The sequence below is a fragment of the Falco peregrinus genome, chromosome 12, assembly GCF_023634155.1.
Source record: "Falco peregrinus isolate bFalPer1 chromosome 12, bFalPer1.pri, whole genome shotgun sequence".
Taxonomy (NCBI): Eukaryota; Metazoa; Chordata; class Aves; order Falconiformes; family Falconidae; genus Falco; species Falco peregrinus.
In genome coordinates, this window is record NC_073732.1 from 25,748,921 (window position 1) to 25,821,009 (window position 72,089).

General features: G+C 43.4%; 1 protein-coding gene and 1 long non-coding RNA gene across 6 annotated transcripts; both read left to right on the forward strand.

Annotated features, from left to right (window-relative positions):
- The first annotated feature begins 10,940 nt into the window (after positions 1 to 10,940).
- On the forward strand, positions 10,941 to 32,178 carry LOC114011790 (uncharacterized). 5 transcript variants are annotated; one of them, XR_008749430.1, is made up of 6 exons: positions 10,941 to 11,192; positions 22,612 to 22,780; positions 24,344 to 25,326; positions 28,014 to 28,101; positions 30,559 to 30,750; positions 31,094 to 32,178. It is a non-coding gene; the product is annotated as an uncharacterized LOC114011790 (long non-coding RNA). The 5 variants fall into 5 exon arrangements; XR_003553879.2 differs by having other exon boundaries at positions 10,947 to 11,192; positions 24,344 to 24,627; positions 25,173 to 25,326; positions 28,014 to 30,750; XR_008749428.1 differs by having other exon boundaries at positions 10,946 to 11,192; positions 28,014 to 30,750.
- A 32,495-nt stretch (positions 32,179 to 64,673) lies between these two features.
- Positions 64,674 to 71,071, forward strand: SLITRK3 (SLIT and NTRK like family member 3). Its single transcript, XM_055817497.1, is given in 2 exon segments — positions 64,674 to 68,048; positions 68,050 to 71,071. Coding segments are annotated over 2 exon segments (2,826 nt in total). The 5' UTR covers positions 64,674 to 67,016; the 3' UTR covers positions 69,844 to 71,071.
- Positions 71,072 to 72,089: the final 1,018 nt, after the last annotated feature.

Consider the following 72,089-nt stretch of genomic DNA (forward strand, 5'->3'; position numbering starts at 1 on the left):
AACCTGCCCAGTGTGAACAGAAATAAGGCACAACCTAAATTCATTTTGTGTTTACATTTGTTTTAATCTGGCAGTCAGCTGATATAGCTACTCCAAACTTACAGTGAGGAAACTGTTGGCAGAATTCCTCCCACAGTTAAATCAGTTTACACATTTAACATAAATGATTTAAATGTTTTCATTTCCATAAATATAAATCCATTGGCAACTTTTTTAAACTTTACATATTTTTTTAATAAAATGTTCAAGGCTTTGTCTTAATTTATATTTAAAAATGCAAAAACCTCTAAAAAATGGAAAATGCTAGCCGTTTCTCCATAATTTTACTATAGAGTAACAAGATAAACTGAGATCAAGAACAATTAAGTAAGAAAACATATTATATTTTAAATAATATAAGCACTGTGGCACACAGTGATAAAAATTAACTATAAAAGCATCTTGTTAATCTAATAGCATAACTGTATAATGGTCCATGCACAGTATCTTTGCAATTAAAAGAACACTTCATTCTGAATGCAAAATTTTTAACAATATACCAACCTTTATCATCTATTTTTTGGTAATAATTGTTAGCGTTTATTATTTCTGCTACAGCCATAATTACCTCTGGGGATGCAAGTTTAGTATTATAACAACACATAGGGAGATACAAATCCTCCCCAAGGAGTTTACAACTTACTTTTTTTACCATAAATTGTGAGGCACGTACTGTGTTTCTCTTCAGAAACATGTTTTGGGGTTACTTTGTTTTGGTTTGTATTTTAGCCCCTAGTAATCAGTCCTAATTTAATCGCCCTGACTTTAGCGACCTTTGAGAGGATGGGGGTGAGCCTGGGTGTCACACAGAGAGGAGGTTGTGCCTGTCCTCCGTGGACACCAGAAGCCTTGTTTATATTAGGAAACAATCTACGTTTGACACAGCTGTTCTACCTACGCACATTTCCTTTTACTCCATCCTCACACACACCTCTACCGGGAACCACTTCAGTCCCAGGATTTTACAACCACATGCACTTTACTTCGTCACCATCTATTACTCGTTGAGCGCGGTTGCCTGCAGAAACAGACACATCTCATATAGGTGGCCCAAGGGAAAAGGCAGCCAAGCTTTTTCTGATAATGGATCAAACATGGATTAACTCCTGGACTGGCCGTGGGGCCCAGATGCACCGTGCCAAGTGGTTAACTGAAAGGGAGTGTCTGAGAGTCTCTGCGGAGTGGAGAGAGGGGACGGGTGCTTTGTTCCATTCCCGATGTGATGTTCCTCCTGAAGGTTTTTATTTCTGCTATTTCTATGCCACTCTAAAGCGATGTGGGATTCGTATAGGCTAAGAGGGGTTTCTTTTTTCTGTTTCAGGAAGTTTAATGCAAGCCGGTTTGGACAGAAGCCGTTTTTGTCACGTGTTTGTAAAGCACTTTCCTTGTGTGCCTTGGCCGTGAGCGGGCACCGCAGCAAGGGAAGGCGGAGAATAACCGAGTTCTCCCATTCTTCAGTCTCCTCTACCTACTCCCCTGTTGTTTCCTCTGCCACTATACCCTACTCCAGAAAAGGATTAATGCCAGTAATGTCAGGTGTGACATTATGATACTACCTCAGAGACTGACCTCCAGGGTAGGTGCTGCTAAAATAAGGAACAGTGTCAATAAATGTGGTTGCTGTCTGTGCTGCAGTCATAACATACTCAGTATAGTTCAATACCTAGATGTAAATATCCTTCTCCTTTTATATAGTTTTATATAGTCTGCACATACAGTCTGTGGGTATAATTGTGTAATTCTGGTGCCAGGACTGGAGGAACAGGTCATTTGATCTGAAGATCTTGCAATGCATAGCAGGTTTATCAGTGGTGGATCCTGGAACCAGAACTTCTCTTTTCAATGGATTCACAGATCTTCTCATGTGTCTGATGGGTTTTCTGTCCTACCTAGTCCTGGATAACCTAAGCCAAAATATATTTTGCCTGATTTCCATCATATCTTCTGACTGCAGTTATTGTTCCTTGATCCTAGCATTTTTCTTAATAATGGGAACCAAAAACTGCTCTATTTCAATGTGGAATCCACTTTCAAAACAAAATGATGTTGGTGAATGCCCAAAGTTGAAAAGTTTAGGATTCACATTCTTTTGTAGTTCCCACTTTTTTTCCTTCTTTTTGATTCCTCCCCCTCCCCCCCCCTTCTTTTTTTTTTTTTTTCTTTCTTTTTATTTCTTTTCTCTTCCCAGAATCATATCATAGTAGAGGTGTTAACTGGAAAGGACCTCTGGAGGACACCTAACCCAACCTCCTGCCTGATGCAGGACTGTCACCAGCATGAGATCAGGTCAGTAGGGGCTTTTTTGTGGGAGGGTCTTGAATTCCCCCAAGTCTTGAAACACCGCAGTTGCCCTGGGTGACCTGATCCAGTGCTGCCTAGTCAGGAAGTCTCTGCATTGTCCAGCCACTCCCCAGCTGCCAGTGCCAAGAAAAGTTTGGCTCCACAGTTTTATAATTTCCTTTCCAGAGAACCTCAGGCAAGGCTGGGCCACTCTAAGAGCTGATAATCCAACCCAGCCTCCTTGGTTTACAGAGGAGGAGGCTGGAAGAGCTCCAGGTAGTCTCTTATCTCCCCACAGAGGGCAGTCAGGTTAGCCAAGCATGGGCTGCTCTTGGTAAATCCTTGCTGGCTGAAAGACTTCTCACCCTGCTCATGGTAGACAACAGATTTCATGAGTATGTGTCCTAGGACCTTTCTGGGGACTGTAAGGAAACAGACCAGCCTCCATCAGCTTTGCTACAACTGGATCTTACGGTTGCATCAGCTGATCTACCTCTATGGAAAAGACACCAGGAGAAATGGAGCTCAATTTCTTTGGGTTCTCTGAGATATCATAACCATCTCATATACTGCTGTACTACTTTACTAATTATAACAGCAGCTATATATCTCTTTCCTCTTTCAGGAGTCTCTAAACAAGTTCTTAGCTTCCCAGCCAAAGCTTTGCAGTTCAATTTCTCCTGGAGCACTAGGAAGGGAAAAAAAAAAAAAAAAAAAAAGAAAAAAAAAAAAAAAAGGCAGTCATTTGTTGGAATCATGAGCAGCTAATTTGCTGAGTTTAGTGGCAGGAAGCCTGAAGTTAATCAATCCAGTTCTTCTCTACATATATGAATGCAATACAGCATGCTGAGTATGGAAAATTATGCTGTTCAAAACAAGATGAAAAATCTTATCAGGTGAAACCACAGATAAATCTTCAGTGGCAGAGCACTATGCTTACAGAATATCTCCAGGTTCTTGGAAATCTTTTTGAGTGTCTTACATAGTCAAAATCCAGGCACAATTGGGTAATTACACTGAATTAGGATATATTTATGTTTTTGTCTAGAAGAGCAGTTAACATTTGCAGCACAACTTTTCAGATTGCTGCAGTTTTTCCTCCTCCAAGTTTAAGCAGTAACTTGGACATAACAAAGTTTGCATGGAAGCATTTGACTTTTAAAAATTTCCTAGCTCTTTACTGAGCCTTTGTTTTTCTCCATGTACAATTTTTTTTTTGAGCATTATCTAGTTCTTGCTTACATTAAATATATTGTACTAAAGTTCACCTTCTGTGCAGCTAGCAACCCTCTTTTCTGCTTCACCCAGCCACGTCCACACCAGATTTCTTAGATACATCAGTCAGTAGAGGTACTTTTCTCTATCAAGCACATAGCTTAACTCATTTCGGGCACTGAGACAGATGATATAAATGTGAGCTGAGCTGGGCCGTATAAAACTGCCTAAAATCCTTCTGAGGCTGTATAACTTCATAATTCTCCTGAGGTTCACTGAACAGTCATTTCTCTCTTTCTTTCTCCTTCTTTTAGGTGGGTTTAACTGACGTGACCAAAACTCATTGCCTGGAAATAAAAAGAAAAAAACCCTACTGTATATTTTACAGCTAGGTTGTAATTGGAGAACTGCACTTTACTAGACCTGCCGTAAAACTCCTTCATTGACTTCTGAGCAGTGAAATATACACAGACTTCAGATGAAAAAAAAAAAAAAACCAAAAACCAACCAAAAAAAACCCCCACCACCAAATAGAGGAACCAATTCACCATTTCCACACAGTTGACATTTAGGGCTGTGCTGGGTCTTTTAAGTCAAATCCTGAGTAGGGAATTGATTCACGATGTCCCTCAAAATGCCAAAGAGTTATGACTCTTCAAGGTTTGGAAAAGAAGATTTGGGGTAGTTCGTACCCTCTCTGGTATTAATAGCTTGCTGCATGATGCGACTTCTTTATGGTTGTCCAGAAAGTTTTTTGAGAACCCAGAAATGTTCTATATTTTGTTCCCTTCAAGTTCAGGTTTTATACTCTGCTATGAATGGCAATTCTTATGAAAACAGGCAAAGCCATAAGCAAGATCCCTTCCAAAGTTAAATTTCCTTGGTCAAGTTTTAGGCACAACCCTAATGACTTCATTCTTCAGTCCCCTGTGGTAGTTCCATGTTAGCATAGAAAGCAAGATTGCCTACTGGAGAGCACCAAAGGGGAAGTCAGGTAAGGTGCTGAATTTGAGTGCTTGAGTTTGAACTATTTTGTGTGGATTGACATTTGTTATGCTTTTCACTTGATGGGTGTGTACACTTTTGGAAATGAAACCTGAAACAAGCTTTGATTGCAAAGTTTCAGATAAGCTCCTTTAAAGAGAAAAAAATAAATGAACAGATTGTTCAGCCTCATCATTTCTCTTTGAGTGCATATGTAAGGTCACAGGATTAGAGCAGACTCATATTAAAATACTGTGGCCCACTGGCCTCTGTACAGAAAACCCAAAAGAAAAAAGGAGTATTATTCAGCCTTATTGCAATAATACAACTTCTCATGGCATCTGTAATGCCTGTGTGCATCCGAATCAAAGAGTGAAAACTAGCATAACAGTGTTGTGCTCTCTAATTAGAGAATTGTGAATAATGCTGGCAATAAAAATAGTGTCATAAAAGGGTAGGAAAATAGCTTCCCCATAATAAAAAATGTCTCCATTGGGGTCACATTTAGTTTTTATGGACTGACAGGGAAATCAGTCTCGGTAATATATTGTTAACTGACTCTTCCTCTGATCCTGAAATGTCTTCTCCACTCACATACATATTTCTAGCTTGTTAGGGTGGCAGCATGACAGTACAAAGGACTGGGATGTATGTCTGTGCATTGTAAGCATAACTTTTAGATGCTTTGAGTCAGGATTTTATAATCAGATAGCAGAGCTAAGTAAATGGTTATGTTCTACAGTTTCCCAAAAAATAATAAAAGAAAAGTCTGAAGCAGCTCTGGATACAGGGAGACTCTGCAAAGCTCTTTTGAGTTTTTAAAATGTATGATTGGAAATATCTGCTGCTTTTTTGTCTCGTGTTCCTCAAAATCTGATCAAACATTAAAGATGATCTGAATTTACATGGGGGAAAAAAGCACATACTTCCGCCATTATCTCCTTTTCTGCTTCCTTATAAATCCAAACTGGATACCATCCAATTTCTCATCGCAACTGCCTCTGGAAATGAAAGAGAGCCTGAATAGAGGAGGAGATGAGCTGCTTTAAATGCTTTTTCATAGTTCTTCTCACTGCTATGAAAGCTTCATTAAAAGCTGCAGCTTGCTTGTTTTCTAACTCTTCCAAAGTAATAAGCATATAATTGTGCTGAAAACTTGGGAGGAGTGTATCACTGTGAGCCATTATGGCATCATTTTATTTCAAGGTCCTTTTGCATTTTCTTGGGAACCAGAGATCTCTGTCATTCACATCTGAAGAAAATTCAGAAGAAATAGTGCCTTTTTAAAGAGGACATTGAAAATTCACAATGTCGATATGTCTGTAAAAATTACTTCCTCATGGACTATTGACTGTGAGTACGTGTTTTGTAGCGTAACAATTATTTTGTCTTTTTTTTTTGTCTTAACCTACATTCAAAACATGTCAGATGCAGTGTTCCCTGCTAACATACCAGGAGCCCTTTTGCATTTATTTTGCTTTGCTGAGATGTAGAAACATGAGTAATGATGAAGAAAATTTGTGATACCAGAATTTATTACAGCCTATTCTAAAAAATTCCGCTACGGTGTTTAGAACCACAGATGCTGTAAATGATTACATAGACTTCCTCCTAATATCTGCTGTGGTGCAAAACAATCTTGCCTGCAGATGATAATAACTGCTCTTTTGAAACAGCTGGAAGGGATCTCAGACAGCACGGCTAGATGCATGCATTTCATAACACTGAGGGTGACAACAATATTCAGAGCTCTTCAATCACCCTCCAAAATGACAGTCCTTCAGTATCGAAAATCCACTTCATGGATTCACCAAATTCAATCCGATCTTGTGTTTACTTATGAAACTCCATTTATGAAGTCCTGGGACATACTCTGTGTGCATGATGGATATATTTACATTGGTTAATTTTCTTTCACCAGTTGAGAAAAATAAATGGGTATTCCAGAATAATAAAAGTAAAATCTTCAGTGAGGCCACACATATCTCCTACTCCCACTGAACCAGTGGAAATTTCCTGACACAGTAAATAAGATGGGTAAAGCTGGTGGAAATATGTTGCTTTACATTATTCTTCTCTATTTTACCAATAAAAATCTTGCCACACAAAAAACTGTGCTTAGGATTTTATTCTGTGATTGAGGGTCTTTCCTGATAGAAAGCACAGAATATTCACAGCAAGTAAAATAACTACTTTTACACCACAGGCTTTACTCTGACTCAGAGAAAGATGTCCACAGAAGCAAAACCTCAGTGTAGAATTGAGGATGGAGGGTGTTCCTAGAAGGAAAAATTAAGCTACTTCCCCCTCTTTTTTTGGGTTTGTTTTTTTTTTTGTCTTCCGCATTCCTAATTTTCAAGCAAAAAATCCCCAAAGCAGTGTAAGCAAGTGAGGTTCTAGAATTAAATCCCAAATTTATGACCTACTCTACTAAATCAAAAGACTGTCCAGCCATGAAAGTCAACACAGCTGGGTAGGCAGCTTTGGAATGGACTCCTGAACACAGATATGGATTTATTTTTTTAATTATTTTTTTTTAAATACAGGCTGCATTTTTCTTCCCTTTGTGCTTAATTTTGAAATCAAGAAAGGAAATGAGTGAAATGTTTGCTTTGCTGTCTGTGCGCCACAATATATGAGTTTTCATCAAAAACCTCAAATATTTTCAGGTAGAGTAATCTCTAGACGCTCCCGGAAGCAATTAACATTGTCTGATTTTGTAAATGCATTCTGCCCATGCCTGTTTGTCGTGTGAACTGTACAAATATTATTTTCAGGGTTTCTGGTAAAGCTGTGATTGCTTATCCTGGAGTCATGGAACTTACTAGGCAAGGTGAGCTTCTGAAAGAGTTGGGCACTGCTGTTTGGAGCCAGGACATTTTGCTAAGGAGCATCACTGGGGGCTGAGCTGGGTAAGTCTCACTTGACACTAAATGGGGGAAGAGGGGAGAAGGATGCTCCAACCCTGAATGGCTGATATGGTTTTTTCCCCTTTCGTAGACAAAATTTCATGAAGAAAAGTAGACCGTGGGCAGTTTATTTTCTCCAGGCTCTCATGGTTGACCTATTAGTAGAGGGAAAGGACTGACTATTAGACATTATTAAAAAAAAAAAAAAAAAAGTTTGTGGAATTTTACTGAGAAACAAAAATCAATTCAAAAAATATGCCCATTACCATAAGCTTATCAACATCCTTTTTTTTTTTTTTTTTTATTTTCCATTATGGATAGCAATTTGGAAGTTGTTTTTTTTGCCAGTTGCAACAGAGAAGGATCTGATGCTGAAGAAGAAGTACTTAGGGTTTTTTTTTTTGCCAGTTGCAACAGAGAAGGATCTGATGCTGAAGAAGAAGTACTTAGGTTTTATCCTTAAATATTTATTAGTACAAGAAACAACGTACCACAGTTTCTGGCTTTGTGTCACCTTTGATTCACTTGTGTAGGTACAACCTGTAGGCAGCTGTTATACTTAAGAAACAAATCAGTCAACAAACTGAGAGACACTAATGCAAACCAGCCCTTCCCAATGATATGCACAGCTTTCTAAAGAGGCTGGCACATTTTTGCTTTGTGCTTTGCATTTTTACTACATTTCATAGGCTTAGCAGCTTGCAGTGCAGGAATTGAATGTGGCTAAATGTCACTTTAGGTGTTTTGAGATGCTTATTTGATTTATCTGTATTTTTATGTAATGCTGGTCTTTCCAAGGTATGGGAGCTGAAACTTTTTCATTCCAATTATTGCCTTGCAAATTCATATGAATTAGGCAATTATATAAGTTAGTATTTCGATGAGATGGAGAAAGAAACCTGATAGGGTAGAGCAGTACAGAAAACCAGGGCTTATAAGTGTCCTCAGGCCTAACAAAGGTCTTAACTCTTTTAATGTTCTTCCTTTAACCCTTTCCTGCAATGACAGCGGCATCCACTGTTTCCGTATAAAATACTCTGAAAAAAGAAAAACAAGTGTTTCAGATCCCTCTGCCTCAGATTGGTTAGTTGTGGCCCATTTTAAGAATTTTTCAAAGGAAAAAGATATCATTTTTTTCTTATATAGTCCAATATATTATTTTTTAATAAAGTTACTGTATTTTGGGAGTTGTAGGAGCCCTCACTCAACAGTGCAGAAGGCAGCACCAGTATCTGACATTACTAAGATGAAATCATTGTCTATGGGCAAAGCAAAGCCATGTGATACTTCCATGCAGCAACTTAAACCCCTTGAATAAATGGAGTTGATTAAGGTGAGCCAGAGGCAGTTCAGCCACCAGCTCCTCCAGAGCCAAGCAAGGAGGGAATGTAGTTCAGCAGGAGGAGGGCAATGCTCCTTCATTAGCAGTGAACTCCTCCAAGCTCAGAAACAGCTGCCACGGTGGTAATGAGGAGACCCATAACTACAAGGCACTTTCTGAGCAGCTGCCTTGTCCACAGGTCCAGCTTCCAGATGGTATGTCTCAGCCTCAGGACCTAAAAGCATACTCTGGAGATGAGGGAAAGGCAGACAGTCCTATGAGCTGTCAAGCAGAGAAAGTGTCCCCAGGAGATGACTGGCAGTTTAGCAGAGCAGACGAGACAGTATAAACGTAAAAATGGAGACAAAGAGAGCAGATGCAGGGAAGCCAGCTCATCATTTTTCTCTTGTGAAATATCTGTGCTCTAGTTCCAATTAGCTAGGAGAGGAGCAAATTGTCATTTCAATTCAGACTTCCAGGTTGGGGGAGAGAGCTGTGCCAAACATTAAGGAAGATTTCTTACAAAGAATATGAAAAAGGAAAAGAACATCTTTATGGCACACCTGCAGGTGATACATATTATCCTCTTAAGCCCTACCAACACTTTCATTCAAAGATAACAAATTACTGGTTGTGTCTGCATAGTGTCCACAGTTTTGGATTGGCCTTTAGCATTGCCTCTTGGCCCGGGGCTTCACCTTTATGCAAACTGTCTGAGCGACAGTATCATCAGGTGTGCTGGGAGACCGGCACCCCCAGCTCTCTTGCCCAAGGCTGGGGAGGTTTTGCTCTGGTCCTGCTTTCACTTGGCTCAATGGCCAACCTGCCTGTCATTGACAATGCCAAGGGATGAGCTTACACTGAGTGCGCGAGCTAATTGAAGTGCTAACTGTCCTCTGGTGCCTCTCCAGGATTCCACCATGAATGCTGAAAGAAAAAAAAATACCTGCTCATGGGCATGTGAATATATGAAAAAACTTGGCTAGCGATATCATTTTTAGTTACTTCTCCTATAATGTTACTGGTTAGCCTTACACACCATGTGCTGAATATCTGCTGACTTGTTCACAGCTTCAGAACTCCAGCCCTGGGCAGCCAGACACGTCCAAAGCTGATCTTAAAAACTAAGCTCCACATTATGCCTTCTATTTGTAAACTCACCCTTCTTGGGGAAGGTCTTTGTACGCACATAACCAGCAAAGCAGCACTGTCAGGCCACATCTTCACTAATTCTTCATGTCTCAGTCCAGTTTAATCCAATCTAACAGCTGCTTTATGGACAAAGGAGGCCCTTTTTATCTGTAGTTATCTTCACATTACCCGATAATATTGGCTGAGCACCTCTTTTATTCCTATCTTCAGAGGCTAGAGCCCATGTCCAAGATTTTGTCACTAAACGTAGGGGGCTTGATTCCAATATGTGATTCCGAACCTCCCTTGCATGCCCCGTCTGGGATAATTTCCAAGCTGCAGTGGTTCCAGGATTTGCCACGTGCAATGGCAAAAGAAATCTGCGTACAGAAAGCAGGCACTCCCAGGATCTCTCTGCTGCGGTAGTGACTGTGTATGTTGGAATGTGGGTATGCAGCCACGTACCCCATAATGGTAAAGTAACGAAAACAAAGTACGGAGTAAAGCCAGCTGGTATTTAATGATTTTTATGATGACTGTTTTGTACCCAGGTACACCAGGAGGCTAGTGATTGTTATAAATGCAGGGGAATGGAAATGTGAGGAAAGCACTAGAAGAAACAGCAAAACAGGGGTTAAAGCAATGACCTTTCTAATTGCTATAGAAGATGGAAACCAAACAACGTAAAGATAAGGTGACAGGATGATGAAGAACAGAACTGGAACCATAAAATAATGAGGCAAAATATCCTGGCCAACATCAATTTTGAAAGCACATAAAAGGGACATCCAGAATTAGCTTCCTGTCCTCACTCAAGAAGAACCCAGAAAACAAAGTGTGGATGTCAGCAGTGTCCCTCATCATCCACCACACACAAGTGATCCTGACCAGACTACTTGGGCACACACACCTCAGTGCTTAGGAGTACATAAGAGTGAGACCAAGCAGGTCAAACCAACTGTCTGAGAGATCTGGCCAAATCTTTCCCCTTTTTATGGTTTTATATGTTTTTATTGAATTTTGTTATACTGATTTCCTACAGCTGTGCTAATTCTGCCAGGTTCATCTTATATCAATTTCAGCTGAGTTAGGAAACATGCTTTCTTTTTTAATTGGTTCATTTGAGATCCTTCCATCAAGCCCAGTTCTTTAAAAGAGAGAAGGCTTTTGCACGTTTGAATCTCTTCATTGGGGGAGCAGGAGGTGCAAAGCTGTGAGGAGTGCTGAGCACAGACCTTCCTTAGGGAAAGTGGAGCATAAGCAGCAGAAAGGATTGTAACTGAGATTGCGTAAATCAGTTTAAATTTAATAAGGTAGGTTATTTTTAGTATCACAGATATTTGTTATCATTTGCAACCTATGATTTTTTGATTGGATTGATAGGAAAGCTTGAAATGGATTGTCTGTATTTTTACATGCTTTTAGAGAATTACAGAAGCCTTTTATGGATTAGTTTAGAAAAAAAAAAAACTTAAGCCATATGCGTTCAGATGTTCATCTTCTCTGTACGTTCAGTCATAATGCCCACTGTGAGTTCTGTTTTATAACTTCACTAATATGCTAGGATGGTATCATTTCCCTTGGTTTTCAGTGCTTCATTTTGAAACAACACTTGAACCTTTACTGAACTATTCCAAAAGTCAGAGCACCTAAATCCCACTATATATGAACTGATTTTATATCTCTATGAAATCTTTTAGATTGCGTAGTAAGCTTATGTTTATTCTTCACCATTCAATGCTTTTAAAAGTCTGATTAAAAAAAAAGTGTGTCCCTGATGATTGCACTATACAATGTATATATTTAGTAAGAAACATTGGAGCATGCTTTTCAACAAGAAGAGAAAATTTGGGGGTTTTTCCCCGCTTTCTAATTTTTGGGTTAAAACTGTACAGGGGATTGAGAGGAAGAAGCTCATGTGACTGGGATTTAGAAGATGTTGTAAATTGGAAATCAGGTTTCTGATGATGAGGCATACAGAATAAAAGGCAGGTTTGTAGGGGAGAAGAAGAAGTCTTTGCAAATTGTTGTGTCAGCTGGGTAGAAATCTTGCTAGGAACTTTACTGCTAGATGATGCTTTTTGGAAGCTGAAAAGGAAAGGAATAGGGGGTTATTTACCCCAACTGAGAATATTTTACGATAGCTGCCAGTACAACAATGGATAGAAAAATAGACTGATCGGGGAACAAGGGACATATAATTGGCAAAAAATCGCTCTCTGGCAACCCATCTGGGGCAACTGATAGATTTAGGTAGCTGGTATTCAAGACTTTTGGAGTTTTACAGCTATTTGCATATCAAAAGTTGTAATTTTCCTTGAAAATGAATGGCAGTTTCTCTGACTGAGCCCACCTGATTTTTATTTTATCCAGTAAGACTCTTCAATCATTGGCCTTTTTTATTAACTCTTCTTTGGTGTTGGCTTTTCCCTAATTATAGCTACTACTTTGGAAAAAAGGCAAACCTGTTCCTCCATTTCTCTACCTCAGGTTTAAAACTTTGGCTGCTTGCTATCTTAATCCTTCCTGACTTTTAAAAATCTGTATTTTGTTGCATGATAACAGTTCAGCAAGCATTTCTGTGCAAGCTCAGGAGAAGGTGAATGTGTTAAATAACTCTTCTACTTCTTCTAGAGTAAGAGCTCCAGTAGCAGAGGTCTCCCAAAGAAGAGGTTCTGGTAAGCTTGGCTTTTAAGTAGGGTTTCTGTTAAACAATCCTTAATCTTCTTTATCCAGTCCTTTTTAAAATGGAGAAGATGTGGCTATAGGCCTAGCATAAGACTACTTTTCTCGTTCAAATACAGTGTGGACTAACTAAAGGGACCATGTGCTGCTAACTGCTTCCTCAGAAGGAGCAATGTGGTCACCAAAGGGTCAGAGCTTTTCCTAGGGGATAGGTGGAGGTTATTGCATGACACAAGGCAGAACTTTCATCAGCAGTAGAAAGCTGATGTCTTTAGGTCATATGAATTATGTGCAGATGAAGGATTCCTCAGATCATGGAAGACCTTGAAATGGTAGTTATTATTATTCAATAGCTACAGGTTTTAAGGAAGAAAATTATTTTCATTTACTTGGCTGGCTTCATAGAATCATACAATAGCCTGGGTTGGAAGAGACCTTTAAAGGTCATTTAGTCAAATCCTCCTGCAATGAGCAGGGACATCTTCAACTAGATGAGATTGCTCAGAGCCCTGTCCAGCTTGACCTTGACTATTTCCAGGGATGGGGCATCTGCCACCTCTTTGGGCAGCCTGTTCAAGTATTTCACCATCCTCATATTCTTAAATCTAGTCTGAATACATCCTCTTAAGTTTAAAACCATTACCCCTTGTCCTGTTGCCACAGGTCCTACAGGCTTCTTGGGTAGAAGTTTAGAGGATGGTTCATTTTTTTACAAAATATAACTACATCTAAATCCCATTAGTTGAGTCTGTGGATATGCTATTTTGTGGCTAATCCAGCCTTTCTACCTCTGCAAGAATAATCTCTAGAAAGTGGAGAAAGAACCCATGTCACTTTTCAGATGCTGAAAATCTATTTATTTATTACCTTGATGAAGCAACTAGGATACCAGAGTCTCTGATAAATTTCTTGCTCATCTTACGGTGTTTGAATGTGTGTTTTTCCCCTCAACTGCGCACAAGCTGGTCTTGTGAGGTTACTAAATTATTTTTTCAGGAAACAGCAATATTCTTTACAGTTGTCATGTTCATACATATGGATAAACTGACTAGCTAATCTACTCTTTGTCAATTAAACTGAGTGGAAGGGGTAGGAATGGGAAAGAGGATCAGCAGTAACCCAAAAAGAGAAATTAGAGTAGGTCATTTTCAATAGAGCATACTTTATGGGAGCTTGGTTGCTCAAGATTTTTCCTGCACTGAGCTGCATTTGAAATTAAGGTCTTCTCATTTTGGTCAAACAGGATTTACCTACTGAGCAATGGGAGGACTCTGTCCCTCAAGTGTGCTTAATTACATATATCAGGTGATGTATGTATGTGCACCAGCAGCTGATGGTCTTAACCTTATAGAACATACTAATTAATATCCTTTTTCCTCTTGTCTTTGGCAAGTAAATTGCTAGCATCGTTTTCACAGATTATGGAAAAAAAAACCCCTGCAAATAGAACATCTGCTTTTGATTAAACACATGCAGAGATATTTCAACACATGCCCATTAATCAGATTTAAACTTTGCTTTTCACTTGTTTTAGTTAGTCAAACAATTGTAATAAAGATCTACTTTTTCTTCTACACAGCAGCGGTTAAAAATTCACAGGAATTTACAGGACCTGGAAACATTAAGACTTTTTTCCCCTATATATTCCCTCACTTGTACAATTCATTTCTGTCTAATTTTCAAAATGGGTGACCAGCTACTCGAGATAACACAGCTAAGGCCGAATGCCTCTAAACCCAACAGCTCCGGAGGTTCATCACTGCGGGCATTATCAAGCTCATTGAGGGAAGAGTGGCTTGCTGCCTGCGGATCTGGGAGCCTTGGGAAGACTCAATGAGGGAAGAGCTGAGAGAACGTTTTTCTGTCTCCAGCTTTTCTGAGTTTGGTCAGGATTAGCTGAAGAGTCAAAGCTGACTATGCCTTAAATGTGAAAGTGGTAGAACGTCCTAAAACGTAGGGTCAAAATGTGCTAATTAGGTAACAATTAATTTTGAGTGACCTCTAGTGGCGCTTTCCCAGTTTATCTTCAAACAGCTGGGATGCCTAATAGGGACTGAAGTTCAGGCTCTGTATTTTAATAGTGCCACACGCACACACACTCCAGCAACAGGGCGCATAGTCTGCGATGAAATGGGGAGCCCACATTGTGGGTTTGCTTTTCTAAGAAAAGTTCTGATAACTTGGTAAAGAAAATCAGTGCTCTTTATGTATATGGTCTTGCTACAATAATTTATTATTACACCAGGTAGGGCACTACGCTAGAACCCAGTCCACAATACAAGTTTTCATTGCATGAATAAGGATGAGCATGCCTGTGCAGCAATAGAAGGTATGATTTTTTTTTTCAAGATGCTGGCACGCTCTTATTACTTTAACCACACCTGTATGGGCAATAAGATCTGTGATGATGGTTAAATCTATCTCATGTGGTATTCCTACCTACAGCAGCTATAGCAAAGCTGGGGTTGCAGTCATAGCTGTGGACATGCACAGAATGCAGCTGTGCAGGTTGCAAGTTAAAGATCAGAAGAGAGCAGTGCATAGCAAAAAGTGAAGGATTTGCCATCTTAGAATGAGGCCTTTAGCTCTGGCAGTTATTTGGTATTTCAGGTGATATAAAACTATTTTGATTATCCTGGCATTTGAGAATGCACCATCTATCACTGGGTCAGCTGTGAGTGCTTTGCAGCGACTGCATTACCACATTGCCTGTCCCAGGGGGACAGAGGACAGTTGTTAGCTAAGTGGCCGTCATGTACACAGAGATCTGTACAAGTATCGGTGGCTCCATTTCTTTGCAGATGTCTGTCTCAGCACTCCCACACACCTGGGATTTTTCCATTGACATGTGTGCAACCCAGATGCCTCATTCCAAGAACATAGCCAGTACCCAGAGAAGTACTAGAATAAGACCAGGTGTCCTGATTAAAAGGGTCAAGTCACATTCTCCAAGTGAGATGCACGTGTACATGTTAATAGTCATACATCTCAAAGTGACGTTGGGAGAGGCTACAGGCAGACAGGCTGCTCCTGCAGCCACCCCTGCTCTCCCATGGGGTTGCCTAAAATTGCCTTACAGGCCAGCAGCTTTCTGGCAGACAAACCTGCTCCCCAAAGAAAAGATAGATAAACATTAAATCACAGGAAGGTCAAAGTATTTGCTCAAGGTAATACTGTGTAATGATGGAGACGATGGGAGCAATCTGATGCTCAGGCTCCTTGTGTGGCAGGATCCAATTGCAGGAGATGAGGCTTTATGATAAGTGCAAGTTTCAGTTAAATGAGGCAAATATTATTTATTCAAATGCTCCAGAACACCAGTTAAGTAATACATTAATCCCTTTAACTTCTCCTAAGTTCTTAACCTTGGGGTGAATTTTGGAGCATATCCCAAGCAGAAATGCTCCGTGTTTGTTCTGCAAAAGTAAGGGGCAGTAGTGCATGCCTCACGTGGGCTGAGAATTCAAAAGCAACAGGCAAGTAATCATATACTGTAAAAATTTACTGACTTCACAATTACAATCCCACAACCCCATGAAAAGTCAGTGAAATATATGAGTGAGTTCTGATGTAGGGATTTGCAAACTGAATGTGCACAGATATTGATGCTGGCCTCAAAACGCATAAATATTCAAATGCCTTCCTCAAAAGGTGCCAGACCTGTATGATGACACATGCCCTGTCATTAAGCTGTTAATTTTTATGAATGGCCTTGAATTACTGTGGTACATAGAAAAGTCGCTTTTTATTTGCATTCTCTATATGCAGCAGCTTTTGATCAAGTTTTTTGATCAAACTGTAGCTGACTGACAGTTTCCTGCACTAAAAAGATTTAAGTCCAAGGACACTGATAGAATGTATGACATAATTATTTTGCCTAATGGAAAAACATTCATTTTGGTAGCAGTCTTAAATTACTGCTGCCTTAAAGGCAAATGCTTTAGAACATTAAGGATTTGAAAACTGGCTGATTAGTAGTGTAAATCTTGAGCAGGGAGGGCAAGGAAAGCTTATATTTGGTCCATTATTTAATTCATCATTGAAGAATTTGCAAGTGTTTAATCCTCTCGTTATTTATTGGGGGCTGTTTTCATGCATACATGTCCTTCTTGTCTTAAGGGATGAATTTATTTGTTGCTCACTTAATTAAAAATCTTTTACTACTTTTATTTTTTCAGTAACAGATATGCAATAGTACTCTATGGACGATGTAGTAAGTTTTACTGAATACCAAAAAATTGGTATTCTTAATATTGTCAAGGTGAAAGTATTTCTATAATTTGTCTCTGTAAGGTAAAAGGTCACAGTAATTTAGTTTAAAAATGTTTATTAATCCTCAGTTATTTCCTAATAATAGTAATGTTTGATTTTTAGTATCAGTGGGAGTTTGCTGTTATTAACTGACTTGGCCCTAGGACAAAGTTGTGATCTTTTCAGAACTCTCAAGAGAAAAAAAAATCTCTGTAGCTTTATGGCAATATAAAAGCAAGTAATTTGATCTCTTCCTCTAGAATCTTACCACTCTGAAAAGACTTTTAAATCTATTTTACTTATAGTCAATGATTAACTTTGGTGTGGCACATGTGAGTTTGTACTTGATCAGTTCTGTGGGGATCTGTTCCTTTTTTGCTCTCCATACCAGAAAAGGAGAAATACTGTTAAACACAGGAGATGATGGAACCTTTGAATGAAATTTCATTTTTCAGAGCAAGGCAGGGCACCTCTGAGAGCCAGACTTGCCTTTCAAAGGAGAGTAAATTGCTATGTGGTAGTACCAACTACAGGCAGAAATAGGCATAAGGAACCTGGACGATGGTTTAGTTTTAAAAAAAAAAGAGACAAAATAAGTAGGAAAGAATCATTCAGATTTCCAGGTTGTAGAAAGCTTCTACAAACTTATGGAAATACAGAAAATGTAGAGCTCCTGCGGGCTAGTACAGCCTTTGCAGTGTGATAGACCTGCCTTTCAAGGAACAAATGAGACTTAGAAGAAGCAACAATCCCATGGATTTTCCTAACGACTATGTGCCACCGTGATCCAGAGTGACTGGTCCACCAGGTGCTGGGGGATGAGCTCTGCAAGCAGGCTGTCAGCCCTCCTGCCTGCGAAATCCATCCTCCAGACATAAAGCTGATTAAGGGTGGCTGTGGGGTTTGGGCATCCCTTGAAACAAGTCTTCCTTATCAGGGTAAATCAGAAGTGACTGCACAGGAGTCGTATTGGAAGTTATATTATAGCACAGTGAAAATGTTGGGTGTTTTAGTGATTCTACCCTAATCTGCTGCTTTGGTAGTGTAGAGGTGAACAAGGAATCCGGCAATACACCGAGGGGGTGAAAAGCTATTCTCGCACATAAGTGTGCTTTTTTAGTGTTTTTAGGGGGAGGATGTAACCTGAATTTGTTGGTTTTGCTTGGGTTAGGATTTACACTTGCAGTGGTATGGCAGGCTCAGCTGCAGCTCTGGTTTGTATTAGGATCCAAGATGATAGCTTTCCAGTAAATAAAGTGCTGCTTTGAAGTTGCTTCTTCACAAAGATTTCCACTGTCTTCTGCATCTGTTTCATGGCGATTTTTTTTTTATTCATCAGAAAAATAGTAATGACAGGATTTTTTTAAAAAAAGTTCATAGATTAAAAAAAGCTATGTATGACAGACTTTCCAGATAAATGAAAAAAGAGAAAGATTTCAAAATCTTCTTATTCTTGAATAGTATTTTCTGCAGCTGTATACATAGGAGTTTTTGCTTACCAGTAAACATCAAGTGTAAAGATTTATGCTGCAGATGCAATGCTCGAAGTCTCAGGCTTTCCACAAGGCAGCGAGATGGATTCTGAAGTCCTTACAAAGCCTCTGCAAAACACCGTGTCTACCACAAATTCCTGAATAGAACAATTTAAGTCGCATCTCAGAAACCAGCTAGAAACTCTGAATTTTTGGCATGCTTTAAATGATTGTGCTTGTTGTTATAGTAATTCTATGAAAAAGACCCTCAGAAATCAATTTGTTGTTTGTATCAAATTCCCCAAACTGGAAAGAAGCTGCTGGATGTTGGGTAGATGAAGGAACTGCCATAGAGAAGCTGTTGAGCTCAATTTAAGGCCACAAAATGTGGCAGAGTTTTAAAATCAATGGGCTTGATTGCATTGTGTCTGGAGGGTGGAGGGCAGTCAGGATGGTAATGGCACAGCTAGGATGATCTCAAAGGTTATCCCACGGCATTTCTTTCATTAACTGGGATGCACTAAACCCGGTAAGGGCAGGACCACTGCCTGTATTTATTGCAAGATATATGGAGAGGAGGCTCGTGTTGCCTGCAGGTGTGAGCTGTTAAACCAGAAAAAGCAGGCAAAACTTCAAGCTAGGTTGGAAAGTAACATTATAAATGCCAATGGGAAAAGAAAGAGTCAAAGTTGAATTTACCAAGCTGAAAACAGTGCTGAAGGAAAAGTGGTAAGAACGTTTACATTTGTTAAAGGTATAATTGTATGGAACACAGGCAAAGAAATGGTGGGAAAGCAATAGCAAGGGTTGGAAGAGTGGGAATGATTGTACATGTGGAAGCCAGGGCAAGCTGCATTCAGTGTGCCCATCAAAAATCCCCAGACCACAGGATTTACTTATAAAACTGGCAGGGGGAATGGAGCTTTCCAAAGTGCACTTGGCCAAAGTCTGGAAGCAACGGAGGAATTGGAATTTTTAAAAAATACTAATTCTGACTGAACTCACACATACGTGCTTATTGAAGTATGAAAGATTACCCTGGGAGGGAGCCAGTTACCTGCAGGATTTCAAAGAAGAATGCATTGAGTCCTGCAGAGAATAAATAGTATTTTCTGGGTTTAGGATGACATACTAATACCTGGGAGGAATTCAGACAAGTATTTACAAAACCTTGAGGAATTCCAACACATTACAAAGCTATGCTTTAAAGTGAACAAAAATAAGATAGTAGGGGTGGGATGGTTTTTTGTCTCCCTAAAACCAAGTTTCTTGCCTAAGTTTCAGGAATGTAAAGGCTTTTATAGAGTATGCATAAGCTCCTCAATGTTGATGTTTCAGCGCCACTTCTGTTGGTTTTATCCATGTTAAATGTTTCTTATGGAAGTTCCAAGTTATCATTGTTAATTAGGTTGATGTCTTTCCTGATATGGGAAACACAAAATAGGTGTGACTGGAGCTCTAAAATAAGAATTTTGAAGGAAGACAACAAAAAAAATCCAATAGCCCTAACCTATTGGCATCCTTTAATTTCAGGTTATCCAGGATATTAACAGATGTTATGTTAAACTTAAACTGTAATTTTCTGAAGGAAAAAAGGCTGTTGCTTCATAAGACTGTAGGAGCAAAAAGTTCCTAGTCATTTGTCTTAAGATAACTATCAAAACCTGACACTACATCTAAATTTGAGAGATTTGCAGTCTCATTTAGCAATTAATAAATTCTATGAGCATCTATCTTAAAAAAAAAAAATACTCTTGATGCCAACAGTAAACCATTGATAAAAGAGGGGTGACTAATTTACATATTTTTGGAGGGAGGCAGTTTTAGGGACTCAATCTCTTTATCAGTGGCTTACTCTTTTAAAATTCCTTGTAGACTGTCAGAAATGTGTCAGTCACATCTCTCATTCCCGTCACCAACAAATTCAGCTGGAGACAAAGGGGGGTGGTGAGAAAAGTAGTTTTCTGAAAAAGTCTGACTTTCTCTGTGTGCTTGGAACAGCCACACCACGGGAGTCATTGGAACTCCAGTGTTTCACAGGGCGGTGTTACCTGGCCAGGAGAGGCTGTTTTCCAGAAGGGATTTTAGTGGCGGCACCAAGGAGCTTATGAAACTCTTTACTAGCAGAATTATACAAATAAAAAAGGGTAGTAAGAAGTTACTCTTGGTGACAAGCTTCAACCAAGGCATCTGAGCCCTCTGCAGGAGCAAGGGGAGGTGTTTCTGCCAGTGCCTTTGGACTGTACGTCTTCTGCGTGGTTGCTTGGGCTTACACCGCACTGCTCGACCAGCAGTGTTTGTGGCAGAGGACTTTCCTGAAAAATCTCTGCAAGGCTGTCCTGGGGCACATGGTGGCCCCAAGGACACTTGCATGCACTTCTGCCTTGACCCCATCTGAGACCAGCCGGAGAGATGCTTTTTGGTTGTGTCCATTTGCTCCCCAGACTCTAGAGAAATGAGGTCCCGCATATTTTAGCACAAACATGTGGCCTGTGAGTTCAACTTAGAAACAGGGAGGAAAAGAAAACATTATTGTCCTAGTTAATTGCTTCTTTGTGAAAGAATACACTTCAAAGACACTTTAGTCTCAAGTGCATCTTAGCAGAGAAAAACCCATATTACCGATTTTAAAACCCCCTATTTCCAACATCACAGATGAATGAATTCTATATAACAGAATATTCTCCACCAAGCATCTCCACATGCAAAAGTGGAATGTGAAATTAGTTTGGGGTTTGGTTGCATTTTTTGTTTTGTTTTTTTTAAAGTACTGTTTTAATGAGGTGTTTAGTTTAGCACATTTGGCTCCTCCAAATTACCTCAAGGGAATTCATATGTTAACGAACTACACAGCTGTTGTTTGTGAAACCAGCCTAGCACAAGCAGAGCATGTTGTGCAAAGATTTAAATGCTCTGTTGGAGAGGTCACTGCACTCCTTTGTCTGCTGTCAGTTATTAATAATGAGCCTACTACTTAATTTTAAACATCAAGTTATTTTTTTTCAGTGTCAGATATGTTCCAGATTGGCTTGGTTTGGTATTGAATGCCTGAGTCGAGATAGGAAAGTTGCAATCAAAGGATGACCTGATTTTATGCAACTGATGAAACATTTCAGGGTGGGGAAGACTGGTACTGAGGTTTTGGGCTTTGGTAGTGGCCTGGAGAGGCTGTATTGAGCAGAGATAACGTTTGCAATGATAATTGTTTTATAAACATGCCCTGATATGCTTCAAAAGCTTTAATTCTGAATTTCTTAAATTAGGCAGGCTTTGCTCCTGGCAAGCAATAAACTGTTTTCATTTTAGAGATGTCACTTTACATTTAAGGAAATTAATAACTGGGAAAGAAAAAAAATCTTGTTTGGTAAATAAGGGCAAATAATCTGTTTATTTCAATTCATGTATCCATTTAAAATCAACACAAGTCCTCGTTGAACAAAACCTTGATTTTTAAGGGCCAGAGTGACAGAATTTACATGCTAAACCAGGAAACCCAGTTCCTACCACCTCATGGGGAGCAGGATTGGCTGAGCGAAGCACTGGCAATGCTTTCCTGTTCCTGCAGCCTGCCTGGCTGCTGTGGCTGCATCACAGCACTGGAAAACTCTGTGGGCAGCAAGTTGTCCAGAAGAGATGGGCTAGGGACTGCTGCTTTGCAGGCCATGCTCACTCAGCAGGTCTCATAACATTCTGGCCTGTAGATCATTTAATCATTTCAATATTTGTGTTTGATTTCTTTCATGTGATTTATTAGTGAAAATAAGTTCCATGATTAATCATTAACATCAGAGCAACCTCTGCTGGCTGGAGACAGAGCTCTTTTCTTAGTGGCATAGCATGTTAAAGGATTTGATTTTGTTGTATTTGCTGCTCAATCCAGGCTTTTTTGTTTCCTCCCTCTCTCAAAGGCATTAGTATTTAAGTATAAGAAATGATATTTTGCCTAAAACTTAGGTATAATATAAAATAGATGTACAGCTGGAGCTTTCCCAGTTTTAAGCACTCCATATTGGCAGTGTAGTACTGAGAACAGCGGCTTCTGTCAAAGCACATGCAAACACGGGGTGACTTTCTTGAACACAAAGCAAGAATTTCATCTAGGCCTCCATGATACAGTTCCAAAAACAAAATTAAGCTCAGACTGGAGAATAAAGCCTGTCCCTTGCTGAAGACAGAGAGGTTACCAAGTGTTGTCAAGGGTTCTTTTGTAAATCAAGTTTTCAGAAGGATTTGGTGTTCCTAGAAGAGCCCTTCTAAACAGAAAACCATGTAAGGGAAAAGACAATAATGTTTTAGCAATGCTCTTGTATTGCTGGTTTTACAGGTGGAAAACTGAGGCACAGAGCATCACTGAGACACGGCTTTCCCAGGTTATTGAGCTTGGAAATAACACTGGGGGTCAGTGCAAGCTCACAGCCATTCAGAGCACAGTCATCTTTTCAGATTATGGGACACTTTCCGTCCTACACCAATGCAACCACCTGAGAAGGATGGTAAGGATGACAGTTAATGTCACCTACGGTGTCTGCTCACCAAACAGTCATCTGTCCTCGAGGAGTGGGCTAAAAGCAGTCATTTGTTAAACAGACTACTGAAAGCCATCCATGCTCCATCTTTTACTTAAGCAGATGAGCTGGGTGCAAACAGACGAACTGGATTGCTAAAATTATATTAATCCTTTCCAGTTGGCAAACCTCATTTCTGAATGTTCACTGAATGGGGATGTATGTAAAGTCATGGTGGATTTTTTGCTTTATTTTTTATTGCTAAGTCTGGATAGTGGAAGTATACTAAATGCAGTATGCAGGCTGTTATTTAGGCATCATGAGTACTCAGTGCAAAGATATTTGTAATATAGTGAATGAGAGGCTGTTCCCTTGCCCAGCATGGAACTAGAATGACTGCCAATCAGGAATGAAGTCACCTTTCATTTCAGGCTCTGCTTTCCTGTGGATCTGGATTTGCCACATATGTTCCCTAGGAAATGGTTAAGAAACCCAACATTAACACCCTCTTCCCCATAGTTCAGCTCAGCCACTTGTGTTCAGCTGATGAGAAACCTCCTCCTCCACAGGGGGCAGGGCAGCTCTTGTCCCCACTGTGACTTTGCTATCTCCTAGAAGTGACAGGCCTTTCCACAGGGACCTAGGATTGGTAATGGGTCAGCAGAAACCACTAATGATTTCAGGACCTTCAAAGATTTCACCTTGTTCACTTACAGATTCCCTGAACTATACATAAACAAAAATTAGAGGTTCGTGAGCAGATGGGTGGCTGGCAGACAGATACTGGGGGTTCACCAATATTCCTAAAAGTAGAAACTCCTAGCCAAGAGAAGAATTTCCCTAAATATCTGAGTAACAAAATTAGAGGGCCTTTTAACAAATCATTAGTTTTCTATATATTTCTACTGACAAAGCTAGCAAAAAAGCTAGTGATACCTGAAGGTATAACAAGCCCTGTAGAAAGGAACTTTGTCAAGTCCTTCAGAAGAGAACATACCTAGTAGTAATGGTGCAGAGTCATCCCACTTGTGGCCATTTCACATGGCAGCTAGCATACATAAACATTGTCCCATTGATACGATGAAGCACTGACTTTCTGAGATGGTTGTTAGATCCTTGTATTTAAATACTAATAGCTCACTGATGCATCACCACTGACGCAGGGTGTCATTGCTGATAAAAACCCAGTGCTTTTCCTGTATCAAAATGCACTTATTGTGCAGTAATTTAATGGCATAGCTCTTCCTTTTTATGAGCTCTGAAAATATCTCATTAAGAGTTTCACAAATTACCACAATAACTTATGCTGACACGCTCATTTGTTCTCATCTCTGAATAAATCTGGTTGACAACTTTAATAGAATAAAGCAGGGATTTCCCAGACTGTGATTCAGCCTTGAGCTTCACTTAGACACCTCGATGTTATCCTAAGCTTGAACGTTTGATTAAGCCAAGGTGTGAGATGCCACTTCAGACAAGCTCAGATGAGAGCTGCGCACGCTGTACGGCGCTAGCGTGAGAAAACTGGAAATGTTTTTTCTTTTCTTTCAGATCTACTATTTCAGCACTCTTCACCATCTGGTGAAACACTTCACAGAAGAAAACGGTCTTGCGATGTCTAATTTTGCCATGTTTTTGGAACATTATTTTAATGATCTTTGTGTCATTTAAGTATGATTACTTGTCCTCCAAGGCTTTTCCTGTTTATACTTAAATAGTATTGGAGTATAGCCAAGCACACTTTAAAGGGAATGGTACAAAATACTACATTTTTATCATAGAAGCTTAAAAGCAACATTTACAATTAGGGGACATAGCTGGCATTTTGCATTCTGGTAGGTTTTTTGTTTTGATCTTATTGTAGTAGTAGATAAATAAAATTAATTAAGCAAGCATAATTACCAGTTAAATTTTACAAAATACTGAAGAAATGGAGGGCCTAATTCAAAGGGGTGGTAATGGTGTAAATAATTAAGTCAAATTGTTTTCATTTTCATGCTGCATATTGTTTCCTTCAGCCTGTAATGGTACGAGGCAAAGTATTAGCAGTGCTAGAACTAGACAAATAATAGATAAATTTATTCATAAACACTTTGTGGATTGTAATTAGAAGTTCACTGCAGCAGCTTTCACTGGTCTTTATTTTATTCTCTAGTTTCTGTAAATATTTGCTAGAGTAAATTTTTGCTTTGAAGAATGTAGACAGAAGCAGAATACTCCAGGAGGGTGTTGCAAAATTGTCTCTGTTTCTCAGCCCCAAGGGCAGCCAGGTGCCTGCAGTCGACCCGCTGGGGGCTGTGGGTTGCAGGGCATTTCTGAGCCCCTGTGGGATGAGTTTCCCTTCTTTCATTGCTTAATTCCTGAAATAGAACTTTTCCAGCCAGGAGATAGAAATTACCTGGCAGGGACTGCCAATAAACCCACCAGACCTCAGGGCTCTGACGGTGATTTCTGCTAGAAGATGGAGCCTGGCAAAAGAAACGATTGTGCAGGGTAAACGCAGCACTGAACGCGGGGGAATGTGATCGCTTCAGGTCGGTGCCGGTGTACTTTTCCTCAGTGAACTCGTGTCGGTGCGGAGCTGCAGTAACAGGGGGAAGGGGGGACTGAGGGGATCCGTCGGGGGCTGGCACTTGCCGTGGCAGTGGCAGGGCTCTGAACGCCGGGTCACGGTACTGAAAGGAGCATTCGCTGCAAACACATCGGCAGCTCCTGGGCTGAAACCTGTCTGGGTAACTCCCTCTCAGCTTCTTTTGAGCACAGTAAAGATTTATTAATATTTATAGTTTTGAAAATTCAGGCGCACAGAGGCAGGTGAAATCCCTTGAATAGATCTGCTGTCCAGCATGTTCTAAATGCATTCACACCTAATGAAATCAGTGATAGCATTAGGATTACCTGTACCCCCTCAGGTTAGGGGGACCTTATGCTACCCTGATGTGTCCACCTAGATCCTACTAGTGCTATTAAGCCACAGTGAGCAGCAGAAGGGATAGTAGTGCTGCCTACGGCCCTCGCCCGCAGGCAGCCTGCACGTGCTGCCACCATCTCCTCAGCGTGGCGCGGGGCACTAGGCCGTGCGAACCATTCACCTAAAAGCTCTGCATGGGGGTGGGAGCAATGGTGTCCTGGGGTCTGCTTCTTCACTGCCTGTTCTTCCAGCAGCCCAAGGGAGAGCTGCAAAATAACGCCGTGCTTGCGCTCACCTCGCTGCAGTGGAGCACAGCTTCTGCATAGCACTACTGGCCTCTGCTGCCAGCCTGGGAGAGGCAGTGAGGAGAGAGACTGTACGGGGACTTACCACGTTCCTGCTTCTCCAGAGGGCCTCCTGATCCCCGCATGTGAGCTGGATGAAAAGCAATCTTTCATCTTTACCTTATTTTCATGCTTACAAATAAAGGTCAAGGCTCCCGTGCTGTAGTCAGCGCTGTATGAGCTTTAAACAACCACCCTGGAATGTGATTGTAATTAGTTTCCTTTCAATCTTGATGTGAACAGTGATCTTAAAATGCCAGGACTGTAGCAGTGCATATGATTAACAAGCACACAGAAAAGCAGTCTATGGAAAAATATGGATAGAAACGAACAAAATGCAAATGTTGCGCTGCTTTAAATTTTATTATCCTCCCAGCTCTTCATAAAATACTGTAGACATCGTTTGATTATATTTTTAGTCTAGGGAATTAATTTTTAACTAGGGAACTCGTTTCTGTCTTATGATTACTCTTCTCTGCAATGGCCTGTAGGTCTGAACTAAAAAATCACAGTTTTTAATTGAGCTAATGATGCCCAGAACTCAAATTAATCTCACTTATGTGTGTGTCATGCCATGCAATATGTGCTATAGCTGCAGGCAACGTGTGCATCTTTTCATATCAATGATTTCTCCAGCAGAATGAGGGTGTAAATCCTGGCGAGGGGTAAGTCTGGGATCTACTATTGTCAGCGCCTGGGAGACTCCTTGGAGGTAGCAGATGTCTGTGCGTCCAGCGGAGGGGAAGGAAAAACGACAAAACCAGTGGTATTTCATGACTGCTTCTCTGATTTCACCCCAGTTCTTTCAAGGGCATGACTGACTTGCGGAAGAGCCCGGGAGATGGTGAAGATGAGGGCCGAGCGGTGTGCTCTGGCCACGTCTGCTCACAGCCCCTGCTCCAGCTCCCATCTGCACCCAGGGAGGAGCGGGGACTGCTCCCAGGGAGACAGCCATTCCCTCACCCGCTGAGAAAGGGCAGCGGGGCTGTTCCTCCGCTTGTAGCGGAAGAAATGGGGAGAAAGAAAGGAGAAATTGCATGGGGACTGTTTTGCTTGTGAAAGTACCAGGCTGTATTTTCTGTCTGGGAAAACAATGTAGGGTTGTGGGTTTTTTTCCAACTGCTGAGAAAATTTGGGGTATTAATCAGAGTACAGACCTTTAAAAAAATATTCAAAGAATAGAACTAGAAGGCCATGGTAGAGGCACAGAGGGTTTGTTTCTATCCTGAGATAAAACAGAGAAGAGTATACAATGGAGGAATGTGGTTTTAACACTCTGCAGGCTGGCTGGTCCTGCAGCACCCTGACCACAGCATGCACAGGTGCCTTAACCCTGATGTTATTTCCTGAGAAAAACTGCACACCCATACCTACCCAAACAGTATTTATTCTCTTCTCCAAATAATATGAACTTAGAAGTCACTGTTTTAGAACAGCATCACACCTTGATACAGCTGAGACAGTCCCTTTACTGACAGTATGTGGTACCCACTATCCAGAGAGCATGGTTCTCCATCCCACCACCATGAGCTTTCACCCTCCATGCTGAAATCCACCTTAAACGGACTGATGAAAATCCAATTGTTTGTTGTCAAAAAGTTTTGGTTCTGTGATGAAAGGTGTGACCTTTCTTGCTAGCAAGAGTCTTTTTTGATTGATTAGCAAACATGAAGTAAAACGCGGGAGCACACCAGTGTTAACTTGGTACTGCCACGGGCTCTGTGCATCAAATTTTTGCTTTATTTTGAACATCCTGTTAATGAGAAAAATATTCTAATCAAAGAAATGTTTCTTTCAATTCTCTCCAGAGTGTTATTTGCAGCTTCTGTATAGCATGCTCAATTATGTCTGTTTTATTCCTAAATTAAGAAAAAAAAGCTTCAGAAAATTAGGTAAGCCTCTTAGCAACTGTTAAGAAACATCCAGTATTAATTATTTAATCACTTTTTTTATTGTTTTTCATCAGGTAGAAAGAGAATAGCACACTTGCTCAAAGGATTTCTTTTCACAAAACACCTTCACCCACCAGACCAAGCTCTCAAAGCAAGCACAAGGTACGACGCCTTTGCCTAGGCAGGTAGGCAGAAACCTTTTCTTAAAAGCCCCTGGACATGCTGGTGTGACCGAGAGCAAGAAGCATTATTGGTGTGACCGAGAGCAAGAAGCACTTCAGTGGCCAGCTGGTAAAGGATGGCATCCAGACTGAGCATAAGGGATGTACAAATGATGCAGAGGCAGCAGCAGTGGGGGTTGCTCAGTGCTTAGCAGCTTCTCAGGTGGGCGTCGCCTCTTTAGGTATTGGGCCTCGGGGCCTTTTTTGGTTTTGTTTGACCAGGAGCAGCTACCTACCTTTTGGATGAGGATTCATTCAGCTCAGCTCTCCTAGGCTGCTGGGAGAAGCCTCTCAGCCTGCTATCACATTGTATTTCAGGGAACCCAGCTGTGCTGGGGCTTCCCGCCCCCCCGCCCCGGAGCTCCTGCCCTGCATCCCTGCGGAGGCACCAGCCCACGCTTGGCTTACGGACAGACAAGGCAGCAGGAAGTGCTGATTGCTGATGCAAGATCCCAGCCCATCACATCTTCAGGAGACTGCCCGAGGCAAGAAGGTTCCTGAGGTTTCCTGAGAAGAGTGAACAACATCAGCACAAAATGCAGTGATACCAGCTGCTCACAGAGCAAGCATTGGCAGGGGATTCACAGAGCGGTGTAGGGGCTCACGCAAAACAGTCCTCTTTTCCCAAACTACCCATGAGCCAGGCCAAATTAATTCCTCAAGTATAATACATTTTAGCAGTATTGGATAAGATGGCACAGACTGAAGCAAACTTACAGTTAGCGTTGTTCCTTTTTTCTTCTTTTGCAATTACACCTCTGTTCCTGAGCTCCTTCGGGCAGTGTGCTGATACCTGTGTGAACACTCCGGGAGGTTGCGTGCATCTCTGCTGTGACATGGGCACACGTTATTTCTTAGGTGCATCTTCCAGTCATCAGTGTTATTGCTAGCATTTATTGCTGCTTTTATAAAGTGCATCTGGACAAAGGTTGCAAACTGCTGATCGAGACTGAACAGCAAATGGCTGAATGCAAATAGTCTTGAAAATTCCCTTTGCAAGGGGTGAGAAGGCAAAGGACCATGCATCATGAATTGCTGCCATAATACACGCTCACATTTTGACATCTATAGCTTTCATTTGAGAGTCCTGCACGTTGTTGCTTGTCTTGCTCTTTTCTCTATAGTTGCATCTACACACTCACCACTACAGCTCTTTGAGATCTTTGGTGTGCTACACAATCACTTGGCAGCTTGGCCTGTCTCTGGCTCTACCACCAGAACAGGGATAATCTTCAAGTCCACCTGTAAATTTTTCATGTTTCAACAGCCAGGCTTTATACCACTTTATACCTTCACTAGCATCGCTGAAGCCCTCTGACATCTGCAACGAGGTTCTCTCATCCTCATTTCTGCTAGGACAGATTGTGCCAAAACCCATCGTGGTTCTGTAGCTGTGCAGGCACTGCCCTGCGGGTTGGAAGTCACCATCTAGATCAGGACTGACGATTATAAAAATCCTTGTATGGCAAGGCCTGCATCACGGCTGCCTGGCTTATATTTGATTACTTGATTTACTTATCTTCATGAACATGCACTTCTTTCCTAAACTTTTTTTAGAAGTATTACCATGAAATAGTTCCTCCAAGAGCAATAAAGAAGTCTCAATATTTTTAAGTCCATCAAAAAAGACTTTGCTACAGTATTAAATACAGGTGCCTTCAGGGATAATCTTCTTCTTACCTAAAACAGACCCTGCCTATACATAAAAACAGAGTTCTGACTTTTTTTTTTTTTGGTGTAATTCACAATTTTGCTCACACCAGAACTGTTACAGTGATTCCATCAGCTGTCATTTAACAGCACATCTCTACCCAGTATACCAAGACGTGCTAAGTCCCTCACGTGAAAGTCACGAGTTATGTCAAAATAAATGACAACCAACTGGTCAAACTACTTACAGCAGGAAAGAAAATACTGAGAAAGAGCAGCTGAGGACAGCAGTAACCACCGGCAGGATGAGGACCAGGTGTATGGCAAGAAACTTTCAGATTTACATTGGATGCTGTTCCTTAGTGAGTTCACATCCATCTGTCAGCTTCACTTGGGACCACGCTCCCTGATTCAAACTGATAGCAAGTATCTGAGTCAAATAAGTGAGTATTTTTGCTAAATGTTGTCTGTCACATCATGTTACTCCACTTCGGTTTTTTCACCATATGTACTAACATGATGTGGTGTAACATAGCAGCATGCAGCATAAATGATTTAATGTGATATGACAGAAAAATATTGCTGCATCTTTTGGAATAAACACCTGCTTTTAGCAGTTATTTTATCTGCTGGAAGCAGTTTCTTAAAACACATAACCTGGGTCCTCGTAAAGTACATTGCACTTTGGTGTTTGTGTATCTTTAAAACACTCCATAATGTGTACTTTGTCTGTTTTCTTTTATTCCAGAAGCCATGTTCCCTTACAGGGTTGGGGTTTTTTTTGTGCTTTTCTTTTCAATAGAAGGAAAAAATTGTCTTACAAAAACTGAGGGGAAAGGAACTAACCTTAACCATGAACGGAGGAGACCTATGGAAAAAGTTCTTACTATGGAATGAAAATACTGACTCCATTAAGAGAGAAGAATGTATTTACCCAAAGGTAATGATAATAATATTAACAAATTTCAGACTTTTTCTTTTTTCCTCCAGAAACTTCAGCAGGATGCTGTAAGTGAAAACTGGGTAAAAATAATCTCTCCTTGGGAAATACAGACACAGATAAGGCAAACATTTAACTGTTTATTTTGTATTTGCATGTGTAGGTTTTATGAACAGGAGCACTTTCAATAAGAAAAGCCAAGGTTTGAGTGAACTCTCTGAGAATTTTGTTTTATTATCCCTGACCTGATGGACAGAAATATTAGCAGTGGGAAATAAAGCTGCTGGTTTAGTCAATTAAAAAATAGTTGTTTATTCACGTTGAATATATTCTTTCCTTACAGAAATCCTTCCATTTGTGTGCGAATCCGTGAAATCTAATTAAATTGGCACCCATAACTCTGTACTTCTCATTTGGAGGACCTTCATCTCCAGCTGGAAGAGCTTCATCCTCCAGGTTATCGTTACAGAAGAGGAAAGGGGAACAAAATGCAAGTGACTTTCAGCTAATCAGATTGTGCAGTTCAAAACAGAGATGCATTTCAGAAACAAATACATAAATTCAGTTCACCACAGTCTTTTCAAAATGAATAAAACCATTCCCATGAAGTCAGGCATGTGGTTTCTGCAAGCTGGAGCTCGCAGAGACATTTGGCATGTTCTTTGTATAGCTGGCACCTTTTGAAGAAAAGCCTACAACTGTCACTGGGTACCTATAAGATTTCCACCAGCTGTCCTGCTTGCCACTTGCCCAGGAAAAGATGCCACTTTGATACATGGCATGCAAGCATAATGCTAAATTTCAAAGAGGAACCACAAACACGGGGCCAGGGTTGTGGCTGGAGAGGAGGAAAGGGCCTTTGGTGCTGCAGGGGGGTGGGAAATGGGCTGCTGATTTCTCAGAAGCTGTCACCCAGACAGCAGCATGGTGGCCATGGGGATCCCTGGGGTCCTCCCCTGGTCCCCGGGCAGCAGCCAGCCCCAGCAGTGTGGTGCTCCTCATCAGGAAGGGGAGCTCCATGGGGCTGCAGAGAGCACAGAGAGCCAAATCCTGCAGTTTTTCTCAATGCAAAGCACCTTTTGACCTCCAGTAAAAATTAAGCACTTGGAGGGATTGGGCAAAACAGATTTTAATTTATAATAAAAGTGAGAACACAGGACACCACTGCCTGTATTTTTACAAAGGCCCCCAAAAGCTCACTTGCTACATGAGCCCAGCAAGTTGGCAATGTATTTTAATGTATTTATTTCATTATGCATTCATTCTTTCATTCATTCATCTATTCAGTCATTCATTCAGACACTTGTTCATTCATCCCTGTCCTTTTGCAGGAAGAGAACATAAGCCAGCAGTGGCATACTTCTTCACTGTCCTGATTTACAGCGACGTCTCTGAGTTTGTATCAATAAATCTCTTTGGCCCTCCTCAGTCCAGCGTTATCCCTCATTAGTGACTGGGATTTAAAAAAAGGATTAAAAATAATATCAGATTATAGATAGATACGTGTATTGGTTGCAGTGGTTTGATTAAAGTGCTGGGTTGTTGGTGGTGTTTTTTCTTTAAGACCTTGTAAATATTTTCACAAATAATCCCTGACTTTTTATTAAATAATATTATTTATTTCTATTTATATTTACATAAATTTTATTTATATACAAAATTAAAATATTTTATATATATATTGCTATCGGTACTGAATTATAAGGTTCCCATTGCCCTTCCAGTGCCGGCCCAGCAGCTGCTGATGTAGAGGGGAGCTCCAGTAAGCCTGGCTATCGCTGCTGCCTTTGTTACCTCTGCGAGACCTTTTGGTGTTTTCTGGCCCAGGGAAATAATTATTTTAAAATAACCTTTCTGGAGGGGCCAGCCCTGCTCTGGGTGCTAGCAGGTAGCCGACTGTATGGGCTGTGTCTAGAATTGCTTCACCATCACTGGGCATCTCAGCCCAGATGTACATTTTATCTGCTGCTGAGTATGCCTTAAACATGGGATTATTTTCTCTGAAGAGGACTGAAACGAAGGGGAACTACTCTTTGAGTTGGGATTACTTACAGTCTAATAACTGCTGGAACAATTTTTCTCCCATATCACTGAAATACCCTTAATTAATCTTGCAGACAACTTGCAACATAATTGTGTCCCTAAACTGTTAACCTTGAAAAATATTTGACAGTGTACTAACATCTCAGAAACTAGCTATCACAGGGAATATAATACATCCATAAATATCCTAGTTTCCCTCAGAAGTCCCAGAATAATTGTTGTCGGTCTGCTTTTTTTCCCCCTTAGTTTTCTTTTTGACCTGGTGGCAGCAGGAGATGCTGGAGAGAAAAGAAGGCATGTTAAAAAAAAAAAAAAAAAAAAAAAAAAAAGCAGTTTGGAACAAAAGGTAGTTATATATAGCAATATTTTTTATTAAAAGGAGATGTCCCTTGCATTTCTCACTCATTTGCATGCCTTCAGGGCACCAGAGGACAGAGACACTGGACGGCACAACCTGCCATCTGCAATCGGGTCAGAACTAGTCCCTGGTAAACAAAAAAAGCCAACACTGCAGTTCACACAGTGCAGAGCCATAGCTGGCCTATAGTCGCAACTGCTTCTTCTTAAATAAACAGCTCCTATTTAAAAAGAATTATGATGCCACATAGGTTGACAACGTGCTTAAATGCCATGTTCGCTTTGGCTGAGAAAATGAGGAACTTAAAATACATGCCTTCCTCTGACACCAGTGACCTTATTAAAGTCATGGAAATCCTGAATAATGGAACAACTTTAATTGAAGTTATTAAAATTTCTTCTATTGGTTAGTCCTTACAAGCTCAGAAGCTCTGTTATATTTAACTGTCTGGCATCGACTGCTGTTGATAACAGAGACAGTCCTCTTCCAGGCCTGTCTGTTGTTCTTACTATGCTGCCGTTAGAAATCATCAGGCAAAAATAATCATAAGCTTAAAAAAGCTAAAGCAGGCAGGCTGTTTCAGATTATTTCAGTGTGTGCATTTGCCGCAACAACCGAATGTTCCTGTTAAAATCATAGTCTGACTTTCCTCCTGAAAATCAGGTTAGAAACAAAAGACTGAGACAAAGACAAACCCAGGGAGAGAATTTAGAGATGGGTTCAAATGTGCATTGGAAATTGAGGAAACACTGTGGTTTAAGGCCTTCGTTTTTCAAGAATAATTGTTTTCCTAAATGTATGTATTCTTTATGTATTTCCGTATCAGGGATTAACTATGTAGCTTAGTAGAAAACAGAAAAGGAGATAATTATTTTACAATTTAATTTAGAGGAATATGAAGGCTGAGGATCAGTAGGGAAAGCAAGCACAGCTGCACTTCTTATAATTTTCCCATTAGAATACACTAATTTCCACACTGCTGCTCCCTTATTTTCCATGTGTTTGTAGGTATTATTCTCACATTTGGATCCAGCAGCCCAGAAAGCTTGAAAAGCATTGAGTTTGGTTTTCACTAAAGGAACACTTTCTCACTTAGTCCAGACATGCCTTCAGCTTTTGTTTGCTAATCTTCATACAAACCAGGAAAACCGTGCTGCGAAAATGACATTTTTACACGCTTGTGAACTTGCAATGTGTATTCCAAAAAAGAAACTTGACAGATCATGCGCTTGTAAAACTTGCCCATCCTCGAGGTGCTTCATGGTCTAGCCCATGTTTTGCCTTGTATCAAATCTTCAGCGTAGGGGACAGTTGTCACCTCTACTGGGCAAAAAGCTGGAGCTCAGAGGGGCTGGCGGTGTTTCAGGTGGCTCAGGAGGTGTGTGACACCGCAGTGACACGAACCTGCACCTGCAAAATCTGGAAACCCCAACTGCCACTGCATCCTCCTTTGCGGGTGGCTTTTCCTCCCGGTCACGACTACCGCCTCATCAATCCCCTTGATGCAGTTTTTCAAGGCAGCAAAACAGCCAAAACTTTTAAATGGCTTAAACTTTTAAGCTATCCAACATGTTAACGCATTTGCTGGGAAAACACCAGGGCTGTTGTGTATACATTTCCTCACCCACGGTATTACATTTTGAAAAGCTGGATTTCCTCTTTGAGGGAAAGATTTATTCAACTCGCTCCTTTTCACATACTGGAAGTCTTAAAAGGAGGTTTTTTACCTCTCAGTAAACATAGCAGATGACTACAATTTTTTTTTTTAAAAAAAGCTTTTCAAATATTTGAATTAACATTGACAGAACACATTTGGTCTGGACATACTTTAAGGTTATAATCTGAGAAAGCTTGCAAAAGGGGGTTTTATGAAATCTTTCTACAAAGTCAGACATTTCTATGATAAGTACCTCACTCTTCGATATGACCACCTGTTCAGTGACAACTATGGCATCCAGTTGTGATATCCAGTGATATCTTCTCCAGATATTATCACTTTGACCTAAAATAAAATCAGGTGACCTGAACGCATCCATTCATTGCTTGACTAGCAGTTATCTAATATAAGCTCAGAGGTCACTAGCTGTTCATCCAGGCTTTTGCTAGGTATTTTCAAGCACATTTTTAAAGCACAAGATCTCTTTCCAAAGATTAGCAACCCCTCCACAACCTGTTATGGGTTATTTTTAACTTATTTAAATTGGCTAGCTCTAACGGCAGCAGTTTCACCACCAGCACAATGCCAATTATATCAATGTATTTACACCAGCCATACCTTTACCCCAGTGATATGTTAGTCTGTATTACCAGCTCCTTTGTTAGAGATTTATTTTTTTGCACAGCATTCTGTTTGTCCTGCGTATGCCACAGCTGCCTATTGAAGCAGCACAGCAAAAGCTTCAGGGATTTCCCAACAATAAAGTTGAAATCTCTTTCCTGGTTAGTATTCAACAACACTATAACATTTAGCAGACATTTTCTCTTCTCCCAGCTTTCAATAGGCCACATTTATCAGCATGGAGTAGCAATCAACATGTATTTGCTCATGTATTTATATAAGTCAGCTGTATGCTTCCTCATTATTTGCAATTCTTCCTTTAAAAAAAATTTGCTTTCTTTTTCTTCAGCAAGGAAATTCTGGGTATATATTATGTGTATATGGTTATGTGTGAAAAGTACTTTTTTGGCGTACAGTAAATATATCAGTATTATTACAGGTATTTCATTAACAGCTAACTGAATTACTTATGTAAGCCTTTATTTCATCCCCAGTTGATGTTGGCATTATAGTATTAGGTAAGTTGATTTTTTTTTTAAAAAAAGAATTGTTATTTATTGTTACTTGTATCTCCGTGCTTAAAATGCCAGTTTCCTACTGGAAGGTAAATTTTAATACTTCTGGAGTCTTGAGAAAGAGAAATTCATATATTCTGCACCCCCCTGAATGTGACCTAAGACAGCTGTCCTACAGGTAATTAAGCTGTGAACACACAGCATGGCTTTTCTGAGAAGTGTCAGGAATGACCACTCGTATTCATTGAACAGAAAAACATCCATGGTCTACTCTGGATGGCCAAAGACATTCAGCTTCAGAGCTGAGAGAGCTTCTACATTTTGTCAGAACTAAATATTCCCCATCCTGTAAAAGAGGCAGGTGAAAATGAAGGAACCCTTTTTTTCTGGACTGGCTATTTTAAAAAAATGAAGAGTCATTGAAAATTGCTTGAGGGTTTGGAAAAGAAGTGATTTCCAACAAAAAGACACTGGTGGGCAGAGTGCTGATAAATATTCAATGTTTTATCACACTTGAAAGACACAGGCACCGTTGCAGATGCTCTCACCAGGCCAGTGCGCACAGGGGGACCAGAGGACACAGCAAGACCTCAGAGGTGGCTTGTACAAGGTGCTCCTTGCTGCGGTGCACCTGCAGTCACTCTCTAGTTGCTCAGCTCCAGCTGGTTTCATTGCACAAGGTTTTACTGTCACAGCTGAGGTGCTGAGCAAGCAGTCAAAACACAGGGGGATGAGGAGGAGTGGGAGCGAAGGCTCCTTACAGAACAACGGTGACTCCAATCTACGTGTCTCAAAGGGGCAGGACTTCACTTCCATCACTGATGCATACTGTTTTGTCGCTCTAGTAAAGTCTTTCCAGGGTAAAAGATGCAAAAACGCACTATCCTTGAGAAAGGCCTTGAGAATTTAATTTTAATAAGTCACAATTTGATTTATTTAGTACAGCTTCTCTCAACCAGTTGGTTGCAACTTCAAAGGGTCATGAAAGGCAATTAGAAGACACAAGGCACTTAAAATCTTATTACTGCCTAAAACAAAATAGAGTTTAAATCCTACTCCCTCATTCCACTTACACCATAATCCCCCAAGGTCACACCCACAACCTTCTGAAACACGGAGCTACCTACAGAATTTAGAGCTGTGGTCACAGATGGGAGGAGGTTTAATTTCACTGTAAAGCGAAGGGGGTCTTAAATACATTATACATGAAATAGAGGCCCACTTGACTGGAAGGAGTGAAAAATATTGAATTAATGATTCAACAAATGTGCAAATCATGCATTAATTTATTGTCCCTCCTTATCTCATTGATTTGTCTCACCAAATAGTTAAATACAGTGCTTCCATAATTTTATATCAAACCACAAAATTATTTTTCAAATAATATCCAAATCAGAAAAGCACTTTGGCATCTGTCTGGCCCCCACTGTCTCCAATTTAATGGGCATTAACTGTCCCAACTGAGTTTCTGGAATAAAATCCATTGATCTGTGTCAGTCAGGATCTTGAAAACTGAAGACCTGAGGTTTAAGAATCCAGGCTGCTAATATGCATTAAAATGAGCTAGGAGCCTTCACTGGACTTTGGTTCAGGCTCTGACAACCCAACTCCAGCTAAAATTCATCCAAGAAATAAAACTAAATTATTTGCCTGGGCAAGAAAAAAAAAAACCAAACCATTATTATTATCATTATTATTGTTAATAATAGTAATAATAATGAAGAATAATCCTTTCTCTCTATTCAGTGGGATATCCCTCCTGGGGCTGCAGTTTGGGATTTCTGTTTTACAGACCAAACACCAAATGCAGAGAAATGGAGATGAGCTGGAGAAAGCTCAGTAAAACGATTCAGTTGAATGGATTCATTCATGATGTTTTCCTTGTTTGCTCACACATATAGAATACGTGTAGCTCAGCTGAGCTATAATTATGAGACAACATCAAGAGTGATCTAAAAGTACCTGAGGCAAACACCCTGAGGAGGGGAAGGATCCTTCGGGGCGGTACGTAAGGCTACAAGGAGGATGAATGGGATTAGTGGGGAAATGGAGTGGAATATTAAAAAGAAATTATTCCCGGCAACAAGATCAGCTAAACTAAAATAGTCTCTCAGGGGAAGTAATAGAAACAGTGCCATTTGACATCTCTAGTGCTAGATTGGGGAAACTACTAGAAACACAGTGTGGAGGACGATTTTACATCTGCAGAGGGGTGGCGAGGACAACCTAAAACAACCTCAGTGAATCCCTGACCTCTCTAACTACATGTGCTTATTTGCAAGGAGCAGGGATAAGATCCCCACAATACAGCACTGCGTTAGCTACGCACGCACAGAGTAGATGACACTGGGTACACAGATTTAATGAAACACTACAATTAAATTTAAATTATCTTCTTCTTTTTCTTCAGATGTGAAAAATTCCTACACAACGAGCAGGGTTAGAAAAAAAAGAGTGTATTTGTTTAATGTTTCTCAAGAAACACTTCTCCGTAGAGGCCACATTATAATTAAGACTACTTATCCAATCCCTTGAGATCTTTCCATACTTATTTCCTATCCCAAGGCAATCTGAAACATAAACTTATTCAGAGTAAATCTGTCAGCAGGAAAACTGGAATGGTTTTCCCAACCAGATCCCAGTGGGATAGGCTGAGTGTGACTCCAACTGTATCAGCCCTGTGGCATTACTGAAAGCAGGGCTGCGAAGGAGGAGGTCTGGCATCGCATGGGCTAGCAGCAGCCGGGCAACCTGGAGGAAGCATCTCATGCACTGGTGAGATGTCCAGAGCTTAAGGAATAGGTGAATTAGGTCTGGCCTTTATTAAATCCCCAGTACTGGCCTTTTAATATGATCAGACTGTTTCCTCGATTGTCTAAATATTTAGTTAGCTTTGTCACATTGTATTTCCATGTTAATATAAAAATGGTAAGATACAACTCAAGCTATGCAGTCTTTTTTCTCCTGCCATTGCTGCCAACACAGACAATATTTCTTAGAGGTTCTAACAATGCAATGCTTTCTCCAATTCACTCGTCTTAGACCGAGTTCATTAGCGACTTCCCAATGCAGCATTTTTCTTATTGAAGTCAATAATTACATTTCCATTGTAATAGCAAGCTTGCAAGTCTTGATATTGGACTGTGGCAAGACAAGGCTTGAAAAGCCTTGGGACATGGCTGGTGACAGTCTCACCACCCCAACCTGCGTGCCCAGAAGGCAGAAGCTAAATGCCTGCAACTCTTCTTCACAAACCTCTGCAAAATCCTGGCTGGCTCACCAGCGTCTAGTGCCCCAGGGAGACGAAAATTTAACTTGGTCATCTTCCAGAAGAGATGCCTTTCTAACCCTGCAGATAGAGCAGCCGCAAAGGATCCCCAATGACAGCCACAACAGAGCTGCAGGGAAGAGCGGGTATGGTGTGGTGTACGGCCAGGCTCGTCACGAGGCAGAGGTTAACAGGAGCAGCCTAAAATTCAGAGAAGATTAAGGGAAACAAAAGGCAGCAGAGAAGCACACAAAAAAGCTACAGAGTGGCAGTAAGAATCTTGCTGAGGACATGCCCTCACCAGCAGGCACAGCCAGCAGAAGCCTTGAAACTTCTGCTCAAATCAAAATTCCCCCAGTCTTCAAGTGAGACCAGGGGCAATACTTCAGTCCCAGTAAATTACATTCCTTTTATTCATATTAACTCTTAATAGCTTTGGAATGTCTGAAGACCCAATCCACGTAGGTGTTTGTTTATCTGCATGAATAAGAAATGTTAGATAATGTAAATTATGTATATATTACCAGTCCTTTCCAGACAAAATGAATTATGAGATTTGGTACCACCTTGCATCAGGCTTGCTGATGGCAATGTCAGCGATGTCTAGTCCTTGCACAGGAGGACATTCCATTGGAACGGAGCTCCTCGGCTGGTCCAAAAGAATTGAGAGAACCGATGGAGCAAAAAGAAATCACCAAAAATCTTGAAAATGGCCGGAGATTTACTGCAGTGCTGGATACAGAGGCAAGTAAACAAACATGGCTTCATTACACAGCTCACTACACCCAGCAACCGATATGCAATCCCTATTCCCTGGCCACATACAGTATCTCATCAGTGATTTCTGCCCAGAAAAGCCAGTAGAATAAAAACGTACGCTGCCAAGGTAAAGTTTTAAGAGTTACAATTTTAAATTTCTTATTAAGGATAAGGTAAGATTCATGGATGATATACTGATTTATAAGAAAATTTAGACAGTAAATAGTTTTGGCTTTAGGATGGAATCAGAATGCTTGATGTAAAGAAATATTTTTAAAGGTTTTGTGGTACAAAAAATAAATCCAACTTAAACTTTCAAAGAGCAATCTAGCTGTATAAAAGATGATGATAGTGATAGTGAAAAAAAAAAATTTGCTTATATCTACAATGCTCCATTATTTTCTCATTAACTTGAGTTTTAAAGAGAATCATATTAATGCCTCCAGAGGATGAGCTATATAAACAAGAGCTACAAATTTATCTGTGCATTAAAATGAATGCTACGGTAACAGGTTTGATTGCTTTGGCTGCAACTTAAAAACTTAAAGGGTGTATTATCCTGAGATAATCTCACCCTTGGGTCCTTATATATATTATATCTCATACCTCTAACCCTGCGAGACAGTGCCTAGCTAATGCTATCCCCTCTGCCTTTGCCTGGTTTGTCATACTGCAACTGAAACACCTGCCTTCCAACTTCACATAACACATTAGTTAAGTAATTTTACTTTGATGACTCTGAATCATTAGTTTATGTCTGGAGAATGTGTAGAGAATTATTCCTTGGACAGCAGGAAAAGATCTCTTAGCAAGAGGATAGTGCAGCATGCAGCGCTCAGCAGAGCAGTGAAATTGCCATCCTTCGAGGTTTCCAGGACTTGGCGAGGCAGAGCCGCAATGGAGCCATCTGCTGCAAAGCTGTGCAGCCTCAGAGGCCAGTCTTGTACCTGTGATGGACAGTCAGTGCCTTGGGTATCCACACTTCATGGTCTGCATTCGCTGGTCTTCACCAGGGAGACCTCAACAGTTGCAAACCACTGCAACACAATCGCTCCTTTGGCCACGTCCTGGCACACCATGCCTTGCTAAGGTCCCCCCAAACCCACCGGGGCACGGGCACAGCTTAGGGCCGCTCAGGTCTGTGCTGTCTTTCCAACCGTCTGGGAACAACTGAAGTGGAGATGGTCTTCCATCAGGCTGTGGAGTTGTTGTTTTTAAATCCTTCTTTTGGAGTCCTATGGAGATTTACTGGCAGGATTAGGATGACTTTAGCCTACATCAACAATTTTCAGATCTTCACAGCAATGTTTTCCTATTGAAATCTGACCTGCATGTGATGAGGGATCCTCTCTGCATTGACTGGGAGGTGACTATGGTGGACCAGTGTTTGCACATGGCCATTGCACACTGGAAGAGCACACAGGTGAGGAGACAGGATCCAGTTCTTTGTGCTGTGGATGAGGTAGTGCCTGAAAGGCTCATATACAATTATCCATAAAACAACAATCTTGGATGCTGAAGGCATTTTCCATTCTCCAGGCTTGAGGCTTTCAGTAGCCAAACCCCTCTTAGAAGAATCTCAAATCTTACAAAAATTGAAGGAAATCAGCATCTCGGTACGTTCACTTTGTGCCTTGCACTAGGCAAGAAAGTAGCCACAGCCAGTTTTCCTGTTTTTTTCACTCAATCATACCTCTCCTCATACTGTTTATTGCAACGCTGTTATTCCCCGTTAGTCATTTTCCTACATAAACTGCCACGCTCTGCCACGGGAGTGTGATTTCTGGACAGAGACCGTGATACCTTATTAAAAGAAAATGACCTTGCTTTTCAATGCCTAAGTCAAATCCTAAGGGTTAACAGAGACTCCTCAAGGTCCCAGCCCACTGTTGCACAGCTTTTATATACTGTTCCTGATATAAACTGCTTCTGAACATGCCTTCACCTGTCAGTTCTGTTGAGATATTTTTGAAAGTCATAAACTCCTACATCTTAAAGCCAGGTTTGAAAGAATCCCTATTATTATCACTACATTGTCAGCCACAATAACAACAGTTAATAAGCGATGACAGGGACATAAATGTCTGGTTCCTGTGTACGGCCTGTCATTTGCAGTCAAATCTAACACTGCTAGAGGAGTCTTTGGGAGCGAATGCTGAAAAAATGGATGTCTTCTGGGAACTGGCTCTGCAAAAAAGGCATCCATGTTTAATTCTGCTTAATCTTTTCTAACTTCAATGTGCTCTGCTCATAAAAAAATAAGTGTAAGCTGGTCAACACGTACACGTGTGTATTAAAGACTTTTTATTTTAAAAGGCCTGTCCCAGCTTTCAGCAGGGTGGCAACAGGGGCTCGGCCACGCTGGCTTGGGCAGTGTTACCAACATCTTGTTTAGGGAGGGAGTCAGCGGCTTCGGCTTCCCATCCAGAGGCAAATCAAACAAACAAACACGTGTACACGTTGCCCCTGCCCTGATCACAACATCACATTACTGCAGTGCCTTGTTGCATTGTGCTTTATCTGTTCTCTATCTTGCACAGGTTAAAATCAGGAACTCGATGATATTTCTCTCAGAAAATTGTTTATAGCAGTCTATTTTACATCTCTCATGCAAAAAAATTAAAACTGAGCATGCAAGGGAATTGCCTATCACGCCTGGGTGAGACATGCCCTTGAGCTTTGCCTTACCCGTGCTCCTAGGCTTGAGAGGTCTGTTAAACACCTCTTGCAGAAAATCCTTTTCCTTTATACATACTGTGTATATTTTGCTTCTTACAACATATTAAATAAGAAGAGTACATGAATTATTGATACTGTACCAGGAGAGAAAGTGCAGGGGGAAAAGAGAGAATATCACATGATGGTAAAGCAGCCACGTTTCAGCTAGATGCCTGGGTAAATAGCTCTGCAAGAACCCCTGTGGCTCGTTGCTCGGTGCATACCCAGATGATCTCAGGTGCTTTCTTGCTCGCTGTGGTTATCTCTTCCAGTTTTTAGGTTTTGAGCATAAGCTGATACAAAAGCTTCTACAAATTATTTACGTGAGGAGTTCAGCTCTGTCTTTGAATGGGAAATGTAATTCCTTGCCTGTTGTAAATCCAAAGGGCAGGGAGATCCAGGCTTCCCTGCTTCATTTTGATGTCTTTGCAGGATTCATTGGCTGAATTTTCAGCTTTTTTATTTTTCCAATGAATTATTCCTTTTGGTCAGGAGGGGAATCCTTTATATTCCACATCAGTCTGCATTTTCCCACCTCAGCTAACTTCATTAGCTTGCATCAACATGAACTCGTTCCTGCGTAACTTGAGGTCTTTGTAACTAAATATTCCCTCCAACTGACCTCAGGTAAACTACCAAGCAAGGCTCAAAGTCAAGGAAAGCTATAATTCTTGGGAAAATGGCAACAGTAAGACACGGATCTCCCACTTCCAAAGTATATCTTTTTCTACCTTTTCAGTTGTTTGGGTTTTTTTTTGGTGGACGAGGGTCAGAGCACATTTTGTCCTACAGCGCAGGCTCTGTGCTTTGTTTTGTGCCAACTTCATGTTATCAGTTCTTTTCCTTTGACTGAAGTCAAACATCAAACTGAAAATCACTCCTCCATTATAGTGTGAGTCAGGGAAAAACCTTTACACTTTTTAGGAAATAATTGGGTAATGCTATAGCAAGACCTCCTAAGAAAATCATGGTAACAGGCTGTCATAGGCTTTCAAAGCAGAAAGAGGAAAAATGTTTCATGAAAGCCTTTAAACAGTTGTATCTGCAGACTTCAGGTGAACAAATTGCACGTGGGCAGCAAAGAATAAATCAAGTACTTATATAATTTTTTCAGTCTGCATTGTTCCTGTCCCAAGCTCTACAATTTTGCATATAATTTTGACATTTCAAAATCTAAAGTTATTTTTATCCTGTAAAAAGTAGCTTCTACATAAATAGTTGTTGCTAATGTATTATAAACTAGGATTAGCTTAATTAGGGACTTCACAAGAAAGTAATGACTATTTAAGCCCTGAAAACAAGCTAATTATTTTGTATCACATTATTGCTAACGCCGTCCTTGGTTCTCTTCAGGTGAATGTTCAAAGAGATGTATGGCAGACATGCCAATTAACAGATTTCTTGCAAACACATTACCGATTTTTTATAATATATTAAAATTCCTCTTTTATGCAATATTTCATGTATACACACATTGCTACTCAGGTTAACTGCCAGCCTGATTCAGTGTCTTTTGTAAGACTGCATCACCATCAAAGTTGCTGCTAGAGTTGCAAAGGATACAACAGTGATTTTTCTAGTGCTCTGCTGAAAAATCCAGTAATTCCATTACCTGCGCACACATTTTTATAAATGCCTTCTGTTTATATTACTTCATCACAATTCATTCAAAACAGTTAAATAAATCCAAATTATTTGAAGTAAGTAGAATCTGAAGATCTGAGCTTCCAAGAGGCAAGACACCTTCCGCAGCACCTGAAACCCCCCTGAAGCATCTCTTCCCAGTAGTCCTTATCTTGCCATTCCACTGCTGCACACTGTCATCGGAGCTTACATTACCTACCAGGAATTAGGAGTGGAAAGCCCATGAAATCCAAACATTTCATATAATGCAGTGGAATGTAAACTTACTGCAGTTTTCTGTAACTATTATGTTTAAAAGCCTATGGAATAGCTACCATTTAATTCTTATCTATGTTTTCCCCTTTTCTGTATATGACAGTTGCCTTTCCTTTAAAATCCCCTTTTACTTCTAAATTCCTCTGTTCTTACATTTCATATTCAATATTTCTTCATTGTTGCAGTTTCACATTATCTGTACTTTCCATTCCTTCAACATTTTTCACATGCATACATATACATCATACACATATTCCAAGATCTCACTGGTGTATTTGCAATTAATGACTCAATTTATCCTGACACACAAACTCTTACAAAGTGACGATAAATGATTCCTGATTAGATAGCTGATTTCCATAAAAGAGCTCTGGAAGCCAAGCAGATGAATTCTCAGCTCTACTTTTAACTCACACATTGGCTCTGGTTCATCCTAGATTTCCAATGGTGTTAGTCAATATAAATCCCTGCAACCCTGCCTTAAAAAAAAAAGCAAAATAGATAAACGCAGAGCTACCGTAATACAAAAGTATATAATTTCAATAAATATGAATATCTCTATCTTAAATGGAATAATGCAAGTATACGTATTCTGCTGCAAACCAAAGAGCTGACAGAAAATGATTACACTATTATTAAGCATCTATACAGTTTCTGTTGCTAGATATTGTCAAATCAAAATTATTAAGCTTCATTAGAGATCTGGTGCCTTTAAAAGAATTCCTCTGCATGTCCTAGATGAAGGCCCCTTCAATAAGGACTGATAGCTCTGCAGCATACCCATTCTGGCTTTTTTTCCATCTTGAATTTCCCATGGTGTCATCTTATCTAATCATTGCTTGGTAATGCTGGCTCCATAAGAAATCTTCCATAGAAAATGAGAGTTCGCACATCTGTCTCCCGCTGAAAATGCTCATGAATAATGGCATGTCGCAGCACCAGTCAGTAAGAAAGCAAAGAGCAGTTCCAACGCTGTGTGAAAGGCAGACGGCTCTGAAGGAAGAGAAATTCAATTCTTATTTTAATTTTGTATCAGGGGCTTCCTCAGGTGCAAATTGTCCCAAGCCCTTGAAGGAATATTAAGGGGGAAGTCACAAAGAAATCTTTTTTTTTTTTTTCTCCTTCTCAAAGCAACAGCCGGACAACAGGTACACCTTCTGTGACTGGTTAAATGCAGTGACAACCCCTTTTTTATGCCCCTAAAGTAAAGCTGTGAAGGTGAGAGCCCCTGAGCCCTCGCTGGCAAAATTCACAGCAGCCTGCAAGGGACCAGCCGCGGCGAGGAAGCCAGGGTACCCGTGCAGGCAGGCGTGCACGCACACCGGGCTGTGCAGGCAGGCAGCTCCCTGCGCATGCATTGCAATCATTGTCTGCTGCCATTCCCATCAACTGAGTGTCGTTGCCATTTATTACTGTCATAACTGGATGCTTATTAATTTTACATTCGGTATTTTGATCATAAAATGGATCTCAGTCTTCATTTATTAGACGTATAATCATCACCTTCCTCATAAACCCAGGTCGGTATGCTGGGGATCCCTGGCAGACCACCTTGGCTACAGAACCTTCTCAGACGCTTCTGGCTGCTGAAACAATTAATTTTTTTAAGTCTCTTATTGGCATTGTGATCCCATGAGCATAGTATAAGTTAAATATTTGCTTATTATAATTGCACATTTCACATGCTAGAAGCAATTTCTGTATTATAGTCCTGGTACAATATTCCGCACTGTGGAACTCTCTCTAATAAGGAATCAAATTCAATCAGACTTGAGAACTATTCATGTGAATGACTACCATTACTTGATATCATCTGTAATGCAATAAACCGAGTGTTTGATATAATACTGTTATATTAGGGATAAGCATAACCTATTTGTTATCCATCACTAGAATCACAGAAATGGTGTGATCAAAATTAATTACATTTTAGGGTATGTCTGAGTTACAGCTAATAAAAAACAAAAATCAGTTTTAAAGTGTTTTTCGGAGAAAAAAATAGATGTGATGCTGTGATCTCATTTGCAAAATAGCTTTTCTTAAGAAGCTACACATGTCACCAAGAAAGTTTGTTCACTGTCTAAATGTCTTGCATTGCAAGCTGCAGTGATGCTGGCTACGGAATGTGACCTTTCAATGAAATAGTGCACGATATGAAAAATATTACATCAGCTTTCAAAAGAGAATACTGAAAAGAACTTACAAAAATAAAAGCATTTCCATGTCAAATATTTTATATGAAATGTTACCCATGGGAGTTTTTTCATAAATACCTAAGTGCAGCTTTTGGGAATGCCCATAATTGCTGTATTACATATTCTTACACTTGGCAAACTGATTCCTGAATTTGAAAATAAATCCATCTGGGCTTTTTCAAGTAACAGGGATCGGCAGAAAATGCCTTTGTATTTGGTTACAGCAATTACTTATGTACAGAAGTCACTTTTAGGTCTTTAACACGTTCGGGGAGAATGGCTTTTCTCTTAAAGCAGCACTGCAGGCCGGCCAGCGGGGCAGGTGTGAGGCGGGTGGCGGCAGCCCTACAGCGCGGGTCTGGGCTGAGCTGCAGCTGGGTCAGAGGCACCAGGGAGGTGGACCAGGGGTGCAGCCTGAGGTAGCACCAGGGGAGCCAGGGAGTGGAAGCGGAGCTGATGCCTGGCCTCGAAGGGAACGTGTACTGAGCACACTGCGGTCTTACGGGAGGGGAAGGAAAAGAAAACAAAGCGGAAAGCACAAATAGAGGTCGAGTCCTCTGGCCCCGGAGGAGGAGCGGGTATAGCCTGGGCAAGATTGAAAGAGCTCCTGAAAAAAGGATGGAGAACACATCACGCACAGAATAGGAGTCACTTTCAAGGAAATCCTCTTTTCTCATCATTACAAAAGGTTTCATGTGTGCAGCTACACCAGACCGCTGGAGAGAAGCCGTGTGAGCTGACGGACAGGGCCTGGGGTCCTGGGCAAGGGGTCATTGCCAGCAGCAGCTTCTGGCTGCTGCCTGCCCTGCCCACCCGCCCTGCCACCCCTGTCCTGCTCCCCCCGCCATGCTGCAAACACCGGGGCAGCGCCTGGTGCCTGCACCTCCCGAAGCTCACCTGGGGTGCTCTAGTTCGACAGCAGAAATATTGAGCTAGAAATAAGAAGCATTACGGTTGCATCAGCCCTGGCACTACATCACTCCAGAAGCTACAAACAATATTAGTCATATATGGGCAGTAGCTGGGGTGTGTGAGCTAATCCCAGCATCTTTGAAACAGCCATAGGATTCACCAAATGGTTTGTGACCTGTCTTGTGAAAGGCTCTTTGAGGGCTCACCAGTTTCTCCCGTTTTTCCTGCACATCTGATACATGTGGCTCCTTTTAAACCAGTTTTCTGACAAAATGTATTGATCTTGCTTCTATTTATTTATTGAGCTAGCCTAAGCAAATTCAAAATAGAAAAAAAAAAAAAAGTTCCCTGTTTCTACTGACATCTTATAGGAGTTTAAAATCCGGTGAAATAGCCTTGTTAAATTGTGTCCTGCCAAACTTTGCAATAATTCTGACGTCTTCCTTTTAAATCTTCACAGTTTTGCTAGTTACCTTCAGATTGGTGTGGGTAACCCCAGTGCAGATGCCAGGATTCTCTGATCACATGCATCTTAAGGTTTCCTGTTAAATCTTCAGAACATTATACACAGGGTCATGCATTAGTGAGAATTCTGGGAACGTTAGGAAGAAATTTTAAAAGCTACTGAAGAAGTAGCTGTTGACAACCAGCACAATGCATTCTGTATTTGCTTATAGTTCTGGGTTTTATATATATATATATGGACTTCAAACTTATTCACTTTACTGACATGAATAACCAAGGGCATGATTTATAATGATTTGTCATCGAGTATTAGATTATAAAAAGTTTAATTAATTTTTCATTAGCCACATTTAATGACGGGCTTGTTAAACATCTTGAGGTGAAGCCAAGAGCTATTAGCTATGTTAAGGACCAGTTTCAAGAAAATTACTCCTTTTATAATCCCCAAAATGAGTTATAATGTTTTCCCCCCTTTCAGAAAACTGTTTTAAGGTATATAGATATAATAAAATTTATACAGCAGGCAGACTTTGAGGAAAACTGATCACATAATAAAAATTATTGACCAATTTTTGCATCAATTAAAATAAGAGCAAACTTATTGACGATATTCTAAAGAAATAGTCTCGTGAAATTAGTTACTGGTTCTTGTAGTTAAAAATCAACATAGTGGTTTATCGTATAGCAAAGGACTGACCTAGAGAGGGTGACTATTTGGAGGAACTTCTTTGCTGCCACTAGATTTCTGCCAGTTGTCTCACCTGATTATCATAATAAAACCAAAATTAAGGTTTGAATTGAAAATGTGATTAAAATTATAATATAATTGAAAAATTAATTTTTTTCCCAGCTCTGTGCCCCCAACTGGGTGGGAAGGCTAAGCATGAGAGTGGCCATTGTGCTACGATCTATGACTCAGAGAACCTGCAAAAGAACATGTATGAGTAATTAATGTGTAAAAATGTGGGGTGGGAAATGGAATTGAAATTATATTTCTAGTAAGCCTTCTGATTTTCAGAAAGAGGGATTACATTAAAAATAAAAGCAAAATCTTAAAAATAAGTGTCTAAACATAAAAGTGGTGCAAGATGAATAGTCTTAAAGGTTCTTTTAAGCAGGTGGGAGGAACGCGTCTATTGAAATAACTGAGAAACGTGACTGCTTGGTAACTCTAAACCCTGTGGGTGTGAACAGGAATTCAGAAACCTAAATTTTAGCCTCAGTTTTATCAAATCTTGACCAGAATCTACATTCAACAACAAATGTACTTTACTTATGTAAACAGCTATATGAGAATGTAAAACTGTTTCTTAAAAGATTTTAAATCCAGTTCCATTTCAAGCTGCAATAGATTTTCAACATTTCTCCACAGCAAATGCGGGAAAAGGTGGGAAAATCACTTTCCATCTCTTCAAATGTTTCACTGGGTTTTATTTTATTTTTAATGTCACCATAACATATATAATACAACCCCAAAATGTTAGAAATGAATTTTGAAAGTTGCTTCAAAATTTAAATATTAAAAAAATGTATTTTTATCTTAGAGACCCTTTTACCCCTTTTTTCCTAAATGAAATTTCAGCGAACTTGGCATGAACTTGACACAGTGACAACAGCTTCCATATGAACCTCTGTAGAATGCAAAGTAAGCTGCAGCACGATGACCGATGTGAGAACTGAAGAAAGGGGGGAGCAGAATCAGCCCCCACAGACAGACCGCATCGTCTAACATTTTAAAAGAAGATGTTTGGCCTCAAGCCTCCAAACTTGGACACAACTAACCTCCCCAAATAAAAAGCCAGCTCCACATGGCACCGAGGTTCTCCCTGAGCACTGCGGACACATCTGCGTAGGCAGCGCCAGTCGGGAAAAGGCATCATCCAGCTGTAGGAAATGCAAACATTGAGTACAGAGAATCTTTCACCTGACCCAGAAAGGAACGGTGGGACATAAGGAAGATGTGCAGCAATAGCTGGATGCATGGCGACCATCCCATTTACATGAATTTCTCTGTATGAGGAGGACCTAAACAAGTGCTTACAGCTCAATGCAACACACAGCAGGCGTGTGCCACACACAGCATCTCCCTGTGCAAGTCCGTTCTGGAAAGGCGATATTTCATTGAGAGCAAGAACATGCACTTTAAAAGCATAAAGAGAAGTGTAAGACCCTCTAAATGTCTTGCCTGAGGCAATCTGTTTCCTTTCACAGGATTGCTCGTGAAACAGGTCTACAAGGACTGTTCTTAGCACTTCCCATCGGCGCTACAGCGACAAGGGCACAATTCTCACCCCAGATCCATGCAGAGCTCCCAGAAACACTGGTGGCTGCCACAGCCCCATCACAGCCGTGTCTCCCACACATCCCAGCCTCTCTGCCCTGCACATGGGACCATGCAGCCACCCCCCCCAACCATGCGCAGAAGGCTCCTGCCAACCAAACCACGAGCTCTTCTCAGCACACAGTGCAGATCCTACGCTGCTCCGGCAGCTACGCTACCAAATCCCACCCCAAACTGAGGCTGGGAGCCACACGTGCACCCCTACCGATGCACTGCAGGGGTAGGACAGAGGGTCACAAGACCCTTCCTCTTGGAGGCCGCCAGGTGCAGGGTCCCCTCCGTGGGTAGGTGTCCCTCCACCTCAATGCCTCCAAGAGCATGCTGTTTACCTGTTCAGGGAAAGCTGCTGAGCTAAATCTGTATATTCTAAACCAGGATGCCACATCCAAGCCGTATACAAGGAAGAAGAAGGGCTTATATAAGTAAGCACAAAAAAAGTATTTGTTTTCCTAATATAAACCCATTGAAGCCAACTTCACTTAACTGATGCTTTGATTTGCCACTGAAGCACCTTGCTAGGCAGCTTCAAATTCTACTGAAATGATTAAATATATTTCTCCATCTTCACTCTGGGTTTTTGACCTAACAAAATCAATATATGTATGTTCAGTCAATACAAATATTTAGTCAATCCAATAATAAGGCACAAAGCATATGAGTAGGAAACATACGGTTTGCTCCCCATCGCTCTTCAGTACCCAGTCACTTTGACACACACGTGGCTGCGCAGCTGAAGGGGATGTGTGGAGGGAGCAGAAGTAAATGTGCACCAGTTCCCACAACCGCAGCCGGTCTCACCACCTCTGTGCTTGACGTTACAGCCTTAATAATGCTCCTTTAACTCAGGACCTTGGCAGGAGTAGAGGTATTGGTAAAACTATCCAATATTAGAGCAAAACCTTGGTGATCTGTCTTATGAAAATTACAGGCTTCTATTCCTCCCATTAGCAATAGCAGGTGTCTGTCTATCATTTGTTAATCAGTCTTTACTGGATACTGTAGCAGAAAAGAAATAAATTGCAGATGTCACAGCTAAGCAGAAATAGGAGGAAACAAGTATGGATGGAGCATCCTGGGTCTACACTGTGTTGTCACAAAGCTGGGAAGGGGAATATAGGGCATGTCGTCTGCCAGAGCAACAGAACTTCACCCTCTGTGTATCTTCTCAGGTCACATTCTTCAAATTTCCCCTTATCTCTAGATCCACAGCTTACATGATCCAGCAGGAGGTTTTTCCGGTGCAGACAGGTAATTTCCAACAGCTCTGAAAAATCAGGGATTTGGCTTTTTAAATCAGGAATTGCTAAAGTTCTGGTGAAAATAAATTCCAGCTGTTTCTAATGAACTGATGTTCTGTCCAACAACGGCTGGGCAGAAGCCATGCCTGTATGTCCATTCCGGGAACATAAGGAGACTACACTAAGGCTTAGGACTTACTAGATTGCACAGATGTTGGACACGAACTAGTACAAGATCCTCAGGAGTGGGGAAATTATTTTATGACCTATAAAGCACATAAAGGAGCAAAACCAGAGATTATTTTAGATGAAGGTGGAGGAGAAAATGTGCACTGCTAAACTCCCAGCGTAATGTGCCATATGTATGTCCTGAACCAGAGGACTAAATTTAGCATCCCTGCCAAAATTACAGCAAAGAGATTGGGAACGTGTCCCCCAGTGCTGGTACGGCTGCGTTTGGCATCACCCTTCTCACACGGCCCATTAGCTGCTCTGCCCAGGGCTCGCGCTGAGGACGGGGCCATGGTGTACCACGTCCAGCACCTCTCAGAACATGTCAGGCAGTGAAGGATGGGAGGAAAAGCCCTAGCAGCAACACTAACACTGATGAGGGAATTTGTCATGGTGACACTGATGGTACTGAGAGTCCTACATTGTAATGATTGGTTTACAATAAAAATTACTTCAAATGCTGGATCAGAAAAAGGATGGTTCAGTCCATCAAATCACTGTCAGCTGCAAATTAGGTTGCCCATCCCTAGGCAATGGGGAACATAATTGGCTTTGTCCATCGCTGGTTTTATTTTTATCTGTTCTCTTAAAGTTAGGCTCTTTCCTCACTCGCACTGGTTACAAACAGAGTATTTTTTCTCTGTTTGATGCAGAAAGGCTCTTTCACTCCTTACACCTGCAATAAATGGGGCGAGCTAGCCCTGAATTTCTAAAATTAGTCAAAAATTCTTTGAGAGGTGGCTTTCTGTCAGGGCGAGGTTCCCCTCATGGAAGGAAGTAAGAACAAATGGTATTTTAGCGTGTGGGCTTTCAGGAGCCTTAGGCTGAAACAACCCTTAAACCACAAGTGGCCAGTGCTCTAGTTCAGCCCCTGGGGTTACACAAGGGGGGCTGGAAACCTTCTCCTTTCTAATCCTGTAAGTGTCGCAGTAACTTTAAAACCTGCTGTAGTTTGCTGAAGACAGGCTGGAAACGCACACACTGAACGCCTCCCTCCCTAGGGGCTGATCGTTTTGACACCGTCGGGCGCACGGCAGAGTTGTTGCACTGTGATGTCTTGGTGTTTCTTCAAACTGTGATGATGCATGGTGAGGTTATGAAGTTGCGTCAGGCTGAAATAACGACCGATGGACTTCACCGGGAGCACATGAGGAACTCAAAAGCATTTCTCCCCGTGCAGTGTCAGGATATGTGGCTTTTGTTGCTGGGAACACCTGTGTTACAAACTGGAAGTGGAAGTAGTCTCCATCCCCGGCACGACATACAATGTCAGACAGCCGAGACTCTCTCTCCAGCTCTTCTGCCAGTTCATATACATTAGTATTCAGCTCTCTATAAGCGCCAAATATCCCTGTCCTCCCGGCGCACAAGTTGTAAGGCTATGCCCTTCCCTGGGTAGCAGAGCTTTCTTAACACATTTCCCTGACATTGCAGGCTACAGTGAGACTCAGAACAGGAGAAAATCCGCTGAAAAAATAAATACAGCTGACTAAGTAGGAGGGAGAACAATGTCTGTCATCTTAGCCTGTCTGTCCTCTTAACCCGGAGAATTCACTGCTCTGCTTACTTGGCTCTCCCTTTTCTCACTCTAACTTTAGGGCAATTTAGCAGCCGCCTGTGTACCTGGGAAATCCACCACTATGGTAAAGGCTTGTCTAAGCCCTGGCTCTGCGTGGAGAAACAAGGGCATGCAGCAACCCAAGGGAGAAGGAAGGTTTCACCAACCTTCACATTGCACCCAGTACAAAAGAACTGTCTGTGAATAACTGCTCATAGGATTCTGTTCATCAGCAAAGGCCAGTAACTCAGGATGAGGACAAACTGGAGACCTCTGTAAGGTAAAAGTGGCTATAAAGAAATTACAATTATTTCTCATCCACCTACACTTACAGGTTTGTGCCCCATTTGTATGGCCCTTGCCTGGCTGCGTATGTGCATGGATGGCAGAAATGATGCTGTGGCACTGCTTCGGCATTGCGCAGCCGAGAGCTGCCGCAACCTGAAGTGCAAAGCAAAGGACAAAAAAGAAACAGTTTGGAAAGATGCATATAATAATGATCAAGACTTATGAAGAACTAGTCAAAGGTTGTTACTGTTGTTGTTGTCATTGTTATTCTATGGTAGATGAAAATCACAGAATGAGGTTTGCTTTGAAGGTACCTACTTGCCCCATCTCATCCTGGGCTGGCAGGCAGCTCTGCTGCTAACCCGCTGCCCCAATTTATTCTCCTGGAAATAACAAATAATTCTGGCATTCCAAAAATCTCGCATCTAACCTCAATAAATAAAGCATCCTGCGCTGAGGTATCACACGTCTGAGAGCTTTGCGGCTCAGGACTGCGCCGCCACTGCAGATGGGCTTCGGGTGGGTTTGCTGTGATAAGGCTTTCACGTGACACTGTGTTTAGGTTGTCAGCGAAAGTCCTGCAGATTAGTGTCCCCTGAAATCTCGCTAAGCAGCTTGCCCTAAAATGTGCTTTATGTGGATCATTTGGAAAACTGCATGAGACAAAACACTAATTATTGCTATAAAAATAGGTATTTTTTTTTTTTATAATTCTGTTTAACATGTACTTCTACACTTGGGATGCGTGGTTGAGAACTTTACTCCTTTTTAACAAGTCTGTAAGGAAAATAAAAAATGTGACAGTGCTCTAAATTGTAAACTGAAAATCAGAAGCAAAAGCTTTCTACCTTTCACTTTAATTGAATCCAACTGGCCTCCTTCTACCCTGCCTTGCAGTCAATTACAGATATGCAAATGGTTTGAAAAAAATATTGCCGTTTTCATCTGCATTGCACACCAGAAAATCAGACAATGTGTGTGCTTTCATAGGGTTTTTCAGCAGTTTTGCCATTCTCCTGCTTTCATGTTTTAATCCAGTTTAACAGTACAACATGTTTTAGTTATATATTTAAAAAAAAAAAAAAAAATCAGTCTCTACCTGGACAATATTGATGATGTCCCTTTGACAACCTGAAAACTTTAACATCAAGATGGTAATTTTTAGCAACACCTGTCCAGACAAGGAGCAGAAGTGAGAGGCCTGTGACTGCGGGGAGAAGGGTGCAAAGGGATGGGAGGTCTGAATCCCAAAAGGAGATGAGAAGCTCTGCTGCTCGCGGTGGCTCCTGCTGCTGGGGGTGGATGACGTGCACCCACAGCATCTCCTCCCTGTCCCTGTGCTCTTTGCTTGCTTAAATATCTTACATCAGCGGCACAAATCAGATTTTTCTAGATAACAGAGCAAAGAGAGCCCGGAATGGAGCCACTCTGCTTCCCATGTGCGCTGGGCAGCTGCCTGCTTCCCTGCATCCCACGTCAGCCCTGGTGGGACCTGCGTGCTACAGCTCAGGAGTAACACCAGTGTGGCAGTGATGCAGCTCGGCAGAAAAACCTCTCCGACAGGGAGTTACAGAGGGCCCTGTCTCGCTTGTCTATTTAAGTTGGGAAATCATTGAGGTTTGAGGGACTCTTCATTAGCACTTACGTAAGGCTGGACCCAAATGGCTTCAGTAGGAATGGATTCTCCCCAAGTGACAGCTACTTCAACAGCAAAATAAAGATTACTTTTAAACAGTGCAATTTAACAACTTAATAATACTATCTTCAAAAATTAAATAAGCAAGAAAACGAACAAAAAGTTTTGCATTAAAAAGTACATGAAGTCCCTAAGTCACTGGGCTCCCCTAAGCAGTTGCTGAAAGTAGTCCCCGGTTTAGCAGGATGGGATACACCTTGAAACCAGTTAGCTGATAATCTGGGACCTTTTGAAGAGGGACATCAAATGTTGGATCTTCCTTTACAGCTTATTTAGAAAAATAATGAAAACCGGCTGTTAAAATTAGTAACCTGTGGGAGAAGCATACAAAGAATTTAGCTGGATTTATTCTTATGCACTGAGACAGAGCTGTCAGTAGGAAAAGGAAGAATCACAAGGAGACTCGCAAACACTGGCCACTGGTCAGAAGCCGTTCTGCGCGTAGTTTTTTGTTCGTACAGTGCCTTGCGTGGAGGGAATCCTTGGCACTCCCACGGTGTAAATTACTATTATTATTATTATTATTATTATTATTATTATTATTATTATTATTATTATTATTATTATTAATATTAATCCTTATGTTAGATGATTTCCACATTTACAGTAACCTCCGTGGGAAAGTGCAGAAGCTTGCTGGGTGGTGAAAACAGTTGCTGTAAACCTACTTTCATTGACTATCTTTTTTCTAAAAGGGTTAACATGGTAAAACATAATTAGCCTCAAATTTTCACGAGTCCGTTGTATATTTAGCTTGATACATGAACGTCACCTTGGCTGCAGCCTTTGGAATGGCACTGTATCGCTTAGGTCTTTCACTTTATTCCTTGCTATCGCTCAGCAAGGAAGGAAGGACAAATCAGACAGCATCAGCTTGAAAATATGTTCAGAATATAACAGCTTGATTGCTGCTGACCACCCAGAGGACAGGTGTGACACATATTTATGGGCTTGATTTTAAACCAATATCCGTTCATTTCATTTATGAGTCCATTACATGTTTTATTTTGACAGTTCCACAGTGGTGTTCCTGCAATCCTTTGGCCATAAACTGTTCACAGTGGGATGTGTAGCTTATTATTTGGTGTGTAGGCACTGTGCACCCCACAAGCTGATGAACTATGTACAATTTATTCATTGGATTTTAAGCCTAGTTAAATCAACAGCTAAGAGGAAGCCTCCCTTGCACTCTGGAACTGGTACACTTCTAATACTGTAAAAGTGGTTAGGAAATGTTGGGTATTGTTACAGATTTTACATTACAGCGTGGTACTGTCCTTCTTAAACTAAGGTCTGAGACTTTTATCTATATTCAGGAATGCCAATTCTTTTTGTAAACCTGTTTATATTGAAATTTTTCCTAAAATTCAAGTTTCTGGAAGGTCACTACCTGAGAAACTGATATTCTTAGCTAGCTAGCCAACTGGAGATAGGTGGATGGTACAGAAAGATACAAAATGAATAGAAAATAAAACCCCTAAACACAAGAACTTTGAAAAATTCAAGATAGGTAAAATCATCCAAGGATGTAGGTCTGCATGCATGCATGGATTTGTGTATACGTATATACATACTCATATACTTTCAAGATTATGTTTTTAGCCAGTTGCGTGAGTTCAGAGTTTAGATATACAACGCTTAGTATATGACTTAGCCACGCACATACTGTTGACCTAGAAACCTTCAGTTCTTTCACGTTATTTTTTTATGTCAGTGTTCTATTGGAATCTGGTTCCAAACCTGTTTTTCGCTAAATTTTCTTACCATATTTAATGAAGAGATATATCTTTTAAGAGGCATAGTATAGAATCACAAACAATTTGTCCCTCAATATGAACAATCACAGAAATGTAGGGTTTGGAGGATGCTCAGGGGATCACCTCCTAATCCATCTCTGGGTGACGGGAGTTGCCCTCTGACACTCCTGACGCAGAACCTCGCCCCCATTCTTACAGGCATTACCTCTTATGGCAGAGGCTCTTCAACCTCCTTAGCCAGTCTTTGCCATCCTTGCCATCGGAAACATCCTCCTGATATTGGACATAAATCTTCCCAGCTACAAATGAAGACCAATTTCTTGTTCTCTTTCTGATCCTACTTGTAGAAAACAAAGTATTCCCTTTATTTTTAAACATATTTTTGTATAACTCAAAAGTATTACCATGTTTCTCCTCCTCTTCCCTTTAGGACAGTCCTAATTTACTCTTTCCTCACAAGTCTTAACATTCTGGACCTCTGATATTCCTCATACATCTACATGTAATGACTACCTGGATGTAGTGACCACAAATGGTGGTTCCCACTGTTTCTTGTAAAAGAAATTCGCTATTACATAAAATGATGAAAAAAAAAACCCAAAAAACAAAAAACAAACCAAAAACAAAACCCAAACCAAAAAACCACAAGAGAGAAGACCTATCTTGGTATTTGAAAAGTGAAAAGCAGCTATTTTTCTCAGCTTTTCCCTCTTGCACAAAATGTTACCAGACAAGGAAACGGGGAACTACTACACGTAAAGCATAGCCACACCACTCAATTTTTTATACCAATTTCCATTGCTGAAGTTAGGACAGCCGCCTCCCCCCCTGGCTGGTGGGAAAGATGGACAGGAATGTTCCAGCAGAGGTCAGTTCAGAGCTGAAGGCTGAGGAAGACACACTCAGGTACTTCAGCTGATTCTGCCTCTTGCTATTTAATAGTTTTAGCATAATAAAAATAATACCTTAAGTGCATGCTAATGTGTTAATGCATCATGTGGTAGAAACCCAAGTAGTACAATATTACACATTAGAAAAGATCCACGAGTTTAATGTCCAACCCTCCTTTGGCATTTTTATGGACATACATTAGTCCACAACTTCCATTACAGGTAACTGAAATCAGAGTGAGTCAGCTCATCTTGAAGTTCATAGCCGAGCCCATTTAGGATGAAAGATCACCTCTTATTCATAACCAGGGGCTACTATAAGGCTTGTGTCATCGATAGTAAAAAGAAAGGAGGGCAAGACTTGCAAAAGCAGAGAAGACATCATTCTCACCATCTCTTCCATGACGGTTGAACTACTTTCTCTGAGAGATTAAAATGATGATCCAACTTGCTGCCTCTGAGCCGAGCGATAAGGTCTATCTCTATGTCTTAACTGTCCTCAAAGAGGAATTGCAAGGAGCGGTGCTGACAGGGAGCTTAGGAAAGGGAGGAGAGGGGGAAGAGGAGTAGTTAACAGCAAATGGAAAATACTGGCACCACCGGACTGAACGGAAATGTCACCACTGACATCACTAAAAGTAGGATCAAGACTGATCTAAAAAGCAATTTAGAATATGAGCTTTTCTTTCCAAATGAGCGGTAAGTGCCTTCCTTCACACAGAACTCGGTACAGTAATAGTGCCTTCTATTACATTTTAAATTGATTGGCTTTATGGCCCAGTACTGGGGAATTGCCCTAGCATGATCTCGTCGGGCTCATGTTTCTAATTCTGGCAACTCTAAATCCAGATGCCCTGAAAATCCATGCTGTTGCTTACAGTGCGTGCTGTACGGTAATCTCCATTTTCGTGTGCCCAGGCAAAATAAAGGAATCAGGACGTATGCAAGAGTAGCCCACAAGGTGAAAAGGAAACCAAGTGAAGCAAACTAGAAATTGCAAAAGAAAATGTTTACATGCGGAGCGTGTATGTGTAAAAATAAACCGCAGCAATTAGTCTGCAACAAGTGTTTCAGCAAAGAGAATTCACATGCTATTTTTGTGTTATCTAAGACTTTTCTTATGGGAGAACAAAGCAGTTATCATCTGAAGGTCTGTGTCCTGCCACTGGGGTCTTTGGGCAATGGATGGAGAGATTTAGGAAACACAGTTCTGCGTTCTTCCTTTGCATGGTCCATGTTCAGCCTCCTCTAAGGACATCAGAACCAGTACTAGTGCTACAAGGTAAAAATAAGTCCCTCCGCTGAAAAAAAAAAAAAAAAAAAAAAAAAAGCTTAAAAAGGACATAGTACGTTTCCATAAAGGAGGAGGTAGCTGCACTGCCGCAGTATTGCCTACGTGAAGCGTGGGAAGAGTTGAAGAAGCCCCTCTCCACACTGGAGCAGAGCTCCCAACCCCACCGTTCAGGTGGGAAGAGATCACCCTGAGGGAATTATTCTACCTTGGATCCACACATGAAGTTCTGGCTGCTGTCAAAGGAAGCTGTGCATGCCTAACCATGGCTGTAGATCATCCTAACAAAGGCCAAAGAGAAGCTCATATATAAGTGGAATGTGAAGTTTTTTGACACTGGCTATAATAAATATCAGCACGCTTAGAAAAAAATGCAGGCTTAGGTGCCTGAGGTGGGAAAAAAGCTATAGCTGTGTCTGATTTACTAGAAGGAAATATCTGAGGCTGTTGAATCATTAGATAAAAAACTGATCTTGAAATGTCAGGAATTGGTGAGGATAACAGAACTGTCAATTTTGTCCGTTAAAAACTCCGTTTTATTTTGCCTACTTTTCTCTTTTATTTTTAATCACAATCCATTAAAGATACTGCACTCATGATTTGACAGTATTTGCTGTTCTATTTTAATACTACCCATTAGTTCTTTCCTCCTTTCTTTTTAATATTTACACACATCATCAAATACTGGGCCAAATTTCTCTGCTGAAAAAACTCCCATGAGTAAAAACCAATTACACATGGCTTGTTACTGAGGGCATGGCTGGGGTTTCTCTGCAGCTTCAGTGTCCTACGGAGTTTAGAGTCGCTGAGAACTTTACATTAGAAGTAGTCTGCGATAATGTCATGCGGTGCATTGCTATTTCTTAACTTCACCTAAAAATGATGCATCGGTTATAGTGGATGTAACTTCCCTGGGGAAAACGAAGAGCTGTTCCATAGGATAATAAATAACTGTTAATGAGGTAACTAACAGTAAAAATCATGGCCAGGAGCATCACTTTGACATAAGAAGCTCAGCAGCCTGAAGGATCCTAGTTGGTAAAGCCCAGTTTAAAATCCTGACATTTCCTCCATTTCATGTGTGCTCACCAGCACTCAGGCAGCTGAGATGACCTGTGCCCGGACTTGTGACACACGGCATGTCGGGCACCGGGACGTACGGAGAGAGGGAGACCGGCCTTCAGCTGGGCAGCAGCGACAGGCTGAAGGTACCTTAGGGCCTCTGCAGCTCCCCTTGAAGCCGAAAGCAGGACTGAGCCTTGGGGTCAGTGCTCACAGTCCAGACGTGATGCTCCAGCAGCCAGTGAAAGCCCTGCGTTGGCTCGGGGGCGGGGGCAGGACAGCCCTCTGCAGCAAATTCCCGTCCCCTTGGGATGAGTCGGAACCGTTGATACGATAGCAAGGGAGGCTGTGGTCCCTAAAAAGGGTACTGGAACAACATGACATTGATTTTAACAGAAATATTCTCTTCCAAAGAAGGACTGTAGGTAATTCCACCTGATTGTTTTGTTTCTCTGTCTGCTGGATAAATGACTAAGTAAGAGAGAGGGGAAAAGTTCAGCCTCATAAACTGTTTCACTAACTGCTCTAAGGAGAAGATCCTCTACTCTGATTTTCCTCTATCCACATTTTCAAAAACACCAAAATTCCTCAGTGTGAACAATTTGTAATATACAAACCCAAGAATATTTGAAAGCTTCCTTAAAAAAACATATACATATATATACACACACACACACATATATATAGATATGAAGCGGGAGGGAGGTATCTCATTTTAAAATTTATCTGTCTGAAGACACCAGACAAATGGAAATCTCATGGGGACACAGGAGGGGTCACCAGACCAGTGAAGGCATCTTAAGCCCTTGCTCTGGGAGGCTCAGCTCTGAGCCCAGCCCAGGCAGACTAAAGGCGTTACCAGATGTCTGCCTCTCCCAGCCTCTGCAGCTACGGATGCTCCTGCCCAGGACCACTCTGTGTGCTGGAGAGTTACAGCACTGTATTTTCCACAGCCCAGTGCTCTGGCATTTCCTCCTAATTCAAGGGTTTCCACATTACACCAATGAAGCCCCCCAAGGTGGGGAGCCCCACGGGAAGCCCCCTCCGAGCCACAGGCCTCGCCCTGCACCCTGGCAGGGGCACACGAGCATCTCCCTCTGGAGCACCCGGCTGGCAGCTCTCCCCAACAAGTGCATGTGTGGTTTGCGTCACGGATTAATCAGCATCAGCGCCTGCTCGTGCCTCTCTGCTCCCCCTCCCAGGCTGAGGTTCCCCCATATTCACCTGTGCCGACACAACCCAGAAGCTCCAGGCAATCCCCCGTCCTCCTTGCCAGCGGTGCAGGGCAATCCCCCCCGCTGCAGTCATTGCAACACAGCCGGAGCCCAGGCGCTGGCTGCACCTAAAGCCAACCGTCCCACACTCGGATCCAGAACCTCTAAACTATTCCCTGGCTTTAACAAAATATAGAGAGCCAGGAAACAGCTCCAATCTATAATAATTACAAAAGAGTTTCCCTTGCCCTTGCACTATTTATTGCTTTTGCCCTTACCATACATTGCTTGAGACAGAAGAGGCTATTAAAGAGCCGAATATTTCTTCCTGGACAGGCAGGGTGAGCTTTGGTAGAAAACTCCCTCTTTCTCTCAGCCGTTGCCACTTCTACCAGGAAGGGAAGGGGCTGATTGATGCCGCAGACTGAACGAAGCATTAAACGGCTGCGTTGCAATGACTGCAGCGGGGGGGAATGGTCACCTCCAGTGGAATCGTCATGCTGTAATGATACTTTCGGAAAGGTACACTAATTGTTCGAGCATCCTTTTCTAATTTGTTACAAAGGTTGTCTGTGGCTTCTCTCTCCCTTATTTTCACAAGGCTGTTGGGGGGGCGGGGGGGAGGAAGGTTCGTTTCAGTAATTACAACTGAGGCTGGAAGGAGGCCGGTGGGAGGGCACCTGCCAGCCTCCCACCCAGATGACATGCATCTTCACTGGCTCCACAGCTCCAGGACAGGGTTTTGCAAGGAAACTGGTGGCTTGCCAATAATAATAATAATTATTATTATTAATAACCGAGTGATGTCCTAATCGTGGTTACATCAGTTGGTGGTACCCTGAGCTCCTGCCAGTCACACTCAGGCTGGTGCTGCTCTGGCAGGTTGTAGCGGCAGGGGCAGGGGCAGGGGCAGGGGCAGGGGCAGGGAGGCCGTGGGCTGCATGGCGGGAGGGGGTCCGGGGGCACCTCCGTGATTCCCATCTCCTGGCTGGGGGAACCAGGGGACATAGGTCCCCCAACCCGGCCCAACCTGAGGGGAGCCCCCCCTCCTCTTCAGCCGGCTGCCAGTGGAAGCGGCAGAAAGGATGCCCGGGGGCGGTGAGGGACCGTGTCCCTGCTCCCCCCGAGGACATCCCGTGGGGGCGCAGCCAGGCAGGGGGCGGGGGCAGGGGCGGGGGGGGGAGGGCTGGGGGGCGGCGGGGGATCCGCTGCCATCCCGGAGGAGCCCTGCAGCGCTCTCTGATTTGCATTCAAGGGCCATCCCCTCCCACCCCCCCCACCCCCCCTTCCCCAGCCCATCTCTGCAAAACTTGCAGGCAGGAGCCTTGGAGGGGTGCTGAGCCCTATTCGGGGGCATTTCGGAAAGTTGCCGGCTGGGGGGAGCGGCAGTGCAAGGGCGGGGCAGGATGGGTGCAGCCCCCCCGCCGGCCCCCCGCCCAGCCGGAGCACCACCAAAACACAGCGGGGTGCAAGGGGGGCAGCTTGCATAGATCGTTCCTCTGACTTGCTGCTAAAGCCGCTGCGCGAGTTTCACGAGAACAAACTGTTGTGATTTCCCTTTTCGCCCTTTTTCTCCCCCGACCCTCTTTTTCAAAGGCGGGTGTCAGGAGCATGGTGCCTGCTGGTACCCCCGTGTTGCTCCCGCGTCACAAAATGAATGATGCAGCAATTTAATTAGGAAGGAGCGGTGCGTCCATATTGCAACAGCTAAAGGAGAGCTTCGCAGGCGGGGAAAAGATTGTGCACGTCCGCGGGCGCGGAGGCAGCGCCCCTGGGCGCGGAAAGGGCCGTCGGAGCGGCTGGAGGCCGCGGGGCCCCCGGGCTCACCCGCCCGGCCGCCCCTGCAGCTTTGCCCGGCAACTTTTCGCTCCCGACCCGCGGTTCCAGCTCAGCCCCCCCCCCCCCCCTTCCCCCCAGGCCGCCCCCGCGTGCGCGGAGCGGGGCCGGGCGGGGGGGTACCGCGGGAGTTACGCGGCTCCCGCAGGGTGCGCAGCGTCTCAGCCCCGCTGTGCGTAAAGATACGCGCAAATGTGTGCGCGGGGATGGGTGCGCACGGCTGTGCGTGCGGGGGGGGGTGGGGGGTGCGCGCACGGGTGCGCACGGCGGGGATGCAAAAGGCGTCGCGGGGGGCACCTCCCTGCCCTGCCCGCAGCCCTGCCCCCCGGCGGGGGGGCGACCCGGGGGGGGAGACCCCGCAGCGCACACACACCCCGCTACACCCTACACCCCGGGCTCCCACCTCCCCGCCGTATCTCGCCCGCCAACTTTCAGCCACGGGCGAAGCCGCGCAAGCCTCCCGCTGCGCTCCCCTCCGCGGATCCCCCCCCCCGCCCCAACGGGGCCAACCGCCCCCCGCGCTGCCCCGTTACCTGCCTGCGGCGCTCGAGGCGGGCAGATAGGGGCCGCCGGCGCTGCTCTCCGCGGGCGCGGCCCTCCGCCTGCGCGCAAACTCCGCGGAGGCGGCCGCGCCGGGTGGAAGGATGCGAGAGGTGCCGGGTGTCTCCCCCGAGGGTTTTGGCTTTGCCGGCGTGGCGGGCGGGAGGCTGCTGGCTGCTGGCGAGGCGACGAGGCTGGAGGCGCGGCACGGCACCGGGACAGGAGGGGACAGAGCCGGGGGGGGGACGGGCGGAGGAGGCGCCGGGCTGCGCGGGGGGGCGCCGGGCCGGGACCCCCGCTGCCCCTCGCCGGGACCCTCCGAGCTGCTCGCCGCAGCAGCCCCCCCGGCAGCTGGGCTGGTGCTTGCGGTCAGAGCATCTTTGATTTCCTCCTAGTTGGGCTTCTTTTTTTTTTTTTTTCTTTCCTTTTTTTTTTTTTTTTTTTTTTTTTTTTTTTTTTAGAGACAGGGAGGGGGGTGAAAATTGTGACCCATCCCGGCGGTTTTTTTCCTCTCTGATTCTTCTTGGGGTTTTTTTTTTCCTCCCCCATCTGCTCTTTTCCCACTTCCCCTCCGCCAACCAGCCCCCTCCTTTCCTCTTAAAAAAAAAAGGCAGGGAAGGGGGGGGGGGAGGGGGAAATGTATAGTCAGGGCTTCCCAAATGCGCGCCCCCGACCTGGTGCCAAGCGCGCCCCCTTCATTTGTTCCCCTTCTTGAAGCTCATTTTCATGACGTGGAAAAGCCTGATCCAGGGCAACAACAGCACACACACAGACACACACACCCGCACACCCGCACACGCACACTCACGCACACACCCAACACCCGCACCCGCACGGCCCGGGCAGCGCAGCCCGAGCTCCGCCGCGCCCCAGCCCTGCCGCTCCGCTGCCGGGGCCCGGGAAGGCGGCGGCGGCGGCGCTGGAGCCTGCAGCAGCCCCTCTCCTCCCTCCTCCATTGAGTGTGCCAAACAGCAGCTCTGCATCCTAAAGAAGATCATTGAGGGGCTCATTGCATTCCCAGCACGTCTCAGGCTTGCTTCTTTTTTTTTTTTTTTTTTTTTTTTTTTTTTCCTTTTGCCTCAGCTTCAGCAGGAGTAGAGAGAGAGGGAGAGAGAGAGACACAGAGAGGGAGAGGCAGAGAGAAACCAGCAATCTTTAAACTCGAGCTTTTTTTTTTCCCCTTAGCCTCTTTTTTTTGTAAAGATGTGCTAAAATCTCTCCTGCAAACCGGTAAGTACAACCTTTCTGGATCCTTTTGTTTCCGCCTAGGGTCAAAGACACCCCCTCTTCCAAAAAGAAGATATAATAATCCTCTTTATTTATTTTTTTATTTTTTTATTACAGCCTTTGCAGAAGAGAAAGAACTTAAGTGGCTAATATTTTGCAAAGGAGACAGAGAGACTGATACTGCAATGTAGCTCTCATCTCTCTCCCTTCTTCCCAATTAGATGCTGGTTTTAATTGCAGAGGGTATTTCTCTTTTCATGCTTTCAACCATCTCCTCTTTCCCACAGGGGAGGGTTTCATTTGCAAGTTGATCCTAAGGATTTCTGTTCCTCTGGCATTTCTCTCCCCTAAATGCATCTTTCTGCTCTCAAGTTTGCGGATGGAGGGCAAAATTTTCTAGTTCTTACACGAGGAAGGCAAAAAGGACCTTTTCTATTGAAAGATTAAGACTAAAAGCAACGATCGCTCTGAATAATTCTAATGGGCATTTCAGTGATTCAAGGAAGGCTGCATCACCGCCGTTATTATTACCATCCTTAGCATTTCTCTGTGCCCGTACATTTAAAATATCTGGTGAAAGGAAGGGTGAAACCATATGTTGAAGGAGCTGCATCTCATTAGTACAGTATTATTTTCATCCGATTGGAGAAGAATGGTGTCCTCATTCGGAAACGTATATAGTAGGATAGATAATTTGTCGGCTGGTAAGTGTCAAGGTATTTTTTTTCTTCCACTTTCAGCTTTTTAACCGGGTCTCCTGCTTGGTCCTGGGGGCACAAAATACCCTAATCCAAGGCAGGCTGAGTGTTTCAATCCTAGGTGCCTCTTCAGCTGTCACTTCCCTTTAGATCTGCTGATCGCATGGGCATGTGCTTTAGAAAGATTAATCATCTCTAAATGCTTTAATCAGCTAAAATGACTAATATGTGGTATGTATTTATCTGATAATATACCAGTTGCATTAATTCATCGGTGCATTTGAAACGGGAAGCTTTTCTTTTAAATCGGGGTTGTTAACTATTTACTGTTTTAAAGATATTGTGGGGATTTGTGAAGGGAACCGTTTTGCCAGGGACATCAGCAAACCTTGCACATTCCTGTGAACTTGCGTATGGAATATATCGAGCTGGGAGGGAGAGGGATTCAAGGACTGGGATTCAATAACTTTGGGAGTTTGCATGTATGAAAGATGTAGTGCGACACCAGAGAAATCTGCCCACTGGTTATTTCCCCCCCTCCCCGTAGTTAATGCGGGCTACGATGGCTACAAAGCTCAAATTGCGAACAAGTATGAAATACCTGTACTTCTAAACACCGGTCCGACAGTGGAAAACATGTAAAGACGCAACACGTTCAGCCTGTGTGCTCATGTTGCTGTGTGGGTCTGCATGTGCTGTCCTCTTTATAGGTGGCATTTACCAAAGGGGGGGGGGGGGGGGCGGGGGGGGACAGGGGAGGCTGATATCGCGTGATTAAACCTTCTAACATCTCTTAAGTATAAATCAGGGCAAGGCTCACCCATCCGACACCCCTAGAGTTGGCTGTGAACGTCTGCCCAACAATTGCTGAACTTTCCAGGAGCCTAACAGAAGTCTAGCAGGTAGGGGCTTAGTGACAAGAGCGGGGCAGGACGGAAATACTGAAATGTGCATTTTTCTTCCCATTGCAGTTTGGTAAACAGCAACAAATGATGAAACCTTCCACGGCAGAGACGCTTCATAAAGGAAGGATGTTGTGGATAATTCTTCTAAGCACAATTGCTCTAGCATGGACTACACCAATTCCCTTGATAGAGGACTCGGAGGAACTCGATGAGCCCTGCTTTGATCCATGTTACTGTGAAGTGAAAGAGAGCCTTTTCCATATACATTGTGACAACAAAGGATTTATAAATATTAGTCAGATAACAGAGTCGTGGTCGAGACCTTTTAAACTTTATCTGCAGAGGAATTCCATGAGGAAATTGTACACCAACAGTTTTCTTCACTTGAACAATGCTGTGTCTATTAACCTTGGGAACAATGCACTGCAGGACATTCAGACGGGGGCTTTTAACGGGCTCCGAGTCCTGAAGAGGTTGTATTTGCACGAAAACAAATTGGACATTTTCAGAAACGACACTTTCCTGGGTTTGGAAAGTCTGGAATATCTGCAGGCAGATTACAATGTCATCAAACGGATTGAAAGCGGGGCATTTCGAAACCTAAGCAAATTGAGGGTCCTTATCCTAAATGACAATCTTATCCCCATGCTTCCCACCAATTTATTTAAGTCTGTGTCCTTAACCCACTTGGACTTGCGCGGGAACCGGCTAAAAGTCCTTTCGTACCGTGGGATGTTGGACCATATTGGCCGGAGCCTGATGGAGATCCAGCTGGAGGAGAACCCGTGGAACTGTACGTGTGAGATCGTGCAGCTGAAGAGCTGGCTGGAGCGCATCCCCTACACCGCCCTGGTGGGGGACATCACCTGCGAGACCCCCTTCCACTTCCATGGGAAGGACCTGCGGGAGATCAAGAGAAGTAAGCTCTGCCCCATGCTGTCCGACTCGGAGGTGGAAGCCAGCCTGGGCATCCCCCAGCTGTCGTCCAGCAAGGAGAACGCGTGGCCTACGAAGCCTTCCTCCATGCTGTCCTCCTTCCATTTCACCGCTTCCTCTGTTGAGTACAAAACGTCCAACAAGCAGCCCAAGCCCACCAAGCAGCCCCGGGCGCCTCGCCCCCCCCCCGACGTCCCGCGGCCTGTACCCCGGGCCCAACCAGCCGCCGGTGGCTGCCTACCAGACCCGGCCCCCCATCCCCATCATCTGCCCGACCGGCTGCTCTTGCAGTTTGCACATCAATGACCTGGGCCTGACGGTCAACTGCAAGGAGCGCGGGTTCCACAACATCTCCGAGCTCCTGCCCAGGCCCTTGAACGCCAAGAAGCTGTACCTGAGCGGGAATTTGATCCAGAAAATCTACCGCTCCGATTTCTGGAATTTTTCCTCCTTGGATCTCTTGCACCTGGGGAACAACCGCATCTCCTACGTGCAGGACGGGGCTTTTATCAACCTGCCGAATCTCAAGAGCCTCTACCTGAACGGCAACGACATCGAGCGGCTCACCCCGGGCATGTTCCGGGGCCTGCAGAGTTTGCATTATCTGTACTTCGAGTACAACCTGATCAGGGAAATCCAGCCGGCAGCCTTCAGCCTCATGCCCAACCTGAAGCTCCTCTTCCTCAACGACAACCTGCTCCGCACCCTGCCCACCGACGCCTTCGCCGGCACCTCCCTGGCCCGCCTCAACCTGCGCAACAACCACTTCTTGGCGCTGCCGGTGGCCGGGGTGCTGGAGCACCTCCACGCCATCGTCCAGATCGACCTGAAGCTCAACCCCTGGGACTGCACCTGCGAGCTGGTGCCGCTCAAGCAGTGGCTGGAGGCGCTCAGCTCCGTCAGCGTGGTGGGCGAGGTGCTGTGCGCCAGCCCCGAGCCCCTGGCGCGCCGCGACCTGCGCTCCCTGGAGCTGGCGGCGCTCTGCCCCGCCGCCCTGCGCCCCGCCGCCGCCGCCGCCTCGCCCCCCGCCGCCCCGCCGCCGCCCGCCGCCACCGGCGCCGCCGCCTACGAGCTGCCGCCGCCCGCCGCCGCCGTGCCGCTCTCCGTCCTCATCCTCAGCCTGCTCGTCCTCTTCTTCTCCGCCGTGCTGGTGGCCGCCGGGCTCTTCGCCTTCGTGCTGCGCCGCCGCCGGCGGAAGCTGCCGTTCCGCGGCCCGCGGGCGGAGGCGGCCGACCTGGGCGGGGTGCCGCTGCGCTGCCCGCGGCTCTTCGAGGAGGGCGGCGGCGGCGGCGGCGGCGGCGGCGGCGGCGGCGGCGGCGGCGGCGGCGGAGGGGAGCGCTCCCCGGAGAAGGCGCCCCCGGCGGGCCACGTCTACGACTACATCCCGCACCCGGTGACCCAGATGTGCAACAACCCCATTTACAAGCCGCGGGAGGAGGAGGAGGAGGTGGCGGGCGGCGGCGGGGAGGCGGCCGAGCTGCTGCGGGGCGGCGGCGAGCGCTTCGCCCACGCCGCCGCCGCCGCCGGCGGGCAGGAGCCGGGCACCAACTACCGCACCTTGCTGGAGAAGGAGCAGGAGTGGAGCCTGGCCGTGTCCAGCTCGCAGCTCAACACCATCGTGGCCGTGCACCCCCAGCACCCCGCGGGCGGCGGGCTGGCGGCGGGCGGCGGCGGGCTGGCGGCGGCGGGGGGCGGCCCGCGGGACCGCGACCGCCCGCCGCCCTGCGCCGTGGGGTTCGTGGACTGCCTGTACGGCACCGTGCCCAAGCTGAAGGAACTGCACGTCCACCCCCCTGGCATGCAATACCCGGACCTCCAGCAGGACGCCAGGCTCAAAGAAACCCTCCTCTTCGCGGCCGGCAAGGGCTTCTCAGACCACCAAACCCCCACAAGCGAATACCTCGAGTTAAGGGCCAAACTCCAAACCAAGCCGGATTACCTCGAAGTCCTGGAGAAGACCACGTACCGGTTCTGACCGCCGCCCCGCCGCCCGCCCCGGCACCGCCGCATGCGAGTAGAGGATACAGCTGTGTGCTCTCCCCGCCAGATGTGCGCGCCGCGGGGAAGGGCCGTTCTCAGATCATTAATCGATGAAGTGCCTTCGCAGACTTTTGCCAGCAGATGTTAATCAATCATTATTTTTTATACTGAAACTGAGACTTTGACTGTGCCATGTCTAAGGTATATAATTATTATTATTATTATTATCGGGGATCTTTGTATTGATCCTGATTAAGTAAATTCTATGTGTGTCTCTCTTTTTTTCTTCGTTGTTTTTTTGGTTTTGGTTTGTTTTTTTTTTACTTTTCCTTTACTGTTGGTTTTATTCTTCGTTTTATTGTTTGTTTCTGGTGTTTCGGTTGTTTGTTTGGTTTTTTTCGCTTTTCTTTTCCGTTGCAGTAAACTTTCTTTATATTTTCCCTTGGAGGGGAGGGGGAGGGAAGATGGCATTTTGTGGCTTGCTTTCTTCTTGCCCATCATGGCACAGATTCTGTACATTTATTTAAAAAAAATGCAAAGAAGCAAACGAGCGCAGTTTGCTGCATGCCTGGAAACTGCAAGAGGGAAGGGAGGGGAGGTTCTTGCTCGAATGTCTCACTTTTGTCTCTCTCCCTCCCTCGCACGCACACTCACCCTCGCCCTCACCCTCACCGCCACCCTCGCCGCCAGCCCGGCCCCGCCGCGCAGCGCCCGGTGGCCGCGGGGTGCCGGTGGCCGCGGGGGGGGGATCCCGTGGGCTGGGGGAAGCCAGCCGGAGCCGAGCAGCCCCGAGGTTGTAAGCACGTGGCGCACACACCTAGGGGATGCTCGTCATGACGCCATGGTTTTTTGGAGGACATCCTCACTTTCCTAATAAAAGCAACATGCAAGTATACAGGAAAAAAAAAAAAAAAAAAAAAGAAAAAGAAAAAAAAAAAAAAGCTACTGGGCACCTATCACTAACAGCTTTGTAGGAAGCACTTTTAATGTTTTCTCTCATACACACATACACACACACACACAGACACAAAGGTACAACAATGTGCATATATTTATTCTGTAATTTCAAGTGAATATAAATTGTAAAGGTAATGTTTAATCATTGTACAGTGATGCGTCTGGTATAGCTTTCCTAATAAAACGTTTTGAAAAAAATGCATATATATATATATATACACCCCCATATATATATATATATCGGAATACAAAGCTTGAACCTGAAACTTCAGCTTCCCCCTACTGAGGTTTTCTTCCTCCACCTTAACCTTGAAAGCTATTTTACTAATAACAACAGTTCGGTGCACTGTGATGTTAACAGAGAAAACCCCTGTACAGCTTCTCTTGCCAAGATACCACCCGAGACTTGTAAAAATCCGATTTACAATGCGTGTTCCCCGCTGCGCGGTACTGACGGCCGTTCCCCCGGATTTAACAGTCGGCAGCAAAATTGAGACCGTCCTGGCGTGGCGTTCCTGGCTGTCCTGCCCCGGTAGCAGAGGAAGGCACTGCTGCGGGTGTTCCTCCTCCTCGCACTCGCAGTAAATGCGAAGCGAGCGGTCCGAGGTGGGGCGAGGGGCGGGGGGGAGGGGGGGGGGGTGTTGGAATTGAAGCGCAGTTCAGATTTTGGGAAAAGGTGAAGCCGTCTGGAAAAGGATCCCAACGGCTCGGGTCAAGCCGGCCCCCCTCCCCGCAGCCGGGGCGGCGCCGCTCCTGCCGTGTGCTCCCCGCTGAGACCGGGCCGAGACCAAAGACGATCGGATTTCCCATCCCCGGGAAGGTCCCGGTTGGTATCTTGTCCCCGTTGTGGTACCTCGGGCCCCGGGCCGGGGCAGGCGGCGGCGAGCTGCTCCGTGCGGCCGCCAGGTGGCGCCGCTGCCCCAGCGCTGGCGGCCGCGGCGGGGCGGGAGCGCGGGGGGACCCGGGCGGCTCCGCTCCCGCTCCGGTCCCGCTCCCGCTCCCGGCCCGCTGAATGTACCCCCCGGGGTGCCTCACACCGGGGTCGCGAAGAGGAGAGCCCGTAGCCGGGCGCCTGTGCCACCGAGGCGCTACCCTAAGGACCTACTGAGTTTTATACGGAAATATCCAATATATCTACAAATAATCATTTGTCTTAACGGAATGGCGGTCACGGTAATTTATCCAGGTGAACTGCGTTAGTTTTTTGCTCCCTAGTGCGTTAAAAAGGTATTCCCCCAGGGCATTTCTCCTGGATATTGTCAGGGGACTGAGGACCCCTGACTG